General features: G+C 34.8%; 2 protein-coding genes across 6 annotated transcripts in view; both read right to left on the bottom strand.

Annotated features, from left to right (window-relative positions):
- The window catches only part of clip3 (CAP-GLY domain containing linker protein 3), a 19374-nt gene extending 3719 nt beyond the window's left edge, over positions 1 to 15655 (bottom strand). Inside the window, exons 1-14 of one of the 2 annotated variants that reach the window (XM_005157740.6) lie at positions 15538 to 15655; positions 11561 to 11709; positions 10268 to 10407; positions 6985 to 7078; positions 6638 to 6799; positions 5381 to 5499; positions 4205 to 4441; positions 3879 to 4014; positions 3634 to 3780; positions 3324 to 3458; positions 3107 to 3230; positions 745 to 809; positions 339 to 411; positions 1 to 218 (exon numbers count right to left, since the gene is read on the bottom strand). The exon at positions 1 to 218 is cut by the window's left edge and continues 3719 nt beyond it. In XM_005157740.6, the coding sequence (XP_005157797.1) occupies positions 161 to 218; positions 339 to 411; positions 745 to 809; positions 3107 to 3230; positions 3324 to 3458; positions 3634 to 3780; positions 3879 to 4014; positions 4205 to 4441; positions 5381 to 5499; positions 6638 to 6799; positions 6985 to 7078; positions 10268 to 10407; positions 11561 to 11690 (1620 nt within the window). In that variant the 5' untranslated portion in view covers positions 11691 to 11709; positions 15538 to 15655 and the 3' untranslated portion in view covers positions 1 to 160. The remainder of the gene's footprint in view (positions 219 to 338; positions 412 to 744; positions 810 to 3106; positions 3231 to 3323; positions 3459 to 3633; positions 3781 to 3878; positions 4015 to 4204; positions 4442 to 5380; positions 5500 to 6637; positions 6800 to 6984; positions 7079 to 10267; positions 10408 to 11560; positions 11710 to 15537) is intronic. The other variant, XM_685830.11, reaches the window with a different exon arrangement.
- A 10841-nt stretch (positions 15656 to 26496) lies between these two features.
- Positions 26497 to 64687, bottom strand: gipr (gastric inhibitory polypeptide receptor). 4 transcript variants are annotated; one of them, XM_005157739.5, is made up of 14 exons: positions 64476 to 64687; positions 50097 to 50256; positions 48645 to 48741; positions 48153 to 48260; positions 46974 to 47095; positions 45154 to 45260; positions 41866 to 42019; positions 38053 to 38212; positions 36537 to 36597; positions 36393 to 36462; positions 35750 to 35838; positions 34739 to 34877; positions 34550 to 34591; positions 26497 to 32384 (listed from the first exon to the last, which is right to left on the bottom strand). In XM_005157739.5, exons 2-14 carry the CDS (start codon positions 50151 to 50153, stop codon positions 32046 to 32048), a joined length of 1545 nt encoding a protein of 514 aa, XP_005157796.1. In that variant the 5' UTR covers positions 50154 to 50256; positions 64476 to 64687; the 3' UTR covers positions 26497 to 32045. The 4 variants fall into 4 exon arrangements, with proteins under 4 accessions (XP_005157796.1, XP_009290033.1, XP_068069849.1 ...); XM_009291758.5 differs by having other exon boundaries at positions 27800 to 32384; positions 48153 to 48215; XM_068213748.2 differs by lacking the exon at positions 50097 to 50256 and having other exon boundaries at positions 27800 to 32384.
- Between the last annotated feature and the right edge of the window lie 7402 nt (positions 64688 to 72089).

Here is a 72089-nt window from a genome sequence, read left to right as displayed (position 1 = left end):
TTGAATTGCCGTCAAAGGGATGGGACAGCAGTCTGGGTGAATCACAGAGAGAAAAGCACGGATGAATAATGGAAGTACAAAGAGAGTGGGTGATAGGTGGAACGGAAAGAGGAAAAGAGAGAAAGAGAGAGAGAGAGAAATAAAGATGTAACCGGTGACTTTAGGACTGCATTTCCGCACGGAGCATCCAGGGAAACCAGCAACAGAACAGCAACCTGCTACAACACAAACAAATCAAGAAAGTAAAAGGTTGCTTAATCTTGCAACACAGTCAGGATGCATTATATATTCACAGCTGCAGCCAAACGGATGTGTTTGACAGTGGGACACAAGCCTACCTGGATATGGAACTTTCAGATGTTATGTCTTTCGGAGATCGCACCGCATTAAAATTACGCTTCGGTTGAGACACTGTGGAGAAGAGGAGGAATAATCATTGTAGTCATGCACCTGGGGCCATCATTTGGACATTCATGTGCATATTGTATGATACATATTGCATAATAAGTGCTATATACACATTTCCACATGCAATCATGCATAGATAATAAACATTATAGACACTGTATTTTTACATGACACAAAATGGAGTGCTAAATATGAGCTTTGGTGGCTATTGTGAGACTGTGAAAAACATGATGCTTTGTACTGTAAATGAGACAGGATCATGTTTTTCACATCAGAACTTATGGGTTCTAGATCAGAGTGTACTGATGGGCACATGCACCTTATCGTGGTACTTACTAGTCACCTGGTGGACTTTCTTCACTAGCGTCCCGTCTCCTTGGGGATCTTTGGGCCCTCCAATTCTACAAGATTAAATGATACTACAAATTATTTTTGAAGAATTTATCTGAACATTCAGAGTGACCCTGTAGTTAACCTTTTAAAATTTCCTTCTCATTTTACACCAGATGCTTTTGTTTTTGTTTGTTTGTTTTGCACTTTTAAAGCTATGTTAATTAAGAAACTCTATTATTATGCTTTAATAAATAGTGACACTCCACTGCAAATGCTAATCACTATACAGGAACACAGAAAGCCAATGGTCTACTCATGTGATTTAACCAAAAACAACAAAACAATCAGGTGAACGCTGTAGGAATTACAACAATTTGCAAATGTGCCTCCCACTTGTTAAGGGTCCAAAAGTAATTGGACAATTGGCTTCCAAACTGTTTCATGACCAGGTGTGTGTTATTCCCTCATTATCCCAATTACAATGAGCACATAAAAGGTCTGGAGTTTATTTAAAGTGTGCTATTTGCATTTGGAATCTGTTACTGTCAATTCTCAACATAAGATCCAAAGAGCTGTCACTATTAGTTGAGCAAGCCATCATTAGGCTGAAAAAACAAAACAGAGAGATAGCAAAAACATTAGGCAAGGTCGACTGTTTCTACAGAAGAAACAACTGTTTAGAACATTCTTAAAAAGAAAGAAAGCACCAGTGAGCTCAGCAACACCAAAAGACCCGAAAGACCACGGAAATAACTGTAGTGGATGACCAAAGAATTATTTCCCTGGTAAAGAAAACACCCTTCACAACAGTTGGCCAGAACAAGAACACTCACCAAGTCATAACTCACCAAGACTACACCAGAGTGAACACAGAAGGTTCACTACAAGATGTAAACCATTGGTGAACCTCAAAATAGGAAGGTCAGATTAGAATTCTAAAAAAAACCTTCACAGTGCTGGAACAACATCCCATGGACAGATGAAATCAAGATAAACTTGTACCAGAGTGATGGGAGGAGAAGAGTATGGAGAAGGAAAGGAACTGCTGACCCTAAGAAGTGAAGCATGATGTCATGGTGTGACCATGTATGGCTGTCAATGGAACTGGTTCCCTTGTGTTTATTGATAATGTGACTGCTAACAAAAGCAGCAGGATAAATTCTGAAGTGTTTCAGGCAATATTTTCTGCTCATATTAAGCCAAATGCTTTAGAACTCATTGGACGGCACTTCGCTTCACAAAAGAGTTTTTGAAGGGAAAAAAGTAGAATGTTAAGCAATGGCCAAGTCAATCACCTGATCTAAATCCGAATGAGCTTGCATTTCACTTGCTGAAGACAAAACTGAATGGAAAATGTCCCAAGAACAAGCAGGAACTGAAGACAGTTGCAGTAGAAGTCTGGCAGAGCACCACTAGAAATGAAACCCAGCGTCTGGTGATGTCTATGCATTCAAGAATTTAGGCTGTAATTGACAGCAAAGGATTTGCAACCAAGTATTAAAAAGTGAACATTTGATTTATGATTATTATTCTATCTAATTACTTTTAAACCCTTAACAAGTGGGAGGCACATTTGCAAACTGTTGTAATTCCTACAGCGTTTACCTGATCTGTATGTAAATACCCTCAAATTTAAGCTGAGAGTCTGCAGTTAAAGCACATCTTGTTCGTTTCATTTCAAATCCATTGTGTTGGTGTAAAGAGACAAAAATGTTAGAATTGTGTCGAGGACCTAACTGTATATTATAATATAGTTTTTATATATTTTTGTTATATATTTTGTTATGTTTTGTTTTAATATTTTGTATGCAACTTTTATTTATTCAGTTAGCTTTTGTGTTTAACCCTCAACATGGCCCAAATATAATATTTTTACATTGCAGTTTTGTTCCCCTCCTAAAAAAGAACATTTTCCCAATGTTTTTTATATATCTTTTACAGAATAAAACAGACATTGTTTAAATAAAGGTGAAATATTGGTATTAAAGAGATAATTTATCCAAGAATAGACATTCTGTTTTTTTTAATCAATTTTTTTTTTCATTTTCTCACTCTTCACTTGTTGCAAAAATGTCTGAGTTTCTTACTTCTGTTGAATACAAAATAAGTTATTTTAAAGAAAGCTAAAAACCAGTAACCATTGACTTACATAGTTTTTGCTTTTCCTGCAATGGATGTCAATGGTTACAGGCTTTCAGCTTTCTTCAGAATATCTTTCTTTGTGTTCAACAGAATAATACTTCATAAAGGTTTATAACCACTTAAGGGGTGAGTAAATAGAGAGTAAACTTATCTTTTCAACTATATCTTTAAGGTTCAAATGTATTTTTATTGCAGTTTTTCTAGTACATGTTGAAGGTTTTACCTCTGAACACGGGATGGTGGTGCAAAAACTCCATATTTGGGCAAACAGTGGAAGTAGCGTACTCCAAACACACTGCCATCATGCTTTCCGGTGGGCTGCTCCAGTTCGACACCAAACCAGTATCCTGAAAGCACAAACATTGTCCATCCAGCATTAGAAGTTTCATCACATATTAAAAAATGCCCATTTTCTACATTAATATGTAACATAAACACACCAGGAGCAAAGTCAGTCTTTCCGAAAAAGCGGACAATCCCTTGTTTTTGTCCTGCCACCAGCACCTGATCTCCAACCTCAACCTTCACTCCATCAGGATCCAAACTGACCCCGGACAGGGACTTCTTTCTTGGAGCTGTAAAAGAAGAAAATCAAATGCAAAGCTCAGACGACTAACTTTAGAAATAATCTATGTCTTTTATACAGCAAAAATATGTGACATGAAATGTAGATCTGACAACAATCTGACAAAAGAAAAAAGAAAATCACATACATATTTTATATGGATGGATACAGACATTATCACTCACTCTTTTCGCGATCTTTCTCTTTTTTCTCCTTCTTGATCTTGCCAGTTACGCGGGACAGATCCATGCGAGGGGTTTTTGGTGTGGAGGTGACTGAAGAAGGAGTCTGTTCAACAGCTTTGGTGATTTTTGATACAGGAGCAAAGATCCCTAAACAAAAACATAAATCAAATATTTATGCTCTTAATTTTTTACGGCAATTCTAAATTCAGAAAGATTATGAATATTAAATATACACTAACACACACCTTGCTTTGCGGAGCAGATAAAATAGCGGATTCCACCCACACTCCCGTCATTCTTGCCCTCCGGCTCGTCCAGCTCAAGACCGACCCACTGGCCACTAGCAAACTCAGTGGTACCACAAAAACGCAGTGTGCCAGTCTGCAGGAGAAAGGCAATAGTTTTAAATATATTCTCTATTTTCAACATAGAAATCTATGGAAGCCTATCTGTTTCCACCTCTGAATAAAAAAATTAAACATTTTACATAACTGTCACATAAAGTCAGAAATCTGAGATAAAAAGTCACAATTTCAAGTTATAAAGTCAGAATTCTGACTCACAAACTCACCTTTGTTTCGTCCAGCACCACACGGTCCCCAAGTTTGAGGCCGAGGGAGGAGAGCATGAGGTTTCCGGGGATGTTGTCGTAGTTGGGCAGGGTGGCTCGGGGGAGATTACAGCTGAGAGGAACTGCATCCAGCAGCAGCTGTTTCAGCTCTTTAGCCACCATTGCGGCCTCAGCTTTATCCAGACTCATGTCCATGGGGTCTGGGACAACCTCAGCAGGATCTTGACCTTTATCATTCTGTAACATGCAGATCATTTAAAGGGTTTATGACTTAAATGTGTTATGTAGATGTTTATGTTTCTCATCCACAAATAGATTTTTTCTCCCTAAACTAAAATGTCTCGATTGAATGTCTACATCACTGCTGTGCTGTGTATGTACAGTACTGTATATAACTGCATAATTCCATCAAAAGTCTATATGCAGAGAAATGAGGTTTAATTGTTGTTTAAGTGTCATGGAGGCACAGCTGCTGAATCTCAATTTGCATAATATCCTCATTAAATAGTAATCCAAAATACAATTAGTGTTGCCCAAATGATAGTATGTTTAAAAGAGTCACAGTGCTGTTTCTAGTAGAACACTCTCTTGATGGTGTTGTCTTAATGGACTTACCGGATGAAACTGCCAACAACACATTGTGAGGTTTACATTAATTCAATAAGAACTACAAACTAAGGTAAAAGTGATTTAAAAAAAAAAGACAAATGTAATAGATGTGATGGTTTTTAGATCAGGATTTTAACTTTGAAATTTAGACTACAACAAACTCTTTATTACCACAACCATTTTCAATGTTGATAATGAGAAAAAGTTTACCAAAGTAGCATATTAAAATGATTTCTAAAGGATTATGTATAATAAAGCTGAATAGCTTCGCAATTACAATAAAATGAATGCTATAAATTTGTTAAAAAATAATAATTTTGAAATAAATTTGTCATATTTATATATAACACTATTATTATTTTACTGTACTTTCCAACCTCAGTCTATATCTGCACATTGTTTAGATGCATAAATAAGATCATAACATAGTTTGGCTACTAATCTTAGCATTCTAAATAACAGGCTTACAAAGATGTCTGAGACATTGATTTAATATGAGCAGAGGGGATTTAAGGCAAAGCCAATTAGGCTGATTGCATTGAGGGAAGTTTAAATCATTCTGCTCACTCTGACAGCAGGGTTGGCTCCGTGCTCCAGCAGACACTTGACAGCACCCAGGCAGAGGTTTGAGGCAGCGATGTGGAGGGCTGTGCCATGACAAAAGTCACTGCAGGTGGAGTTAAGCACTGTGGAGAGAAGAAAAAGCAACAGACATGTTACACGACTCCTTACTTTTTTCATGGAAAATGCAAAGAGTTAATGATATTGACAAAAATTAAAAACAAATTTTGGGGATTTTTATAATTTAACAATATTTTCTGAGTTTTGTGTCTGTCTTTTGGCTGGTTTAGACTTTTCATGGATAAATAAGATACAACAGCCAGTAGGATTGTTGTCTTGATAAATTATTCATTGAGTCATTGATTCAAATAATTTATTTAAAATTCTGATTAATTTAAAACAAAAGAAATTTGTCTTTTTTAATGGATCATTGAATTATTGATTCAAATGATTGGTTCATAGGCTGATTCACAGAGAATGGAAAAACTGCAGTGTTTGTCTGAGAAACTGAGAAGTAGTTTTTAAAAATTATTTCTGTTGTCCAAACAGGAAAAAATAAATTGAGTCTAAAATATCACTCACTCAATATCTTCATATCGAAGTTGTTGAACTGTAGTATAAAAAATGATGACTGATAATAAAGCTTGTTTGGCATGCTATCCTGGGAGAGAGCCCTGAGCTCATAAGATCCTCGAGCCCTGGGCTCCCTTCCGTTAGCAGAGCGAGAGGGGAGTTTGAGCTAAGGTAGATCACGATAGACTCCCCCGACTTATTTCTGGCGACTGGTTTAGTGGGGACTGTGAGCTGTGACTCTTGCCGTGTCGCCCAATCCAAAAAGAAGGGAGAAAAGGGTGAGTGGGGGGATTCTTTCAGATCTATATATATATATATATAAATAAACAAAAACCCATACAGATTTATTTTGCTTTCAAAAACTTATTATAAGGCCATCCTAATATGCATTTTGGAAAGTGCCAGGCATACTCAATAATATTAAAACAACAATAATGATATGATATTATCATATACAAAAAATATTGCACACCCCTAAAAATGCTAATATAAAACTGACCACTACATATTTCCTGTAAAAAACACTTGACATTTTCTAAATTATCAAGCATCTTTTCATTTTCAACCGTAATTGTTATTATTGCGTATTATTGAGAATGTTGCTAGATGGTTTGAAAGAGCACCTGCCCAGTGAAAAGTTTAGATCATGCCACGAATACAAAAACAAACTCAACCACAGCTGTACGTCACCTTTTGGCTTGGAGGCTTTCAGCAAAATGCGAATCAGTTCTGGCACATCGAAGTAAGCGGCATAATGGAGGGCATTCATGTTAGTCCAGCGACTGCGCAGACTGACATCGGCTCCCTGAGCTAACAGCTGATTGGACAGCCGGAGCGCTGCCTCAGGGTCGCCTAAGAGGAAAACACATTATTACTACAGATTGCTTTCATTATGTTGTCAAGTGTAAAAATGCACAGCATGCAAGGTTTGAGCTTTTGAACGATTTACAGCAAGAAGTTGATCAAATTTTAATGACCTCAATTAGCGAGAATGTCACATTGGTATTATGGATTGTGACCTCCAAGCATAAACTCACCGACTCCGTGAGCCCCAGCTTTGCAGCAGTAGTGGAGTAGAGTCATGTCCGTCAGGCCATCGCGGTCATTGACGTGGCAGCCTCGCTTTAAAATCTGTAAGCGAGAGAACAGGAAAAGTTGATCAACACATGATGGACTTCCATGCATCTGGATCCCAGTTCATAACTAATGCAGACTCGCAGGCAATTATGGCTTAGAGTAGATGAAGCTTTTCCAAAGCAAATGGCCACTTTCAAAGCTGGACGAGGGCCATATTAGTGAAATGCACTCTAATGATGAAAAATTACATCAATTAATATTGATAATATGTGATAGAAAAAAAACGCTGAGTCATCCATACCATCATATTTTCTTAATGTACAGCAGCCATTTTGTGGAAACTTGGGAGATGATGTTTTTTGTATTTGTTTCATTTAATTTTACAGGGACAATGTACAACATAATATGATTTGCCAGAGTTAGCTACAAATCTGTAGTCCCAGGCAGGATGTTGTAACAAAATTACCAACATTAAATTAGAAAATAGTACAATACACATTTACAGTACATACATACAATTCATAACAGTCAATACGATTAGATCAAATCAGTGATTACATTTTTTATTTTATTTTTCTTAAGCCAAACTTTAAGCACAATTTTTTTTTAAATGTCTTGCTGATTGCTATTTTTCATCAAGAAATTAAAGTTAATTAGTTGAGAACAAAAGTCCAGTCAATTTTAATATTTTATTTGCACACCAAAAGAGAACAGATTTGTGTTACAATTTTGAATATAAACTTGTTTGGTTCTGGTTGGTTCTGGGAATGATTATTATTCCCTCGGTAAAAGCCAGCATAAATCAGCTGGTTTAAGCCACTAATGTCAGGATGGTTGTGAAACCTTATGAACTTTCTAACTTATGAAACCTCTTACTTTGATTACAGATTACAGTTCAGCCTCACCAGGGCAGATTGTGGTGGGCAGTGGGAGTTCAGAAAGATCTGACAGGTGGAGCTGATTTAGGGCAAAACCCAATGGGGAGATTAGTCAGATGAAGGAGGCTTATTACCGCTGCCATCAATCCCTGCTGCTCCACTTCCTCTAGGGATTCTTCCCTGTAGAATCTACAGTAACTTACAGGCAGCAGTTCGCCAGTAACTTACTTTAAATCAATTAAAGAAAAATGCTGTATTTACATTTACAGCACCATTTATTTAGCTGTAAATGTATTTACAGTACTGTGTATTTTTGCCGTAAAATATACAATAATTTTCACAATGCCACTTTAAAATACAGTAATTTTCTGCATAACTGTCCTACGGTTTAATACAGCTTATCTTACAGTTATTTACTGTACTGTAGATTTTTACTGTAAAATATACAGTAAATGTCAAAATGCAACTTTAAAATACAGTAACATACTGCATATGTATGAGAAGAGGATCGGTAAAATGAGGTACTGGATGAGATTTCAGAGGTACCGGATCCAAATTAAGCCCTGAGTAAAGGCTGATTTGCTCCGGCGCAGCCTGTGTGTGGACGCATACCCCTCGCTGTGGCTGTCGCCAACACTAACGCACACCTCTCATAAAAGTTAACTACTCGTCGCAACAACGCACACTTTTTAAAAAATTTGACTACATGTCGCAACAACTTGCCATATGCCGTGGCTGTCGCCGACACTAACGCACACCTCTCAAAAAATGTAACTACACATCACAACAACGGGTAGCACAAGCTCTGTTATTGGTCAGCTTGGTAGCGCTGACGAGTGTGGGTGGGACAAAGAGCCGGGCGAGGCCGATGGAGCCGTATAAACAAGTGTAGAGTCCCGTGAAGCTCCAGATGGAAAGTGTTATATTGTGTTTACCTTATGACTAAAGTTGTTGCACATCCCCCAGTTCCCGCTTCAAAATGAGCGAGTTTGAGCTACTTCTACATTAAGGTAGCGTTCAGAAAAAACAAAACACCAGCGAAGAAACTTGACACACAGGAACATAAAAACCTCACTACCAGCAAGTGTTTTGGAAGTGTTATTGCAGAGCAACACAAACCGTACGCAGAAGTATAAATGCACAACAACATGCAAGGCATGCACCGTGGGTCACACTGATCACTCTATGCAGAAGTATAAACCAGGCTTAACATACCGCATAACTGCCCTATGGTATACCACAGATCACATTACAGTTATTTACAGTACTGCTTATCTTTACTGTAAAATATACAGTAATTTTTATACTGCAACTTTAAAATTTATTATTAATTATTATTTACTAATTTACATACTGTACAAATATGTGGAATTACAGCTATTAGATTAACACTGGACAAATCACAAACATAAAAAAACTACTAAGCAATATATCTGTTTTAAGGTAATATGATTTAATGTATGTGATTTAGTTCAGAAGAAGTTAATGCATCATTACTGGGTGGAATAACCCTGATTTTCAGTTACAACAAATAAAAGCATTCGTTATAATGACCAACTGTCATACTTATAAATGTCAAGAAAAGCATTTTGATGAAATGTTATCAAACCTAATGTAATTAAAGTTGTAAAACATTTTACTCAATCCCATACCTAATAAATTCACTGAGAATTAAAATGTTTTGAAATAAATTTATAATTTGCGATATGATTTGATTGTGGTGCTGATAAATATCAGTGGATTTGTTATCTTAAAAGATATGAAGTTCTAATTGTAAATAACAAAATCACTAACATTTATCAGCACCACAGTCAAATTGTTTTGGCAATAGTTAATATAAAGCTAAATAACAGATTATTTTAAATGCCTGTACTTTGTCTTCACACACCTAAACGTAAATTATTGTAAATTAAAAAAATATATATATAAAAAAAGCACATTTGCTCAGACTTTCATAAAGCAGTTTTCAAAAATTAAAGAGAGTTTTCAACAAGTATAAAATCAACTCGTGGATTGGAAACCAAATGTATTCATCCATTAATCAATAGGTCATATTACAGAGAAATAACCACAGCTGAAAGAAACTCAATACATCTCTCTATGCCTTCAGACAAGGCATTTATTTATGGTTCCCCACCTTCTCTGTTCATTAAAAGAACAGTACACCTCAAATGAAAATTTCCTGTCTATTTAGTCACCCATAGGACATCCTACTGTATAACTACTGTATGACTTTCTTTCTTGAACCAAGTGAAAAGAAAGATTCAGAGATTCCATGGTTTTTGTTCATCTAAGTAAGGTAGAAGTTTTAACATGCATAGAAAACATTTAGAAAGCAAGAGAAATACTTCAAGCAAAGACTCACCTCATTGCCTATGATGTCGATCTTATGTTGAACTTGTGGAACCCATTGACGGATAATGGCAAACAGTTCTGGGATTGTTGTTCGAGGATCGGTCAGAATCTCCATGCAGGCCGGATCATTTGGATCAAAGAAGGTGAACGCTGAGACAGAAGCAAGTAAAAATCAGGATATTAATACAGGAATTTATTAGGTTTAAGCCAATAAAATGGTTGAAATTTGAAATTTAAACACAATTTTGTTTTACCATCAGCTACTGTAGTTCAGAATTTGTTCACTTTTTAAGGGAAAGTTCACCAAAAATGAAAGTTCTGTCATCATTTACTCTGACTTTACTTATTCCAAACCTGTTTAAGTTTCTTTTTTTTGTTGAACAAAAAAAAAAAAAGAAGATACTTTCAAGAACGCTGGAACATTAAAACCTCACAGGCTTTTAGCTTTTTTCAAAATATCTTCTTTTATGTGTAACAGGATAAACTTATGAAACTTAACTCAAAAGGTTTGGTACCACTTGAGGGTGAGTAAATAGTGAGTAAACTTTTATTTTTGTGTGAAATATGTTTAAAAGTAAAGGTTTTAAATGTTATTACTATATAGAAACCATTTTAGTCAACAGTTTTTAAAATGACAATATTTTCTAATTGTGAAGAACATTATAATAATTAAAATAACTTTTTCTAAGGCTGCACGATACTGGAAAATATGCTACATTTGAAACTGCTGTTGAGTATTGAGAAACTTATATTTCTAATGATATAACATTTCCCAAGAAAAAATTTTTTTATATAGACCTAATTAATTCTAGTTCAGACTAAAAACTGTTAAAGTGAGAACATTTAGTTTTTAAAACACTCTAAATAAGTGAAAACTAGTAAACCAGCAAATATTCTGACTCTGACTGACTGTTGTTATTTTCTTTTCTTGTCCACCATTAGTATTTTTTTAGCACTGTGTTTACCTTTGTGTCTCTCTAGCCAATAGCAGAACAGTAGCTACTGTGGAGGTGGAGGTAAATATAGTAAGGCACCATCTGATTGGTCAAATTTAGATAAACAACCAATGCATAAAATAAATGTAACTTATCACATGTCTGCAATATATATGACACATTCTGTTATCACAATATATTTATTATATTGCCATATATTTTGCAGCCTTACTTTTATTGCACAATAAAGATTTTTTTTTTTTTTTTGTGTGAAATGGAAAGGTTCTTTAAATGTAAACGGTTCTGCATGAAACCATTAATTCTAATAAAAAATTTTAAGTTCTCAAGAAAATATTCGAGAAACCCACCATAGTCCTTGGGCAGTGGAGCCTGGGCAGCAGGATGCACCATGGGCTTCTTGCGGGGCTCATGGACAGGGCTGACGAACTCAGAGGTCGGCTGAGCTTCTTCCACATCGGAAGTTTCCTCTTTAGTCATTCTGCTTATGTGATTGGGCCTGGACACAAATTTGCATAGCTAAAAATTATAACCATACACCTAGCAGTTTCATAACTTTCATAAAAAAAAAAGAGAGGACAATTCTCATAAAATATCTTTTCATAAGGCTGAAGAAACTCGACATTGTGAAAGCAAAGAGATTTCAACGTCTACATGAAGAACGATACAGATGTAAAACTGCACAGTAATACACTGTAAAAAGTTATTAGTTGACTTTACTTAAAAAAGAGAGTAAACTTGTTGCCTTATATATTTTAGGTAAACAAAGTATGTGCATAATTAAAAAAGTTAATTCCATGGGTTTACTGTCTTCTTTTTAAGTAAAATCAACTAGTTGCGTTTAAGGCAACGGGTTTACTCATTTTTTTAAAGTAAAGTAACTAATTGGTTTTTTTTTACATTGCAGGAATATGCAGGACTCAATCATGTAGCATGGACAGCAATTTCTTTGTTGATTGATCTGTAACCCGTAGTCTGTTATAATGACATTTAAAAAGGCTCTTAATATTCTTTAGCTTGATCATTGCTCAAAAACAAAATGAGAAGAATAACCGACAGGGAACATATGAGCATCACCGTTTCCCCTACAGATATCCCTCCCTGTGAGGCTCTAAGTATAGCAAGGAGTCTGACAGAGTGGATGAGTGACTCACTGCTTCCAGGGCTGTCTGCTAGAACAGAGGAGAGAGCGGACTTCACCAGTTTCTGTGCCATCTTACTGAGATTAACGCTGAATAGAAGTCATTGCAATTTACTTTGATGTCTCAGACAGACCCATAACTGTTTTCTGCTAGGTCAGCTATCAGAATTACTCACACTGCAGTACATTTCCGCTAAAAGTGAAATGAATGTTTACTGTTAATTTATTCACCCCCAAGCCATCCAATATGTAGATGAAATTGAACATTATTTACAACATTATTACCTTTAATCAACACTCACAGCAAACAGTCATGAACACATTCTCAACAATGAATGAAGCTTGAAATAATAAGAAAATATTAGGAAGAGACAGATTGTTTCACTTCATAAAGTGGGTATTTTGTTTTCCCTGTATATCTCCAAGTGTTGGTGACCATGGTCTTGCACTTCATGAATCACCAAGCAGCACAGTTGTGTGTAAAATCATATTTAATGTTGTACTGAAGAAAAGAACTATTCATTTAATCCATTATACGATAGCCAAAGTTGTTTTACATTCCGATATTAAAATAATTTGAAAGTGATCTTAAATATATTCTAAGCAGACACTGAGAAGCTGTTCAGCATAATTTTAAAGCAACTAATATAATATCTTATAATACTATAATAACAAAACAAATAATAATAATAATAATAATAATAATAATAATAATAATAATAACAACAATAATAATAATTGAACTTTACAGAATTGTTGACCACAGAGTCAGATAGTGAGCATCTTTAAAATCATCTTGACTACTGTATGCATTCATCTGTAATGAATATGATAAGTCATGATAACAAATGTTTTTTGTTACTTTAACTTATTTTAGCAAGTTAACCAGGTTTCAACTACATTTTCTGAGTTTTGCAAAGCTTAACTTAATCATTTCAGTCAAACTGTTTGATGTAGGTTGTGATAAGTACACATTTCTTATGATTAAAAAAGAGCAGATTTTTTTATTTACAGTGTATGGATTTTTTTCAAGAACTATATAAAAGGATTAGTACTGTCACCTCACAGCAAGAAGCTCACTGCTTCGAGCCCCGGCTGGGCCAGTTGGCATTTCTGTATGGAGTTTGCATGTTCTCCCCGTGTTCGTGTGGGCTTCCTCCGGGTGCTCCAGTTTTCCCCACAGTCCATAGACATGCACTATAGACCATTTCAATGTGGTCATGTCATTGACCCATGAACATTTCCAGCTTGTTATCAAACTATTTCATAACTGTAACAAGAGGCAACTCAATCATAACTTAATGTTAAAACAGCTATCATAACATTAGTTATCAATAGCCCCTTTCACAAACACAGACCTTTCCGGAAAATTACCTGCAATTTTCCGGAAAGGTCTGTATGTGTGAACAGGCCCATTTTAAAAATACTAAAAAATTTGTTTTGGCAATTTTCTGAAAAGAGAAGTTGTAACATTACAGGTAATTTGCCGGAATGTGTGAATGCAGAAGGAAGATTGCCAAAAAGAGCGCATTCATGTTTAGAACGCGCTGAAGTGAGACGAGTACTTTAACCAATAAGAACATTCAGACGCATTAACATCAGCACATATTATGTACAGTACCATCAACAAAAAGCTGACCCTTTCTGTGTTTACAAATAAACCGAAGCCATTTAGAGCTCATTTCTGGTTAATGATGTCAGAATTTACCTGTATAATGCATAATTGAATGGTCTTTTACTGAAAAAAAATCCGGAATGTTGTTGCCTGTGTGAACAGCGCTTTTTTGAATTTAACGGTAAAGTTGTTCCAGTAATTTTCAGGATATTTAATGGTATCTCTATGTGAATTAAGTGTAGAGTAGTTTTGGCTAATTAGTGGTCAATTTAAATATGAATAATTAAGCCTTCTTTCATAATTTGAGCCTGAAGAATTTTATCTATGTGACTCTGAAATTTCACTATGGGGACTGTCTTTTGACATGGTTGTTTAAGAAATTAAAAAAGCTACAAGGCATCAGAATTGTAAAACTGCCAAACATTCAACATGTCAGACACATTTTAATCACTGCAATGAAAATCTAATCATAGGCTAAATATTTGCAACGTATCCTTGGTTAGGCATATTTGATCTTTTTGACTATCAATATTTTAGATGCAATACGCAACCAAGTGAATATTGAAAATACACTGCATCTCAAATATATGATACTTACAGAAGCAGAATTTGAATTAAAAACCATATACAGTACAATCAAAATACAGTTCAAAATCTTCAAAATCCTGCACATTGTGATCCCTCATGATGCTTATTTTACAAAATGTCTATACACACTCAATCTGTTCTGAAAACTTATTCATCAGAGCAAAGATCAAAGAGAATATGAGCTTCAGTATCTCTCGCTCATTTTAATAATACATAATGTATTCCTCTAAAGGTTTTTAATTGCGTCTGGAATATGACAAGCTCACACATGAGCTGCTTGTTGTGCTGCTTTCAATGTCCATCTATTGCATCAGACTGGAGGAGATACTTATGATGTTTGCATTACAAAGATGTCAATTAAACAAACAGATCTCATTTGTGTGTTTTCCCACAATCCCTTCGACAAGAATTCAAATATTTTTGAACATTATCTTCATAACAGAATCATCATTTAGATATAGACTGGAAAGCTTTCTTAGTTTCTTAAAGGAAAACAGACTGTTTATTTTTCATAATGATATAATAACTGAGTATAGAGGCAGTAATTAATATCTATAGCCTACATGTTTATTTTACGAGGGTGGATTAAATAACGTTAATTTACACAGTACTAAAAAATATATTTAAAGCATATCTGAATAATTTCCTAAGCATCATTAGGCTTTCCACCAAAAAAGGGGCGTATTCAGAAATGAATCGTGCAGAAATGAAACTGTCACCGTCTTTAATTCCTCAATATTGAATTAATTCGTCGATTAATAATCCACAGTTGAATAAAAACGACCTCTCGTGTAAAAGCGAGCGCATTGTGTTCTCGTCTCCCCTTAAAAAGCATGTCAGTCTTGCCCTGTGTCAACAAGAAAACATGGACGCTCCATCACGCAGCACATGAAAAACAAGCAGGCTGTTTTTCTCTCGCGGAGAAACAAAATGGCCATTTAGATTTCGTCAACATCGTACTTGACTTATTTTATTCGCCTTACCTGACAACAAGCCTCGAAATCGCGATTTGGTTTCCTCTCTTTTGTGAGTCGTTGTTGTGCTATGGAGGATGGAGAGGATGCTGCGCCTTGTCCTTCTCTCTGCTTGCGTCACGGATGTGATTCACGGCTGGACCAGTCATGGGACCAGTCTCCACTCCGCATCTCCTCAACCAAACTTGACGTTCATTCTGAAAGAGCTTGCTAGTTGAGCCTTCAAAGTTTTTCCGTCACATTTGTCAAAGCTGGGTATATTTAAATACGGACGATAATAACATATGGATACTAAACATAAGCGTATCAATTATAGCTTAATTATTTAATGGCTGGGTAAGTATGTAAAATTATTTTCTGATAGAACCGCATTGCACTGGCGACAATAAACAATTCTAGTTCGTAAGGAACTTTAAAAGTCATGGTTAAAATCAGTGAACCACAATTTTGGGGATCGTGGAAATTCTTGGAGAAAATAAATAATAAATAGTTTAATTAATAATATAAAAAGATTAAAATAAATACTCAAATATTGTGTAAGGATAAACACAGCAAGAGAAAGAGAAACATAAACATAAACTTTGGAATTAACCTTTATAGTAGCCTACTTGGCAACACGGTATAGCTCAGTGGTTAGCACTGTCACCTCACAGCAAAAAGGTTGCTGGTTCGAGGCTCGGCTGGGTCAGTTAACATTTCTGTATGGCATTTGTATGTTCTCCCTGTGTTCGTGTCAGTTTCCAGATGCTCTGGTTTCGTCCACAGTCCAAAGACATGCAGTACAGGTAAACTGAATAAACTAAATTAGCTGTAGTGTAGTGGATGAGTGTGTATGGATGTTTTTCCATGTTGCAGGCTGAAGGGCATCTGCTGTGTTAGACATCTGCTGGATAAGTTAGCAGTTCATTCTGCTGTGGCGACCCCTGATGAATAAAGGGACTAGCCGAAGGAAAATGAATAAATGAATAGATTTATACAAAACAATAATTTAGACAAATATATAAATAAAAAGACAAATAGTCTAATCGCATACTACTGACATTAATAAAATAAGAAAAGCAATCAAAAATGTTATTAAAATAAATGATTAGATCTAAATTATCCATTCAGATGATATTAATAAATACAAATCATCAAAATAATTATAAAACATATAAAAAGGAAGATTAAAACAAAATAAAATAAATTAGATGATTAACTATTTAGATCAATAGTTAAGTATAATTGGTTCTTTATACGAAACCATATTGATGGCTCTTACATTATAAAGTGCATTGTCAGAGAATTATTGTATATGGGGTTTGTGGCATGAAAATAGCTGAATAACCCTGTTTTAAACAGCATGTTTCAACTGGTTACAAAATAAATGCTTTAATGTCTTTCTATGGGTAACTAATGCAGCTAAGCATTATATTTTTTAATCAAAATTTTCTTTTATTTTGTATTTTTCGAACACAGAAAAACATGCCGTAGACCAGGGGTCACCAATCTCGTTCCTGCAGGGCCGGTGTCCCTGCAGGGTTTAGCACCAACTCGCCTTAACAAACCTGCCTGCATGTTTCAAGTATACCTAGTAAGACCTTGATTAGTCTGTTAAGGTGTGTTTGATTAGGGTTGGAGCTAAAATCTGCAGGACACCGGCCCTCCAGGAACAAGTTTGGTGACCACTGCCGTAGACAATCAGCATATGTGAAAGTGCATAGGTATACATGTAAGAACCAATACAGGTTGTTAAATAATAGTATTAATAATACTGCCAACAATAACAACAACAGTCAATAAAAAGGAAAAAAAAACTGAAGAGTACTGACAATGACATACTAAAACAAATAGAAATAATAAAATAAATGAATATATAAATACATATACACAAACACACATAAATACATATACATAAAACAAATTTCCGAACCAAAAAAGGCAATAAACAGAATCTGTATTTAAGGTTAAATAAGCGTAAAATTAAGCCGGTTAAAAACGAATAAATAAAATGACGGTAATAGACAAATAGAAATAGGTATTCAAAACTGTGCTGAAAGAGGCTACGACAATGAAGAAAAGTTATTAGAAGCTGAAAGAGGATTACTATAAAAAGGGGAAAAAATAGATAAAATTAATACAGAAGGAAAATAAATAAATGTAAAAATATTATATATTAAAAAAATGATGGGGTCTGGAACCAGAAGTTTCTGCTTTTTGATGTCTCCTTGATTAAACTAGTAAACCTGTAAATTTGTCCAAGGTTTGTGCCCAAAGTCTGATGGTGTCCTCTATTGCACCATGGATGCGAGCAGTGGACATTTCTAGAGACACAATATCAATAAAAGTAAGAATCCACTGATGATGATTAGGAGAATGTGGAGGCATCCATCTTGTTACAACTATTTTCTTGTCTGCTGTCAAGCCAGCAAAAAACACTTGCTTTTAAATTTTATTAAGTTGGATACCAGAAAAATAATTTTAGATGAAAATAGAGGGGGCGAGAGGGACTGAAACGTTTAGTTCTTTCATTCAGTCATTCATTCATTTCTTTTCAGCTTGGTCGCTTTATTAATCTGGGGTTGCCACAGCGGAATCAACCGCCAACTTATCCAGCACATGTTTTACGCAGCGGATGCCCTTCCATCTGCAACCCATCTCTGGGAAACATCCATATACACTCATACACTACGGACAATTTAGCCTACCCAATTCACTTGTTCCGTATGTCATTGGACTGTGGGGGAAACTGGAGGACCCGAGGAAAACCCACGCGATTACGGGGAGAACATGCAAGCTCCACACAGAAATGCCAACTGACCTAGTCGAGTCTCAAACCAGCGACCTTCTTGCTGTAAGGTTTAAGCTTCATACTATAAAGTTTGCGTAGAGTAATATAAGTCCTATATGGATGAAGTTTAAATGAATCTGTTGATGATCCGCATTCCTGGATGGAGGCATTACCATTGACCAAACTTCATCCCAATCGAAGCTGGGAGAAAGTTCTGAAATATTTGCTCTCCAAGAAGAGTCTAATGACAAAGGGAGGTAAAATTTTTATCTGAAAAGTATGTATTTAGAAACCAATCCCTGTGTTCCTTGAGAGTCGTGCAATAGTTTCAACAAGGGGTGTTCTTTAAGAGGAGCCATCCAAAGGACCCCATAGGCTTTCATGGCTGCCCTCAGCTGTCAATAAAAAAAAAAGTAGGAGCTTTGCAGATTAAACTTAACAGAAAGTTCTTAGAAGGCAGAGAGGCCCTTTTTACCTATTAGATTACCCAATGAGTGAATACCTTCGTCATACCATTGTTGACACTGGCCAAGCTTAATTGGATGTTTACCATTTAATAAACCGTAGTAATTAAAGATAAGAGAACAAGGATTCCTGTTTGAATTAATATTACAGACCTTTTCTGCTGCTCTCCAGACTGAGAGAGCGTATGATATTAAGGGGCCAAAACTGAGTTTGCACTTATTTTTAGGTATATTAGCAAGCAAAATTTCATTCAACTTCAATGGAAGAACAAAATTTTCCTCAAGCGAATGCCAAGAAACTTACATTTTATCATCAAACGAGCAAAGTATGGTGGGACGAAGCGTGAAGGACCAGTGGTAAAGCTTAAAATTTGGGAGTGAAAGTCCACCAGCCTATCTGTCTCGTTGCATTATGGAAAGTTTAAGATGCGGTTGTTTGCAAATCCAGATAAATTTGGTAATTACTCTCTGTAATATATCCCAGAAATGAGTAGGAGGTGGAAGACAACATAGAACTCACTAAGTTAACTCTGAGCAGAACATTTAATTCAATAATCGAGACATGTGATCTAAGAGATTTTGTAAGAGATTACCAATTTTCTAAGTTATGTGAAGTTTTTGATAGTTTGTCCTCGTAGTTTAACTTAATGCTATGCTGCAATGAAGAGCCAATCATAATACTCAAATACTTAAATTGTTTAACGACAGGAATACCTAAGGGTCATGTAATATTTTTTATTGTATCGTTCAGTGGAAGAAGTGCAGATTTTGTCCAGTTTATTCTGTCTCCAGAGATCAAACCAAAACTGTTAAAAATTGATAAAATATTAGGGAATGGATTATGAATGTTTACTTAAACAAAGGAGGATATTATCTGCGTACAGTGAAATATGATGGCTAGTCCCACAAACTGTAATCGCAATGATGCCTTTGTCCAAGCGTATGGTCTGTGCCAAAGGTTCAAGTGAAAGCACAAACAGCTGTAAGCATCATGTGCATGTAAAGATGAACAGTCAGCTGTGGACAGCTTGTCATTTATCAAAACACAGACACTTTGTCTTCACATCAGTCCTATTGACTTATCATCAGCCTTGTGAAATTTGTAATATGGATATGACATTGGCATCGACAAATTCATTATATGGTGTCATCGTTGTATTGGTTCTGTTGCTGTGGCACAGTCAGCGAATGCATGTTACATTTGTACAGATGCCTCTAAATCTATGCAAAATATGCTTCAATCAGATGTCAAAAAGCTGAAGTACTTCCTAAATGGCAGATTTCAATACAAAGAAATTTTAGTTTGACATTCAGTTGGTCAGAATTATTAGCCCCCCTGAATTATTAGACCGCATGTTTATTTTTTCCCCAATTTCTGTTTAACAGAAAGATTTTTTCAACGCATTTCTAAACATAATTGTTTTAATAACTCATCTCTAATAACATATATATATTTTATCTTTGCCATGATGACAGTAAATGATATTTTACTAAATATTTTTCAAGAAAATTCTATACAGCTTAAAGTGACATTTAAAGGCTTAACTAGGTTAATTAGGTTAACTAGTCAGGTTAGGGTAATTAGGCAAGTTATTGTATAACGATGGTTTGTTGAAAATATGAATATCTTAAAGGGGCTAATAATTTTGACCTTAAAATGGGTTTTAAAAAATTATAAACTGCTTTTATTCCAGCTGAAATAAAACAAATAAGACTTTCTCGAGAAGCAAAAAATATTATCAGATGTATAGATTTCCTTGCTCTGTTAAACTTAATTTGGGAAATAATTAAAAAAGAAAAAAATTCAAAGGGGGCTAATATTTCTGACTTCAACTGTATTCGGCAATATATGGTTGTTTAAGAACTCACAAAGATGTACTGTACACTGTTTAAAAAAGTTATTTACCACAAAGAACATAGAGCTGTCTTTATTGTGGAAAGGGCTATTTAGCATATTAAAATGCTCATCACACTAAGACAAACCAGTTCTTCAATAACTCTTTATAAAGAGGGTCTTTATGAATGGTGAAACTGTACCTCTGCTGTTAGCCTACTGTGAAATGTCAAACCACTGGAGCTAACACTCATAAATTGCTCATTTAAAATAGAATTAATTGGCAGTACAGTGTGGTAAACTAACAAATTACATTACTCATTTTAACCTAATTGAAAATTAATGAAGGAAGGAAGGGGTGAAGAAATCAATGAAGGACCCAGAAATCTTTACTTTCCTCTTCAGAGAAGATTAAATGAAAATTCTAGAAGGCAGAATGTTGTGAATATAAATGCCCTCTTTACTGCTGTTGCTCAAAGATTAATAGCTTTTTCACCCTCTGAATTGCTGACTAAAGCACATTATGACCCATACCTCATCATTTAATCAATTACAATACTTTTGCATGAGGACTTGTTTCTGATAAAAACATATTTCATCTGTTTTTCTCCTAGTTCAGTAAAAAGTATGGCTCTGCTGGCAAACACTTACTTAATTTAATTTAATTTTATTTATTTTTTTTATTTATTTTATTAACTTTATTTTTTATTTAAAAAAAAATTATTTCTGGATATGAAAGCTTCAAAGAACACTGTGATTATTTTTGGTGAAGAATTCAGTGACAGAACAATCTATCGTCTTATGAGGAAGTCTGCTCTTAGATATGTGGAGTTCATCTTTTAACAATCATTAGTCTATTTGCTTCTAAGTACTAAGAAGCTGTGGTTGACTGTTTGTGGAAGTGTTGTCCACCGGTAGACCCCGAAGGAAGGAGACACATAGATTTTCTATTAAAATTGCTGAAGAACTTTGGAATGGGCCAAAGGATCACTGATGAACAATTCAGGAAAGATTCTTGTGCAAATTATTAAAAATTGTGAAGGTAAAATCATTTTTATTCAGATAAAACAAAGGACAGACAAACAAAAAAAGGTCACGCAGGACCACAAAACCAGTCTGTTTATTGCGCAGGTATATTTTTAGCAGTAGCCAAAAATACATTGGGACAAAATTATTTATTGTTCTTTGTTGCCAAAAATCTTTATAATATTACATAAAGCTTATCTTGCATGTTATTAAACAATTCCTGCTGTTAATACCTTAAAATTTATTTGCATTGCCAAGCGCTTGATTTAGACAACTTTAAATGTGATTTTTTTTAAACCCTCAGATTTAACATTTTCAAATCATTGTGTCCCAACCAATGTTTTTTATATTCACTTTAAGTATGCACCAAAGGGAAGCTTGTTTATGCAGCTTTTCTGGTGGTGTAAATGTATGATATATAAACCTCAATATAAAAATATGACACTTTTGATTGGTTTTGTGTTCCAAGGGTCACATATGACAAAGGATGCATAAGCAAAACACTAAATACTGTTGAAAAATCTAACTGAACAGCTTTTTGCATCTAGAACATCAGGTTGAGGAAGCAAAAGAAATTGATTGACATGAAGTGCATGAGTGCGATTAATTCCTCATCTCATGTTACAGAACATGCTGTGAGTTTTCACAACACACTACATTTCTGAAACTTGACCTTTTCGCTATTCTTTTCTTCATCAAGGTTTTGCATTCAACCCCACAGACATGCTGTTTAGTGTTGTGAGCAATGTGATCTTGTTTTTGGGAGTCAGATTTGACTTTGAGGATTTGCAGTTTAAGTCTCTTCTTCAGACTGTAAATAATTACTTCACTAACTTCTGCTGCCCTCTTGGATAGGTATTATACTTTTTGCTTTTAATTTTTTTTATTTTTATTTTTTATAATTTTTTATATATTACTGTTAAAGAGTCTGTGGTGCTTGCAAAAACATAGTGATGTGAAAAGTAAACATGAATAGAGAATTTAAGGATCAAAACAACAAAAGTCTTTAACAGTTGTCCATACATTCAAATGTGTTCTGTTTAGTTTTTTACTGAACAAAAAATGAGAAAATAATAATCACACATTTTGTTCTCTGATTTAATGAAACAATTTGCTCAAATGTCTTTTAGTGTATCGATAACTTATGTAAAATATATTTTAATGCTATATTCTAATTGTCATAAAATATAAATCAAATACATAAATTAAATCATATCAATATTGGGTGAAAGATATAAAACCAACACACACACACACACACACACATACACACACACACACACACACACACACACACACACACACACACACACACACACGCACACACACACACACACACACACACACAATAAACAATATAAAATCTATTAATTTAAGGTCTTGTCTTTTAATCATGTTTCCATTAAAAATTTTAGTTTTAATATATAAATATTAAAATATATTTGTGGTTCTGTTTAAGACAAAGCATATTATTTAGTAGTTTCACATTATCCTTTAGAAATCATCTTATCATTCTGACATCTGTTTATCATTATTGTTGAAAAGATTTTTTTTTGTTGTGGAAAGTATATATTTTAAGGATAAAATGAAAGTTAAGGAAAAACTGCATTTATCTATAATAGAAGTCTTGTCACTTCATAAATGTCATTATTTAGTGCATTAAATGTACGTATTAAACTTAAGAATTAATCATTTAATTACAAAAGGTTTACTGACCCCATATTTTTAAAATATTCATTTATACATTCATTTTCTTTTCAGCTTAGTCCCTTTATTAATCAGGGGTCGCCACAGTGGAATGAATCGCCAACTTATCCAGCATATGTTTAACGCATGCCCTTCTGGCTGCAACCCAACCCTGGGAAACACACAAACACACTCATTCACACGCGTACACTATGGCCAATTTAGCTTATTCAGTTAATTCACCAATAGTGCATGTTATTGGACTGTGGGGGAAACCGGAGCACCCGGAGGAAATCCAAGCAAACACAGGGAGAACATGCCAACTACACACAGAAATGCCGACTGACCCAGTCGAGGCTAGAACCAGCGACTTTCTTGCTGTGAGGCGTTCACTGTGCCACCATGACACCTTTTTTATATTAATATTAAAATTGTAAAACATGCATTATTTTAAATATGTTTTCATCCTTATTTCTTCATTTATTTCTCAGATCTATAACATTGGTGAGTCTCTTTCCTGGTAAGCACCATTGGTCCCACTTTATATTAAGTGGCCTTAACTAATAAGTACTTACACAGTAATTAATAGTTTGTTACAATGTACTTATTGTGTAAATACATGTATTTACTGTGTACTTATGCTTGATTAAATACATGTATGTAATTACATCTTTAATTAACTTTTGTAATTACATTTGTAAATACACTGTTGACCATCCCTTAAACCTTAACCCACCCTTAAACCTACCCATACCACTAAACCTGTTCATAACCCAACCTCTATCCCAACTCAAAAGCTCCACAAGTGTTCCCAAATACATCATAACCACAGTAAGTACATTGTATTTATTTTTTTGATGCAAGTACATAGTAGTTAAGGACACTTAATATAAAGTGGGACCGCACCATTTGATATTTAGAGGTCTAGAAAATTGCAGAGAGTTCTGCAAACACAGGCCCAAACGAAGACTTTAGATCCCTCCTGCCCATTTGTTATAAAAAGAGGTATACTATTGTATTTCCCACAGCATATAGCCATAATCCTCTATGCATTTACTTTTACACCCTCTGCTGGTAAAACCATGACATGCTGTCAAATAAGCACATGTTTACTGGTAACTTCCCCTTATTTTCAGGTTTTGAGACATCTTCAGAATCTTATTTTATTGTGTTTAATTTTGTAGTATAAATTAGATATGATGCTGGTTAGTGCAGTTTTCTAATCTCTCCCTTTTTTATGTACATCGAGAATTTTTGGTAGTTGAGCTTCTAAGTTTATTTTCATATCCCAAAAAATAATTAAACTTGATTGAGTTTTTTTTTTTAAACAATATGATCCAGATACTCTACAATCTTTTGCAGAGGAAAAGACAAGCCTGACAGAATATCTTATTGAAAACCAGCTTTCTTTAGTGTGGAACTTGTTCAGTTAAACATCTGCAACCACACTCAAACACGCTTTACTTCTGATGATGAAGCACCCAGGTGTTCAAGGACATGTCTAAAAAATGCTTATCAGGTTGAATTCAGTGTGTTTTTACTTTCACATGTTCTGCACAATGCGGATTCAGCTGGAAATTGTTGCAGTTGTAGGACAGTCCTGTTGCATGGGGGACAGATCATGCCAAACTGAATACAGATGCTGTGATTCATGAGGTCCAATGCAGCATAGATCCCACACCCATCGATTTCCCACATGAGACAATTTGTGACAATGTTTGTATAATTCATTTCTAAGGTAATCTTCTGTTTAAAGTGTTTTTATTTAAATAGAAAGTTCACCCAAATGTAAATTCTGCAATCATTTACTCTTCCTCCATGTGTTCCAAACCTGTTTGACTCTCTTTCTTCTGTTGAAAAGATTGAAGTATTGAAGAATGTAAAATTAAAAACTGCCATTGACTTTCATGTTATGTTTTGTTCCACTATGGAAATGATGAGGACATTTTCATTTTAGGTGAACAATCCCTTTAATAGCATTACAGTGTCTTTCTTTTAGGGCACTGTAGTTTTTCCACTGTAATCCTCTGTGCTTATTGACCCCAAGATGTGGAAGAATTCAAATTGCATAGATCCAGAAAATGATTCCAGAAGAATGATGCATTTCACAAGTTCACACATATTTGGCATACTGTCCGGGGAGAGGGCTCTGAGACACCCTAACTTTAGGGTACCCTTATCAGGATAGACAGAGATAGGGTTCGAGCGCAGTGTCTAGTCCGGCCCCAGAACGCTCTCCCCCAAAGATTTAAATAGGTATCTGGTTTAATAGTGTGGAGTTGGGGTGGTGGGGGAATGCTGAAGTGAAGAGAAAACGGAGGTATGACATGTTTGACTTTATGTAAGTGTTTGTTCTTGAGCTGATTGGATAATAGAGTAATTGTCTGTGATGAATTAGCCTTGTCAAAGACTGATGGTGCTCCTCCCGAAATTTGTTAGAATATAGAATCCTGCTGTTTAAATGGAAATCAAAGGCACAGAAAACCGAAAAGCAAATTGAACTGAAATGTTGTGTTGTGCCTCAGAGCGGCAGAAACCTCACACAGAATAAATGCTACGTTCTAAACGTTATGTTGAGTTTGGAGCGGGTGCCTGATGTTTGAGATTATAATCGTGTTAGACAACTCTGTGAGGTAATTATAGAAAATAATTTTGATGATGAATTATTAAAACAGTATGCAAGTAGTGCAATTGTCCAATGCCTTTTTTATGTTTTATAGTATGTATTGAAGTAATTAATTTGGTATGGAGTAGATAAAAACTCAAAATAAAAATAAAAAACTCAATGGAGCACACTTTATATAACTTTTTATATCAATTTTTTTAGAATTTATGTTCATTTTAGCCTAAAAATGTGAAATACTAAAAGATCTTGCACAACACTGACAATTCGTCACCATAGAATAATAATGTTCTATCTGACATTTTTGTCAAAATTGAGTTATTGACATATTCTTTTAATTCTTTTTATTTTTTTGATTGTAAGACTTTTTATTAAATAAAAAATGTTACACACATACTGTTTGCAATGGAATGCAAAAACTTTAAAGCTCAATATCTCAAAATCATTCAGAACGCAGATAGAACCTTATAGTTCCAAGGTGACGAAATTGCAGTTTGGCTGCTTGCCTTACTAGTGCTACACAATTCCCACGAAATAAAAAGAAAATAAAGCATTCAACATACTCTTATTTCAGTTTGATGCTTTAATGGAAATAAATAGCTTGTGTCCAAAATGATATTGCACAAGTATTTTTTTTCTTATTTGGCAAATACAACATTGATATTTAGCATGTATATGTCCGAGTCAGTTAACTCACTTTCTGCTTTGTATGTTGTCTTTCTGATGAATTACAGCTTTTAATACATGCTATCCAGTGGCTTAATGCTTAGGCGTATCAAGTCTGTGGAATGTTTTGAAGCCATGAGATACTGTACAATATTAATGGCACTTTTACAAATAATTCAGTCGAAGTCTGTCAGCACAGTGCTTTGTTTTTTCACACATAGGAGTAAATCACATTGAACATGGTTGTGTTTAAATATGCAAGATGCAAGGCAGAGGAATTAAAAAAAGCAAAGTTTAGAGATTATTTTAGGTTTTTTTAGAAGACTTAAAATAAAATATGACACAGTGCTGAGTAGATCTGACAGTAATGCTGCAATACAATTATGAATAACGCAATAATGTATCAGATCATTTGCATTCAATGTTTGTTTTTAACCAAACAACCTATAAGCAAATCAGCCAACATCATAGAAGCCTCTATGCATTTTAATATGTATATGTTTCCCAATTATGTCAGTACTTTTTAAGTCTTGAATGTAGCATGTCTATCCAAAGTGGTACCAAAAACTGAAACCGTCTTCTTGTTTACATGTGTGGACAACAGGGAACATCATTCATTCATTTTTTGGCTTAGTCCTTTTATTCATCAGGGGTGCCCACAGCGGAATGAATCGCCAACTCATACAGCATATGTTTTACACAGCAGATGCCCTTCTGCCCACACCCCAGCACTGGGAAACACCCATACAGTTTTGCAATCACACACACTCATACACTACGGCCAATTTAGCTCATTCAATTCACTTATACAGCATTTCTTTGAATTGTAGGGGCCACTGAGCCACTGTGTCGCCCTATCAGGAAATATTATTCATTATTAAATATAAATATGACCCCTTAATATAATAGCCTATTTATAAAACGGTTAATAAAAATGTTATTAAAATATATATTTAAATTTATATGTCTACTGGCAGTTTTCTAAATTTGTAGCTATTATTTAGTGAATGCACATATGAAATTCCTTCAAATAATGAATACCATTGAAACAAGGGCTGTATCTAAAATCGACTCATAGCCTTAAATTGTGTGCGATTTAAAGGGAGCATGCAGTCATTTCTAGTGGAGAGTTCGCGCGCAAAATGAATTTCAGCGTCTGACCACAAGCTGGTATCCACAGCGGAATCCTACACGTAAGTTCCAAAATAAATTATTTATTCGTTAAATGCACGTTTTTACACATGACAGAAATCAAAATACAATCTGACCAGGAAGTGTACAAATTCAATTTGAGAGATTTGTCAATCAGCAAAGCACAAAACGGCATCCTTTCCGGCGCACTTTCACACTTTTTCATTCACACTTTTAAGTGAGCTAAATTATAGAACTAGGGAATAGTGAATAAGGGGAATTGGGGCGTGTACATTGTATATAGTGGTATACAGCCATGAGATACCTGCGGCGTTCTATAAATCACGTGTCTACACACCTGACAAACACTCTCAAAATAATTTGCTTTTGTGTCCATCCATAAATAGCCTACAATTAGACGTCAATTTACATCTTTAAATTTTACTGTGACCATTTTTCCACTGCCCTGCATCTTTAAATGTAAAACCTTGTGTGAGAGAACAACTTTTAGTTTGCTAAGCTACAGGCCAAATGATATAAAGGTAATTACTATGGATATTTTACAGTGGCTTCATCAGAACCAGATAATCCTAACTAAGGTTCAACAATAACAACATCATACCGAATTTGACAAATCTATAAAGACTCTTTGCACTCGGTTAATGCCATTTAGCAGTTGCTATTAGATTTCTACAAGGGACAACACATCTGTGCAATTCTTACTCCATCCGCCAGGTGGCTTTAGACGTCAATGAAACTAAAAACAACCTCAGTGTGAAAGCAATAAAACAACCACCTTCACTTGATAAATACATTTAGAAATGACTTGATATATTGAATAAAAATCACAGTGACACTTCATAAACTACATAGATATCATATCACTATTATTATTATTGCACTCTTCCATTCATGTTGGTAGAAAAAAACGAGTCTACTGAAATAGTGTTTCAAAACAAACAGAATTAAGCCTTCATAAGGTTTTGGAAGCAAACTCTTTCCATGTTTAATAATGTTGTTACTGTTGCCTATTAACTAAATGATCTACTAATCCTCTTGAAACTCTGTTGTAGACATACAGTTCACAGTTGGTTCCTGTCATGGCACTGAATGAGGCTGGATTAGGCTTTCGAGTGGAATGCAAAAGCATAAAAAAGGAATTAGATTTCCTGCTGTTTAACAGATCGCCTTGAGCATGTAGTCCTGTTTGAGCGGGTTGCATAACAGCCATTTAAAACCTTGACATTAGACATTTAACACCTCCAGAGGCACTTATATCAGGCTGAGGATGGACTTCACTTCGCTGTATAATGTGAGAGGAACTTCAGGCTAGTGCTGATGTGGACATCATATACGTTTAATTTCATTGAGCCTATAATTCACAATAAAAAAAATTTAATGTAATCGGATGAAGTTTTCTTCAGATAAACATAAACATTAGAGCCTTTCTTAGTTGAAACTGTGGTCCTTAGTGGTTCAGAAAAAAAATACTAGAACAGTCTCATATATTTTGCTGACTTTTGTACATTATCCCAAATGTTTTGAGAAATGTTCAAATCATTAAGCAATTTTATTTAGTGACACAAACTCGATTTGCAGTTTGGTTTTAGAGAAAAGACGGAAACACCCAAGATGCTTCACTAAGTTGTGTATTTGATTGGACTGCACAGAGGATGTATTTAGTTTGATAAAACAACATTGCTTTCCCCATGTGATCATGAAGAACCGGAAGCAGTCGACTGTGAAATAATATAGCTCGCTGTTTTGAGCAACCCAGGCTCATTCTGCTTATACCCTTATATACATTTCTGGAGAAAGCAAAATATGTCCCAGGAGGAGGTACATTTTTTTGCAGTTTTAGTTTTCCTGAATCCACCAGAGTCTGCTGTGTATGCCTTTTCAGATCTTAAATTTCTCTCACGAGTGCCATTCATGCTTGCTGTTCTAGTAAACCCACTAGAGGCTGCTGTCGACTGACTGACTTGCTGACTGAAAGCACCGATTGACCCACAAACCCCCTTCACTCAATCCAATCAGAGTGTTTTTTAAAAAAAAAGCTATCCAGAGAAAAAAAAGCCCCCTAATTATTACTCCGTTTTCAGATTTTACCACATTCTCATCCTGTTATTTATTTGTTTAATTTATTTTTAATTTATTTGTTTTTGTCTTACCCGCAATGATGCGGTCAACTCCGCTCTGCATCTCAAATCCACTGTACGTATCAAGCTACTGGACAAACTGGTAACAGCAGAAAAAGTCGATCATATGGAAGTAAGCGGTCAGCTGTTAAGCAGGAAAAGGAACAGCATCATACTGCCAAGTAACATTCATTTTAAAGATGAAATGCAACCATACTTACTTCTGCTTACATAATTCTTGATCTCCAGAAATGTATATAGGGCTAGGTTTTCAGAATGCGCCTATGTTGGTTTTGAATCATATCGCGTTTGTCTGTCATCAGCAGTTGCAGAAATGTCTCATGACATTTCAATGGCTTTCAGCCTTAGTCTGCTTCATACTACCATGATAATAAGTTTTGAATAATTTAGCTCAGTGTTTCTCAACTGGTGGGAAACATTTTCAGTGGGTCGTAGAGTGTGTCGTCAAAAAAAAAAAACAACAAAATTAAATTTTCTTGCTTATTTTGCTTATATCAGACTTTAATTTTGAAATGCGCGCATGACAACCAGACCATTTGACATGTGAAATTTCATTTAATTTTAGCAACAAATATGTGGAAGCGCAAATACGACCCCCAATATGTAAAGTATGGACTTATATACTTATATATATTGATGACAAAAAGGTTTCAAACCTCAGTGTGTCATCCGTAGTGAGGTGCTCTCACAAGAGAACATAAAACCTTCTAAATTAAAACGACATTTAGAACATCCAAGTTGCAAGGACAAACCTGTGGACTATTTTCAAAGAAGACTTCAATAACTGAGGGCATCACAAAAAGTGCCTAACATCTTCATGTTCAAAACAAGTGCAGGCACTCTGCGCATCTTACTGTGCTCACAGTGTAGCTAAGGCCAAGAAAGCCCATACAATAGTAGAAGAGCAAATAACTGGTGATTATTATAAAAATGGTCATGATTATTTTAATAATTTTACTTTAATTTGCTGTTTTTTCTGTTCAACAGGATCAGTGTTAATGTTTTTTTAACAGTTCAGTTTAGTTAATGGTAAATAACTTTTCCTTACCCTAACCACTGTTTACAGTATTTGACGTTTTTACTTTGTAATATTTCTTTAATTTGATACACTTTGCTAAATGACAGCAATGAAATATTGTTTATTTGTAAGTCTTGGTGATTTTCTTATGATTTATCTGTCACTATTAACAAATAAATACAATTGAATTAGAGTTCCTAAAATTTTACCATAGCTCCTAAAAATTTGGGTTGTCGCTTGATGAACATGTAAAAATGTAGGTCCCATGGAAAAAGCAGTTGAGAACCACTGATTTAGCTCACCAATAAACATGATTTATTCACGAGTGCTGTAGGATGTAATAAAGACCACAACCCCCATGATTCCACACTCAGACACAGGGTCATCAAACTACACATTTTTTTCTAATAGAAAAAAATTACATTGTGCCTCTAATTTTATTAACAGGAGCCACTGGTTTTGAGTCTCAAAGTATTTATTTTTTTATCAGTCAGCAAGGATCACAGTTTCAACTTAAACTTCTCCTTAATGTTCTATTGATGAAAAAAGTCACTTTTAATTTTTTGGAGAAAGCTATTGGTGCTTGAAGGGATATTAGTTATTTTCTCTCATGTAATGGCAAAAAGCTGATCATTTTTAGTCATTACTGAATTTTTTTGTCACATGATCCTTTAAAAATTCTTTCTAATATGCCGATTTGGCACTCATAAAAAATGTTTGTTTTTTTTAAATAAAAAAAGTATTTCTTTGATTTAGTTTTTTTTCTGTAACAATGTAATCTGTTTTGTTATTATTGTTATATCTTACTGACTCCAAATCTTTGACCATTTATGGATGTGGGGTGAAAAAGGCAAAATACTTGTACTGCTGATTATTTAGTTGATTTTGCAGGCAATATGATGTTTGCGTGCCTTACCTGTGAGCGTCCAACAAATAATCTACATGCACTTAAATATAAGTTCAAATTTGTGGTAATGTACACACTGATCCATAATGTTGGCACATAACAAAATGAATCTGGTGTCCAAAATGAGGTATAGTGGTAAATATCAAAGACAAAAAAAAAAAAGGGTTGCCAGACGTAACATGAATAATGTGATGTGGGAATATCCTTTCAATAATAAAAAGACCAAGTCATGTTCAGCAGTAGCTCTCGGAATACATGCCTGCTCCTTCTCCACCACACTGCGGTAAAGCTGGCACATCCAACCCATTGACGACCTGCTTTCGGGCAGATATATAGCAGTACGCCTTGCCTTTCTTTGCTCCAGGATGGTAGTGGTGTTGGATGGAGGGTGTTGGATCTGAGGACAGCTGGCTGCCACTGTCCAGGGGGCATTCGGGAGAGCAGGCCGGGTCATGGTGACATTGAGGACCGGTTCCTACTGGCTGAGTGTTGCTACCTGTGTTACGCTGGTCATCCAAAATACTTATTCCCAGTTTCCATCGCTGCCATTTCTTTTTGATTTCCGACTGTACCTGGACCCAAGGAATATATAAAAATAGCAGATTAGCCAAAGATTATTTCAATACAAGATGTAAATTCACTCACCCTTATGTTGTACCAGAAGGTATTCGGTCAAGACTTTTTGACATTTCCGTTCCTCCATTGATAGTCTGTTCACTTAAAAATGTGACTTTCAAAATATTCATAAACATGAACTACGGAACAATTTCTAAGATTTAATTTAGGCTTTTACTAATGTTTAAACTTTGATCAGCAAACTGTGTTTACAGCATTCAGACTTGGTCATAGACGCTCATGCTTGCTTGATGCATGAATACCAATCAGGTTTATTGTGTTTTGTGCTGTTTGAGCTTCCACAAATAAGATTTGTTCTTGTGCATCAAGCAGATCTCTAAGCTCTGAACTCAGAAACTCTGGGCTTGTGTTTATGTTTGCTGACCAATGTTTATTTGTGAACTAAAATGGAGTTCTTTTGCGGAGTTTTGCAATAAACAGCTTGATTCATAGGGAGTTTTGGTTTTATGCATGTTTCAAAGTATTAGAAATTGTACAGACTTTCAATGGAGGGCAGAAATCTCTCAGATTAGATTTAAAAAGTCGATGGCTCAACATTAAGATGAGTTCATAGCAGAATTTTCTTTCTGAATTAAACAAAAATAAAATAACATTTAAACAAAGGGAACAATGTAAAGATAAGTTAATGAAAACGGTTCCTTGTTAGTCTGTGTTACCTCAGACACATTAGATAATAACATATAGAAACTTTTTGTTTCAATAATTAATTGGTCTTTGTATAAATTAACACAATGCTTTAAATAGTTTAACCATTAAAAACATAAGGCTGCATTTATTTAATGAGTAATGCAATCAAAAGTTATGATAACTGTAAAAGACTATTCACAAGTCCAAATACATGCGGTAAAAGTGAACTGGAAAAGCTAAAATTATCCGAAGTATTTGTGCGGGAATGAGAGTTTCCCAGTGATGGGTTGCAGAATTATTAGCCCCCCCCTGAATTATTAGCCCCCTATTTATTTTTTCCACGTTTTATGTTTAACAGAGAGAATATTTTTTCAACACATTTCTTAACATAATAGTTTTAATAACTAATGTCTAGTTTTATCTTTGCCATGATGACAGTAGGGTGAGGCAGTGGCGCAGTAGGTAGTGCTGTCGCCTCACAGCAAGAAGGTCGCTGGGTTGCTGGTTCGAACCTCGGCTTAGTTGGCGTTTCTGTGTGGAGTTTGCATGTTCTCCCTGCCTTCGCTTGGGTTTCCTCTGGGTGCTCCGGTTTCCCCCACAGTCCAAAGACATGCGGTACAGGTGAATTAGGTAGGCTAAATTGTCCGTAGTGTATGAGTGTGTATGTGGATGTTTCCCAGAGATGGGTTGCAGCTGGAAGGGGGAAAAAAAAAGACTTGCCGGATAAATTGGCGGTTCATTCTGCTGTGGTGACCCTGTATTAATAAAGGGACTAGGCCGACAAGAAAATGAATGAATGATGACAGTAAATAATATTTTACTAGATATTTTTTAAGACACTTCTATACAGCTTAAAGTGACATTTAAAGGCTTAACTGGGTTAATTACAGTTAAGTTAACTGGGCAGGTTAGGGTAATTAGGTATGTTAGTATATAACGCTGGTTTGTTCTGTAGACTATTGAAAAAAAAAATGCCTAAAGGGGCTAATAATTTTGTCCTTAAAACAGTATTTAAAAAATTAAAAATTGCTTTTATTCTAGGCGAATTAAAACAAATAAGACTTTCTCCAGAAGACAAAATATTATCAGACATACTTTGAAATTTTCTTTGCTCTGTTAAACATCATTTGAGAAATATTTTAAAAAGAAATTCAAACGGGGGCTAATAATTCTGACTTCAACTGTATGCTGGATAAGTTGACGGTTCATTCCGCTGTGGCGACCCCAGATTAATAAAGGGACTGAGCCAAAAATGAAAACGAATGAATGAAAATATACAAATGATAATTAATGTTTGATTACAATCATAGTACAACAGCCAATCAACATATTTGAATGATTTGTGAAGGATCATGGACTGGAGTAATAATACTGAAAATTCAATACAATGTTAAACAATGTTATTTTAGTTTCAGTACCGAAATACTATTAAAAATATATGTATAAAATATAAAAACATATTGACACCTCTTACCTCTTTATTGACAAAGCAGTATAATATGGCCACCAGAAAACCCTGAGGAGCAACGAGAGCACATGTGTCAAACCGCATTAACTATATGGACATACACTACATCAAAATAATGTGCGATGGAAAACAAGTAAAGCAGTAACTAGGCCATGTTGTGACACGGTCTGTCTCTCTTGATTCACTAAGTTGTACCTGAAAAGAATTGAAGAAGAGTTCAAAGAACAGGTTGACATTGCGAAGTACTCCTTCAGTCTGTTCCTCTGTCATCACTGCAAAAACCACCTCATGAATCCCTAACAGGGGAATGAGGGTCAGTGTGGACTTGGCTAATCTGAAACACCAAGAATATTCAAGTCATCAATTTTTCAGAAAAAAAACCCTGACCCATAACATCTCAAAATCTCATCATCATTTGTAAGTTTAATTACAAATCTGCAGTTCATTTATTTTGTAGTTGTTTTTAGAATTAATACCAATACTTTCAGATAAAAAAAAAAAATCAAACGCTTTTTAAATTGGCATTTTTAAAGGAAGATTAAATGACAATAGCAAGGCACTGAGGGTAAAGCAAGAATCTAATTAGCCTCTATCATTGTCACAACTGTAATGTTAGATTTTATTCCACTTAAACAGGATTTATGCTTCAGGGCTAGAAATATCGTCTCTGCCAGGGAAAGAAATGTTCTCTAAAATGAACGCTGGCCTTAAGGCTGACATTTGAAGAAGAGGACGAAACATTTCCTTTAAAAAGGTTGAAACATCAAAAGCTTTGCGTGACACACTTCTAGTTACGCAACAAGGATGAATTCAGAGATATAGATTTTGCTGGCACAAGGGAAAACTACAGTAAGAGAGGTTGGTTGTTTTAAGCAGCATTTTTTTACACTATTATAAGCAAATCTGTAAACAGATGCTGGGAGGAATACATTTACCAGCAGCAATGAGTACACCTTGACAGTTTTTTCAGGAAAAGCAAATTAGATACTTGTGTAAATCTGGTTTTTTGGTTTTGCATTAAATTAGTCAGTATCAAAGGCAAAACTATTCTGATAATAGTAATATTTTCAAAATAAATATTCATGAAAATATTCTAATAATCTTTAAGGTTATGGAGCAAAAAAGAGTACACAATGAACAAACAAACAAGACATTTCATTATTAAACCAAAGAATCTCAAATATTTAAGGAAACTCAAATTCTTACCTAAATTTATAATCTGTATATCTCATCTGATGTGCTTTTAATTTGGAGATGAGGATCAGAATAATCCGTATAAATATGAAAAAGTTCACCTGCAAAATAGGATCATTTTCAAACTCATATATAAATAACTACATGTAGAAAACACAACGTAAAGATTTCTTCTTACAATATTATTCCATTCTTCAAACTATGATTCAGTAATACTTCACTAAATTCTCTTAGCTGATGGTGACTTATACTGTATGTTCACAATAATTTGCAAAAAGTGCAGAAAAACTTCCTAGAGGATGATTTGGGCTAATGAGTCATCCATGTATAATACATGAGTGAGAGTATATTTAACTGCTTATTCATACGTTGTGTTCCAGACGACTCGGGACTTGGAATTCTCTCAACTTGCACTCAAAATAACCACTGGAAAGAAATCCTGCTTGAAGAGTTCGGCAGATCTTTCATCTCAGGTTTTAATGAGAAACGCCATTTGACATCTTTTTAAAAGATGGTGGCAATTAAAACAAAAACTCCATTGCTTCCTTTCAAACGGAGTGAGAGAATTCCAAGTCGTTAAATCAATCAGAACTTCAAATACATAAATACAAATTAAAATTGAAGGCAGACTGAAGTAAATACAGCAAAAACTCACTAAAATAGCCAAAAGAATTGGCGTTCGGATGATCCACCAATATGCCATATTTTCATTGATCTCCCAGCACCTGGAGATGTTAGGCACAATTAATCTTTAATCAAAAGAAAGAAAGCTGTTGCATAAAGCATTGGCAAATCTTACCTTGTGTTTTCATACAAGTAACGAACAATTATCCAAGGCACCACAAAGAGCACAGGCGTTCCTGTCAGAAAACATCAGATCAAACACCATATTTGTGCATGTTCATTCAAACTTGACTTTGTTTAAATAATAATAACAATTCAGCTGTGGTACTACGAGCTAACAGTTTATTTAATTGATTTAATTACATTTGATTCATAGTCATCATCCTATTTTTCCAAGCCTGTTTGAGTTTTATTCTTCTGTTGAAAACAAAAGAAGATATTTTTAAGAATGTTGGGAACTGGCAGCCAATGACTTCCATAGTATTTTTTCCTACTATGTATGTTTCTCAATATGCGTTCTTCAGCGATCTTGCGTCTTCTCGTGTAACGTCATTATCAACCTCCAAAGTTTAGTTCCAATATCAAAGACCACAAGAACGGAGGAAGCGTGAAACTTCTCGATATCGAGGCCGCACCGATGCAGACTTGTGCACTGAACTCGCTTTAGAAGTCATTGTGACTGGAGGTGTGAAGCACATCATTTTACTTTGATTTATTATTAAAATTCAGAGATATAACTTATTTATCTCAGTAGTTTCCCTAAATGAAACGGTGAATATAAACATTACCATGAAATTTTTTTTATAAAGGAATAAACACATTAAGGGTGTTTATTTGCTGAAATTCGTATTAAAATCTGTTTTATTTATTTTGTGCAACGTATATTTGTAAAGTCTTTATGCACAGTATATATTTTGAAAAGGGGAAAAAATTGTTGTATGAGTGCTGTAATATTTAAATAATTTTCCATTAAAAACGCATGAAGGTCATGTGACCATCAGGAAGAAAGCAACATCTCATTTCTCAAGTCCGTTCTCTGCGTTCTTGGAATTTAGAAACAGCCGATGTCCACCCACCTTCTTTGAATGTTATTACTTGATTGAATGGCCGTTATCAGTGGTTATCAGCTGATGGATATGGGCTAGTAGACCAGTAGTTATCATTCATCCACATGGTAAATCATACTAACAGAGAAGACTCTAGATTCAGATGTGTTTTTACTTTACTGGGCCGGTTGGGTTTAGGGTTGGGGTAGAGGTAGGGGTAGACGTTAATAAAATAAAATGAATGGAAAATTTTATAAATAATATAAATAATTCTCGTTAACTTCCGGCCACAGCTGTATGTGATCTATAGCTGATTAACCATGTGGATGGATGATAACAACCGCTAACAGAAGATAAGGCCCCTACTGGCCCATATATATCAGCTGATAACCACTGATAATGCCAATTCAATTGAGTGATAACATTCGAATCGGCTGGTCTACAAGTTTCCAACAATCATCAAAATATCTTCTTTTGGGTTAAGCAGAATTTAAAAAACTCAAGTTTGGAACCACTGGAGTGTGAGTAACTTTAGATTTTTTTGAGTGAACTATTAGTCTTAAAAGGATAGTTCACCCAAAAATGAAAAGTTACTCACCCTCAGGTATACTCTCTTTTCAGGACAGCTTGATGACAGTTACACACCCCAGCCGATGAAGAAGTATACACAAATGTAACTGTTCTCTGAGAAGACCATCAGCACCAGCAGGTTGTGGAGATATAAACCTTCCACCAGAAGCCAGTAGTAGTTGGCGCCGACACAGTACTGCATCAGGACCTGAGCCACACGGCAGCCTGACATCACCTGTGAGGATTTAAGGTGCGTTTAATAGTTTATTTTATTGGACATTGCTTTTATTGTGCTATGGACAGAGGTTAACATGTGTTTAATGGTCATCAGCAACTTAAACCCTTGAAAGATTTGAATGGTTTGATTTTTAAAAAAGCATACAGTGCTAAGCAGAAATGAGTACACCATGCTTTAAAAATGAATATGTTTATTTATTTATCAGTGAATATAGGCAATACATTTTCATGCAATTAAACAAAATTGTTTTATTAAAGAGTTATGTCAAATAAAATAAGAGTTTGGTCACCAAACATCTTTAAACATTGAAAAATAATACATTTAAACACATATAAGCTATTAAAAAAAACATACTATACAATTGTATATTTTGTATGTTTCTCTTGATTTTTCGTGTTTCTGAAAATTGTATGTAATATTTTTCACCTACATATTAATTTGGGTGTAGTAATTTTTGGGTAACACTTTATTTTGATGGTCCATTTGAGTATTAGTAGACTGTCTGCTTAATGTCTGTTGATGCTGCTCTTTCAACAGAGATTTAATTGACTATAAGAAACTTTGCAAGTACATGTCAAATACGTCAGCTTACACTAACTAACCCTAACCCCAACCTTACAGTCTATTTATAATCTACTGAAAATTAGTTAGTATGCAGATACAATGTAACTTAAATTTAACAAACAGACCATTAAATAAAGTGTGACCCATTTTTTTGTACTGATCTTGAGTTTCTTTGTTAGATTATTTTCATTTTTGGCTTTGGCACTGACAAATCTAATGTATACGCACTAATATAATGTTGTAAAGCATGCAGTAGAAAATAGGAATGTACAAGAGAGATCTGTCAGGAGTGTACTCATTTATGGTGTATGTACATTTATGAAGCTACAGTATACTTTGTATTATATCATCTTTGCATCAAATTATAAAAAAAAAAAACAAAAAAAAAACACGAATTACTGCTTAGGTGGTGTGAGGTATTTCTAATGCCAGTCACACATATTTTTTTATGAGTTGAGTTTTTCTTTTATTACTTGAACAAATAGGAATGCAAAAAAAAAATAAATAAATTGTGTGGTACTCTCCCATTCGCTTTACTCTTAAGTGTACCCAACTATGATGGAAATGTGAAAAGGGTCCATTATTGGCATATTACATTGTTTATGCAATAAATCCTGGCTCTCATGGTGAGCAGACTGCTTAGTGGAATTAAAGGTGAGCTTGACCGAAGAGCCAAAAATAGGCACTATTAAAAAGAAACAGCTGAAAATCTGTTTGCAAATAAAATTTACTTCGAAACTAATGATTGCTTTGATGCTTGAATTATCACATGGCAGATACTCAATGCATTTAGGAATGTGGACGTGCTTCATAAGATCTATTTCTAAGTTCTAACAGCATTACAATGAGGAAGAAAAAAGGTAATTGAAGTGACTTTGAATGTGGCATGGTTGTCGGAGCCAGACAATCTGGACTGAGCATTTCAGAACCATCTATGCTGGTTGGATACACTTTACAATAAGATTCCATTAGTTAATGCTATATTTACTAACACGAAAACTAATGAACACTTTTAAAAAGCTAATGAAAAAACAGTTAGTTTTTGTTAGGGTCTGTTAAAATTCTTCTTGCGATTCTGATTGGCTTGAAGGTGTAAAAAGCTGTTCCAGTCAGTTTTGATCAGAGTTCGAAATAAATGTACTTCACAGTAATAATAATTATCTTTAAACATACTTAGATGATGTGCTTTATTCACATTTAATAGACACTATTACGTTATAAAACATTTATTCTATTCTCCTTATGAGTAAACTAAAATTTAGGACCATGACGTTGAACCATATAGCGGAACTGGGGTCTCACACTGGATCCAGGTGTGGGGTCGGGGCTCATATGAGCGCCTGATGGCCGGATCTGTCCCCAAGCAACCAATCACAGTCACTAGAAGGAGTGATGTGGCCATCCTCATGTAACCCACCACCTGCAGTAGGAGCCGTAAAGGGCTGGTGCATTGTGGATTAGGCAGTGATCGAAGGCCATAGTCAGGATGACCCAATCTTTGGACACGGAAATGTCATCTTACAAACATTATCTAATGGAACCTTATTGTAAAGTGTGATACTCAGATTTACAGAGAATGCCCTAAAAACCAACTGAATGTCAGTTCTGTCGGTGAAAATGTCCTGTTGATGTCTGAGGTCAGAGGAGAGTAACCAGACTGGTTTACCCCAATAGAAAGACAACAGTGACTCAAAGGTCATATAAAATTAAAATAAGGATTTTAAGATGTTAGTACTTTTAAGGATTTCTATAATCTAGTGACAAAATTTGTGTTTAAATAATACAAACCTGTTATAAACGTTCAAAGCTTGCAGGTCGTCGTTTCTGCCTAAATGAATCAATCTTTTTTTTTTTTTTTTTATCTCATACTGTACCTTCAGTTTCTTATCAAATCTTCTGACCAGTCCAATGCTCTCTAGTATCTGACATGTCCCGCCCCCTTTAAGGTTCTCGTTTGCTTTTCAATTGATGCACTTGAGCTCAACCAGTCTGACTGGCAGAGCTGTGATAAAACAAAATGCTTTTGGCTGTTTATTTAAAAGGGGAGGAGCTACTCTATGTCCCACCCACTTTTCATGTTTTAGTTAAGCATACGCCATACATTTAATAAAATGCACATTTCAAAGCACTTCACAGGACCTTTAACCACTCATTGTGCTAATTATAATGCAATTCTCATGTTTAAAATCATGAGATCATGCGCAATTCTGTCAACAACTCACTTTGAGTCCTCTGCTATACAGTATGTCATATGCATTTTTGAAATGTGTTATTTTTCCCCATGAAAATGCATTGTTATACTGTAACGTGACATGAATGACGGATGCTTTCAAATTAATCGCTAATAATTTTTTTGTCAATTATTTTCATTATCGTCTATGAGCATTTTTATTGAGTAGTAATTGTTGTTTACTGTATTCTTAACATTTTTATATTTACAATAAATGTAGGAATGCTTAAAAAACCTGCTTAGATGAATATTTGGTTTTCAAAATAGAATATTAATTAATCTCTAAATATTAAACAAATATATAGTGTCATATAGTGTTAACAATCTTGTTATAATAGTGTTAAAATAGTTAATAAATTAACATTGTTTTAAATTATTTATTCATTCATTTATTTTCCTTTGGCTTAGTTCCTTATTTATCAGGGGTTGTCACAGCGGAATGAACCGTCAACTTATCCAGCACATTTTTTACACAGCAGAATCCCTTCCAGCTGCAACCCAGCACTGGGAAACACCCAAACACTCTCACATTCACACACACTCGCACACTACAGCCGATTTAGCTTATCCAATTCACTTATACCACATGTCTTTGGACTGTTGGGGAAATCGGAGCACCCGGAGGAAACCCATGCAGACATGGGGAGAACATACAAACTCCACCCAGAAATGCCAACTGGCCCAGCCAGGACTCGAACTAGTGACCTTCTTGTTGTGAGGCAACAGTGCTAACCACTGAGCCACCGTGCCACCCCGGATTTAAATTACAACATCAATTTTACGTGAACTAGAACATTGTCTGACCTTTGATGAAAAAGTGTGGAAGTACAGTAGTAGACTGAGTGTTCCTGCTTACCTGGTCACTCAGAACGATGGAAACATCTTTGTTGTCCCTGAACTCGGGAGCATCTTTCATGAGCAGCGCGTCTCTTGTGAGGATAGACACGGCTCGCAGGATGAATGAGGCAAACAGGTTGGTGTGGATGTAGTTGCGTGTGCAGCGAAGCTTTCTGCAGTGACACACAAAAGCACACTGAAAGGTTTATTTTATTCACGGGCGAGTTGAAAGTGCAATTCTCCTGCTGACACCAACAGCTAATGACCTCCATGTTAAAGCGAAGCAAAAAATAATATCCTAGGGGAAATCAGACATTCACATCTGCATGCTCTCAGACCTCAATTCTGATATGGTTTTGTGACACTACGCCTTTATTTGTCATAGTTCATGGTGAGTTAGCTTAACAGCTTGGTATAATATGATGCAATGCGATTTTATTTGTCCAAATCATGTTTCCTTTTCTGATCTGCATTCCATTTTATATGCGTCCTCCTAGGGCTGTGCAATATGACAATAGATATTGTATGGACAACATATCTAGTTTCATATTTTGCTCAGTCGTTTTTTGTGGTGTTGCAAAATGCATTGTTTATGGTAGTTCTTTTGCATCATTTGAATGAACACAATCTTACACTCCACCACAAAAATGTGAATATCTGAATAATGAAAAAGTTGCAAGCTTCAAAGTTGAATGTTGGGTTGACATTTTCTGTTGGGCCTGTAATCATTTTTGTGAAAAGTGTTTCATATCAAATTATTTATTATATATTTTATTCATATTCCTTTTTCTTAGTCCCTTTATTCATCAGGGGTTGCCACTGCGGAATAAACCGCCAATTTATCCAGCACATGTTTTACACAGCAGATGCCCTTCCAGCTGGAAACACCCATACACTTTCTCATTCACTCTCATACACTACGGCCAATCTAGTTTATACAAGTCACCTGTACAACTTGTCTTTGGACTGTGGGGAAAACCAGAGCACCAAGAGGAAATCCATGTGTACACTGGGAGAACATACAAACTTCACACAGAAATGACAACTGACCCAGCTGGGACTCGAACCAGTGACCTTCTTGCTGTGAGGCAACAATGCTAACCACTGAGCCACCGTGTTGCCTTATTTATTATATATTTCTACATTAGTATTTTTATTTCAATTAAGCTACTATTTGAATAAGCTGCAAGGCGGCTCAGTGGTTAGCACTGTCACCTCACAGCAAGAAGGTCGCTGCTTCGAGTCCTGACTGGGCCAGTCGGCATTTCCTCCGGGTGCTCCGGTTTCCCTCACAGTCCAAAGACATGTGATATGGGTTACTTGGGTAAACAAAATTGGCCTTAGTGTATGTGTGTGTGTATGCAAGATGGTGTGGGTGTTTCTCAGTACTGGGTTGTGGCTGAAAGGGCATCTGCTGCGTAAAACATATGCCGAAATAGTTAAATAGTTACATAGCCACTGATAAAAAAGGCACTAAGTTAAATGAAAAAGAATGCATGAATATTATTTGATGGAATTTAAATAAAAATATATTTATTTATATATCATGACATTTACACTCATAATCAGGATATGAGATGACTGGAAAACAGAACTTTTCTTAAGTTGTACGGGTATATTTTGAATATTTTGAATATTCAATAATATAACACTCTCAGAAAAAAGGTACACGTTGGCACAAATAATATTCCTTGAGGAACAAATATGTTCCTTTGCAAAAATTTTACCTTATATGGTACAGAAAAGACCTCTTATGATACTGTTCTATGCGTTTTATGGTACAATTAAAATGAAGGATAAAAGGTACAAAAGAACAACTCATTTTTTATTACAATACCTATGAAAATAAATATGACTGGAAGGGCGAAGTGATTTTATGAATAATTTCCGTATTAAAACATGAATCATCATTTAAAAGCATATGTTTAAAGAAACTTGTAAACATTAATAAATAAGTTCTATAATGCAATACTACAAAACAACTGGTAAAACATAAAACTATAGGTGTAAACTAAACATTTAAGGCATTGTAAATAAATGTTTGGTAAGCATTTTGACACTGTTAAGGTACAAAGTGTCTTGTCACTGTAGTGGTACCTTCATGGATCAGATTTGTACCTTTGATAAAGGTTTAATATTGTATCTGCAATTTTAAAAAAGAAAAGTACATTTTGGTTTTCCATGGTACAAATCCTGTCCTTATAGGTACAAACTGCAATGGTACAAATTGGTTTCTTTGTCTTAGGGTACAATACTGTTCCATAAAAAGGTACTGCCCCAGTGATAAGGGTTTGTACCTTCTTTAGTACAACATTGTACCTTTTTTTTTGAGAGTGCATATGACTCCTTTTTCATTTGCATATCATGTTCCATGAAGATATTTTAGTTTTTTAGTCATATGGAATGCTAAGAACTTAATTTAGACACATTTAGAGGAGATTGTGAGATGATATGGGTGTTTTCCAGTACTGTTTTTTTTAGTAATATGAATGGCTAAGAACTTAATTTGGACAAATTTAGAGGAGATTTTCTATTGAGAAATTGGAGAAATATTTAGATTTTTATTAACCTTCAGAATCCAGATTTAAATAGTTTCAACTTGGCCAAATATCATCCTATTCTGCAGTAAGAGACAAAAGCACATTGAAAGGTTTATTTTATTCATGGCGAATTGAACATGCAATTCTCCTGCTGACACCAACAGCTAATGACCTTCATGTTAAAGCGAAGCAAAAAAAAAAAAGATATCCTAGGGGAAATCAGACATTCACATCTGCATGCTCTTGGATCTTAATTATGATACGGCTTTGTGAATGTATGCCTTTATTTGTCATAGTTCATGGTGCGTTAGCTTAACAGCTTAGTAGAATATAATGCAATATGATTTTAATTAACCCTTAGATTTTCAAATCAACATAAAAATGATGGGCTCCACACAATTTTTTCATGTTGTCCCAACACAAATTAATTAATTTAGCTTAATAGTTTTTACAAATTTAAGTGGATTGAAAATAAACCAAGTGTCCTCGCCAAAAACTTGTTTCGACTCATTTTAAATAAGTAATTTGAACAAGCAGCAACAGCCATTTTTGGAGTGTTTCTTAATCAAATATTGTCTTTCCTAACAAACCACACATCACATGAAAGCTTATTTATTCTTTCAGATGGCTTCAAATGACGTATAAATCTCAGTTTTAAATAAAGTGACCCTTATGATTGTTTTTTATTGAACTCCAGGGTCACTTATCAAGACATTTTTGTCATATCTTCCAGCCCTATGTCTTGATGAAAGAAAGCACTTACTTACCTAAATATGAGAAGTATGATGAGTGCTAAAGACAGGCTGGCCAGGGACAAAGAGTAGCCAACTGTGTACATCACCCTGAAGTAGGCCAAGACCATCATCTGATTCTCCTGTAAAAGGCAGGCGAGAGAACGGCACTGAACTGACATGAGTCATATCAAATCATGTGACTCTGAACCTCATCAGACGTCTCGTGTGGGACATGAAGACAAAGCTTTAGAGCACTGAGTAATTCATTCTCGCAGACTTGCAGACATTTGTCTAACTCTGCTCTGCTGACAGCCATTGAAAAGCCGCCTCAGGCTAAGAGCAACGACATCTTTATATTCATGGATCACTATAGCGAGTAATAGCCTATAACTCTGTGAGTAGGAGATAAAGTCTGCTGCACCGCGGTAAGAAATGAGTTCAGCGCTTTGCAAATGACACTAGTGTGGCGCATTTCCAAGTGCTTTGCTTCATGAAATTACAGAACTGCATAAAAATTCGTAGAGCCAGTTTCATATTTTACGGCAATTGCCCATGCGTCACTATTACACAGTTTTTTGCTGTTTTGGTTTCTTTCAGTTGGACTCAAAATTCATTTTAATACCAATGTGAGGATAAGTATTAAGTGTATAAAATAAAATTAAACTCCTTTCGTTAGTTGGAATTTTGATGTGAATAAAGTTCAATTGTAATTGGAAATTACATTTAAACCTAAAACAAAGATAATGTGTTAATATAAAGCACATATTAGGGAAGCCACGTTACTTCATATTGTTCAAATGTTAGCGGGGAGCAAAATAAAAATGTATTATTAATGTTTTTATTCAGAAAAAAATGAAATAAAAAAATTCTTTAAACTTTCAGTTCATTAAAAAATGCTGAAAAACATGGATGACAATGAGCATCAGAACATTGTTCAGCACTGATGATAATGAGAAATGTTTCTTGAGAGGTCATATAAGAATAAAACAATGATGCTAAAGATTTTAAATAAATTACATGAATAAAATACACTTTATTAGGTTCACCTGTCTAATTGCTTATTAACGCAAATTTCTAATCAGCCAATCACATGGCAGCAACTCAATGCATTTAGGCATGTAGACAATGTCAAGATGAGCATCAGAATGGAGAAGACAAGGGACTTAAGTGACTTTGAATGTGGTATGGTTGTTGGTGTCAGATGGGCTGGTCTGAGAATTTGAGAAACTGCTGATTTACTGGGATTCTCACGCACATTCTGATAGTTACTTCGAGCAGGATAATGCACCATGTCATAAAGCATGAATCATCATGGCCCCCACAGTTACCAGATCTCAATCCAATAGAGCACCTTTGGGATGTGGTGGGATGGGAGATTCGTATCATGGATTATGGATTTTGCAATAACTGCATGATGCTATCCAAAATATAGACCAAAATCTTTGAGGAATATTTCCAGTACCTTGTTAAATCCATGCCACGAAGGATTAAGGCAGTTCTGAAGGCAAAAGGGGGTCCAACCTGAAACTAGTAAGGTGTACCTAACAAAGTGGCCGGTGTGTGTATATTGACATAGAAAACAGTTATTTAAAATTAGATTTATTTTTTTACTGTTTAATGGGATAAAATAGCCTATTTTTACTCATCAGCCTTGATGAGTAAAACATATTTCTTAATGTGGACATCTTACACAATTCATCAATGTTGTCCCAACACAAATAAATTAAGCTAACTTCAGAAAAACAAGTAGTTTGAACAAACAGCAAAAATATTTACATAAACATATATCAGCTAAAACAACGAAATGTGACAGCATGTGACACCTTTTAATGCTGAGTTTGGGGTCTCTGTACCTGTGCTATCTGCTGTCTGCCATCTGCATTGCACTGTGAGTGGTCTCTCCATGTGCTGCTGTGGTTGACAGTGAGCCACTGGCCATCTGGACCACATTCCCGCGACACAAACCCATTACGAACTACAGAGGACAGTAACACAGAACAGATCTTCAAGTACCTGCATTCAAAGTAGTAGTAGTAGAGTAGGGCTGCACAAAATTAAAAAAATTAACAAATGGTGCTTTTTATTTTTCTGGTTAGTATAATAGTATTCAGGAACATAAATTGAATAATTAACCCTTTACTGCATAAATTAAATACAGATAGTCTTTGTTAAAGTTACAAAATCTGTAATTTATTGTGCTTTAAATTTCAAGACCTCAAAACATGAGCAAATGGTACACTTTGATTCTATTATGATTAATCTAAAATTACAAATGTCCAAATTTCATCTTCAACGGTGAAGCAATTTATTGTGCAACCTATCTATCTATCTATCTATCTATCTATCTATCTATCTATCTATCTATCTATCTATCTATCTATCTATCTATCTATCTATCTATCTATCTATCTATCTATCTATCTGTCTGTCTGTCTGTCTGTCTGTCTGTCTGTCTGTCTGTCTGTCTGTCTGTCTGTCTGTCTGTCTGTCTGTCTGTCTGTCTGTCTGTCTGTCTGTCTGTCTGCCTGCCTGCCTGCCTGCCTGCCTGCCTGCCTGCCTGCCTGCCTGTCTGTCTGTCTGCCTGCCTGCCTGCCTGGCTGATAGATAGATAGACAGACAGACAGACAGCCTGCCTGCCTGCCTGCCTGCCTGATAGATAGATAGATAGATAGATAGATAGATAGATAGATAGATAGATAGATAGATAGATAGATAGATAGATAGATAGATAGATAGATAGATAGATAGATAGATAGATAGATAGATAGATAGATAGATAGATAGATAGATAGATAGATAGATAGATAGGTAGGTAGGTAGGTAGGTAGGTAGGTAGGTAGGTAGGTAGGTAGGTAGGTAGGTAGGTAGATAGAAAGATAGATAGATAGATAGATAGATAGATAGATAGATAGATAGATAGATAGATAGATAGATAGATAGATAGATAGATAGATAGATAGATAGATAGATAGATGCAAATATATACTGTATTTACTGTATATGCCATCTGGCACTATTGTTGGCAGCAATACCTTGATCATGCCAGGGCAGATACCAGGGGCAGGGCACTTTCACTGTTGTGTTGGGAACTCCATCTGTCCAACAAGCGTACATATCAAACATGCTTTTGCAAAACAAACCTAATGGAGAAAATAGAGTTAATGTGATGACAACGTTCATTCAGACAGGTTAATTATCTCCACATCTCATCCTGTCAGAGCTCATATCACACATGAAAAATGTACATCTAAACATTAAATTGTTCATATTAGTAGCTAGAATTATCCTTACTGACACTCCTGAGATTTATACTGCAAATAAGATAAACAGCATTTAGAGTGGTTAGTGAAATGTTTCTCTCCAACGTGTTTACTGCTCTTTAAGTAAATCTCAACTAGCTGTTTTGCAGTTTTGATGTACACACACACACACACACACACACACACACACACACACACACACACACACACACACACACACACACACACACACACACACACAGATGGGATGAGGGAAAGTCTTACCGGAGGGGGTTGGTTGTGAGCTTATCTTCAAGATGCACTCGCTCCGATACCTGTTCCATTCCTGCACTGTGTCCTTCACCGTCTTCCCACTCACTCTCTAACATTTAAATAGATTGAGCATTAAACAAACAAGTTATCCTCCCAAAAAACTCAAGAAACAATGACATCTTTCCTTGCGTGTTGCTACAAAATTACAGTGAATAGACACTGATGATTTTGAGTTACAAATATAGCACAAAGCACGATAAAACTTAAATCTGCGTTTTAAAAGTTATTGACCTAAATTTGGTATTTATAAAAAGAAAGACAATATTTGACAATACTGCTGAATGCAATATTAAATGAATGTTCACATGAATATGAATTTTGACATTCTTACATTTATCATGTAAACGGTAAACTTTACTAAAAGAAAAAGCTATTTGACTAATTTTAATATCAATTCCTAAATCATTCAAATGTGTGAAGAATTATAAAATTATGTATTCATTAGTCTTAATTAAACAGGAGTAATGTTCAGTCTCTTTACCTGAGAGACTTACTTGAGAGAGTATTTACTTGTCAATTTTACTACATTGTCACTTGCCATTTCCTTATATTCAATTATGAATTGAAATTTAAACTCAATTCAACATTTTTAATTGTCATATACAGAGTCATACACAGTATAAAATGCAGTAAAAATGCTAACAAAACTTGTGACCTTAAAATAGTAACAACAGTAGCAAAGTTAATAATAATAACAGTATGAATCTAAATAATGTGGAAATGAAAGGGCATCCGCTGCATAAAAGACATATGATGAAATAGTTGGCGGTTCATTTTACTGTGGCGGAATAAGGGACTAAGCTGAAGGAAAATGAATTAATTAATGAATTATGTAGAAATTGAAGTCATGCAATAGAAATATTTATAGTTTGTGGCTGTAGAAAAAAGTACAAAGTATATAAAACAGCTATCTGTACAAACAGAAACATAGAAGTGTTTCTAACAAAGGTCATAAGAGAGCGAGGTATCCTATACTGTAGGTCCGTGTTTCTTAACCACGTTCCTGGAGGACGACCAGCCCTGCACATTTTTCCTGTCTCCTTAACCAAACACACCTGATTCAGATCATCATCTCTTTAGCAGAGACTTGTAATGGGTGAAATGAGACATCCAAAACATACAGTGTTGGTGGGCCTCCAGGAACATGGTTGAGAAACACATCTATAGATGGATTTGTTAGCCGTTTCTGAATGAAAATTCTTTCTACATGTTAATATTTTTCAGTGTATAATATCTTTCATTATTATGCCATGCTTACTCAACTAATACTAACAAAAATACACTTATTGTACAATTTCAGCACTAATCGTAAATATACCATTTAAAGTACAGAAATGCATGAGCAGCTCTTTCCAAATATCGGCTTTCAAATGTGCATCTTAAATGTGTAACTCAATAGTGTACCTCAGCTCTGCACAAGACAGCCAGAGTGAGGAGGAAGATGGTGGAGGTGCTCTTCATCACTGAGACAGGTACCAGGGGCCAGTCATCTTAGAGCTGGGCCCTTGTCCAGCCCGATCTAGAGCAGGCCATTCTTTCAGACCTGCGTGCCTCCAGCTGCTCCCTTCAGGATCAAAACAAAGAGGAGAGTAGTGAAATCTGACAGCTCGAAAAGAATTAATAACCAGATGGCTCCAAAGCTCTTGAACCTGCAGTCTGTGTTTGTTTACACTTTACGTGGCCTTAATAAATCCTCTGGAATAAAACTGTATTAAAGATAAAAAGCCTGCATTAACTCCTAAATATATTGAGTGATTCTGATGACGTAAAGATTGGTGACTTGTTTTTTTTATCACAAGTGAACATTTGCGGACTTCTGTCTTTACATACAGTAAAAAAAATAAAAAATCTAAAAGTATTGGGGTATACAAGCTGTTATTTTACTATTTTACTATTAGAAATGTAAATTTAGTGTTTGAATAGCTAAATGTTTTATAATTAATAAACAAATTCGTAAACATTTTTTCAACTTTATATTTTTACATTTTCTCGCTGGGTTTCTATCACCCTGTGTTAATGTGCATTTTATCGCGTGAGAAATGAGTTACCCTAAATAAAAATCCTTTAAATTATGCTTGCTTGCTAATAATAGGAGATAGAAACACATTTGCCTAGTAAAAACTGCCTTAGTAAACATTATAACCTTGTGACCAATCAGCTGTCTACATTATGCTTGCATTGTTTAATGTTGCTTACTAGGTTACCAATACTACACTCAGCAGTTATTATTTATTATACAATACATTATTTCAAACCACTAAAATTTCAATAAATGTCACTTTGTTAAATTGCACAGTTGAATTTTCCACATCAAAAGTTCCCAAAATGCAATGCATATCTGTAAACATTCACTTTCTTAAAATCACTCCATATCTACATTAAACCATTGTGCATTTCTGAGTGTACTTCACACAGGTGAGTGGGCCTGATAAACCACCCATCAAAACACTCTCTCTGTACGAGAGATGCTTTACTTAAACTCCATTTGACAGGGCTCAATAAAAAAAACTTTTTACTTGTGAGCGGCTCGGTGGCTCAGTGGTTAGCATGTCACCTTACAGCAAGAAGAACGCTGGTTTGAGTCCCAGCTAGGCCAGTTGGCATTTCTGTGTAAAGGTTGCATGTTTTCTCTGTGTTGGTTTCCTTCAGGTGCTCCGATTTCCCCCACAATCCAAAAACGGGCGCTTTAGGTGAATTAGATTAACTAAATTGGCCGTAGTGTATGAGTGTGTGTGAATGGGAGAGTGTGGGTGTTTCTAAGTACTGGGTTGCGGTTTGCATAAAGCATGTGGTGAAATAGCTGGCGGTTCATTCCGCTGTGGTGACCCCTGATAATCAGGGACAAAGCTGAAGGAAAATGAGTGAATGAATGTTCTTGTGAATGTATTACAAATCATATTGCACTACTTGTTTTATTCAACTTAAATACCTTTTTACCACAATATCCTGCACAATATTGTTCTGTCTTACGAAGAAGTACTTGTATAGTCTGTCTTAGGTTAAGTGCATAGTTCATTATGTATATGTGCATAGTTTTAAGTTAAGATAGTTAGACTACCGCTCCATTATGTCATTATGAATAGGTTTAAAATATCTCTTACGTCCAGTGTTGTTTTCATGTTCATGATTATGCTAATTTATGTAGCACTGTGGTCCTGTGAGACACATCTTTGGTGTTCCACTGTATATCCACAAATGTAGTAGAATGACAGTAAAGCTTAACTTAGTGTATAAATAAACAGAAAACACCTGTTAATAGATATAGTATCATGTAAAACAAGATAACTGGGATATGGCGTCCTGGGGGGGTCTAGGGTAAAAATAGCAAGGGGGCCTTAAAACCCCTTCAGCATTTCCTGATTATTTAATAAAATATAGTATGCATGCTATCAATTAGTTGATGTTACTTTGTAAAAAGACTGCTGCTAGATGATGTAAAGTATAATGGACTAATTGCTGTTTAATTGCCTTACAAGAAAACATTAGCTTCACATGACTTAAAATGAAATATGTGGAACACGTAATCATACTGTAACGGAGGGACGCGGGACAAAGGAGTTGAGAATCCATGTGGGTAATTCAGAAGCGTACTCGTGGTCATAGGCAAAAAGGTCAATACAGGCGGCAAAAAACATAAACAGGTAAACAAGGCAAGGGAAGACTAAACAAGGAGAACCCTTGTAATGTTACAGCAGACAACAACAAAGGTGTACTGTATATATACACTCACCAGCCACTTTATTAGGTACACCTGTCCAACTGCTCGTTAAAGGGCCATGACACCTGCCACTTTCGGTTCAAGTCTAACACAGAATTTTTTGGAAAAATGCATCATAATGGGCGTGGAGCTCCACGATCAGAAGCAGGAGGCCAGCAGAGCAGGGGAGAAGGAGGGGAGCGAACTGTTGTCTGTTGTCTGCTACATGTTGTCTGCTACATTTGTCATTTGTAATTTCATATACACATAACCACAATTTATATCATTATAAAGATAATTGTGTTCATATAAACACTATAAATGAGGACTTCTCCCTCAATCCCCGGGTCTGAATGCAGAGTGCAGCAGGTCTCTTGCCCTGCTCAACCATTAGCCCTGCTGGTAATCTGGAGGATTTATGTGAACACAGCAGGACGGCGATGTGTCTAAATGTGAACAAACTCCACTGATAAAGGACAAAGTCCGCAATTCTCCGCCATACTCATACTGTTCTCCCAACAAAATGCTTGCTGCACACAAACAGCTTTGCTGTATCGGCCCTGACAGGATCCCGGGGAAAAACATGCAACAAATCTGTGGATCATGGAAACAAACACATACACAAACGGCTAAATACTGTGTGCCATGGGTCCGTGGACACGGTCTCCCAGTCATCAACATAGGGTCTCACAGCTTGGCAATGGTCTGTGTCTTGCCTTGGGAAAGCACACGCAGTCATGAATAATTAAGAAGCCGGCTCTTCTCATAGGATAACAAAACTTCCTTATGAATAATAATGAGAAACTGACGTGTCATCTTTGCACTTGCAGTTTTGCGTTACGTCAGCGGTTTTGATCCCGCCCAAAAAATAATTTTAAACCCGCCCCAAAAATCATTTTAAACCCAGAAGCTGAAATTAGCTGACAAAAGCTCAAAATTATCCAGTTTACCCCACAATTAAAGCTGACAGGTGCTAAAATTGTCTTACTCAACATACACAAATCTGTTAAAATCTCAAAAAAAGTACTCAAGGGTTTCTTGAACCATGCAAATTTCTAATCAGCCAATAACATGCCAACAATTCAATGCATTTAGGCATGTAGACATGGTCAAGATGATCTGCTTCAATTTAACAGGGGATTTGAGTGACTTTGAATGTGGTATGGTTGTCTTTGCCAGACAGGCTGGTCTAAGTATTTCAGAAACTGCTGATCTACTGGTATTTTTATGCACAACCATCTGTAGGGTTTATAGAGGATGGTCCGAAAAAGAGAAAGAGTGCTCCAGTGAGCGGCAGAACGGGAGATTCGCATCATCAATGTGCAGCTGACAAATCTGTCTATCATGTCAATATGGACCAAAATCTCTGAGGAATATTAAATAGTATTACGATTTAATATTAAATTAATAGGGCCTTGTTGAATCTATGCCACAAATTATTAAGCCAGTTCTGAAGGGAAAAGGGGGTCCAACCTGGAACTAGTAAGGTGTACTTAATAAAGTGTCTATTGAGTGTAGTCCTGGCCATTAGTTCTTACAAGCTTCAGCTATTTCTGTGTAATCATTAGTGATCTGGAACTGGTGTGTGTGGAAGGTGCCTGATGGGAACTGTAGTGCAGTTCAGCGGCAGAAATGTAGTTTGAGTCTTCGTAATCTAGTCTATAAAGACTAGATCGCTGGTGATCTTGACAAACATGGAATGGGATCACAAAAAAAAGTTTTAAGTTTCTCATGTTTAATCAAATGATACCTGCATCTTATTTGAGTGCAATTGTTTTTTATGAAACTTTTATAATCCACAGAAAAATGTGTTTGAATTAATCTGGAATTATGAACGTGCAAAATGTAAAACCACATAAACAATAAATATATTTCCATGAAAACGAACATTCCCTTTTAGACAAAATTGTCTTAACTAAGCCCTGAGCCCAGCAGACATCAAAGTCCAGACACTGTAGCTAAATCTCAGCTCAATCAATATCAGTCTGTGGAAGAAGGTCATTTGAAGAGGAACATTTCCAGAAGAACACTTGACTGAAGCCTTTTGAAGCATGCTCAAAAGACGGAAACAGTATGCTTAATCTAGACGACTGTAAATAAGGGAGTATCCTGTTAAATCATGTATGATCAGGTTAGTGCTGAATAATTTAGTTGGTTTTGTGCTAAACAGAGTGGAAAGTGGAGAGGGTATAAACACAACATACACAAAGGACAAAAAAAGCAAATTCCGGAACAGGACATCCATGTAATAACTCTAGTCAGATTGTGAGGGGAGCAAAAACACACTTTAACAATTCCTTCCTCTAAACTTCACCTGTAGTTTTGAATAATTCAATAAAAGGGGGAAAACTTTGACCTTGATGCCACTCGCTTGAGTTGATGATTATGATTATATAATTAGTTGTGTAGCTGATTATATAAACATACAAACTGGTCATGTTTCCTTTAAATGGTGTCCCTAAATAGTGGTAAACCAAAGCTGTAATTTTAGACTGGCTTTTGTTTAACTACCTAAGTAGTGAAATATCACGCGGTGACCTAATTTATGGAACATCATTTTGCCACAGGATCACAGTAATAATAATGATAAAATAATTTCTTACTTTTTTCTTGTGTCTGAATTTTCTGAGATGTAAATTGGAATTTAGATAAAAAGGCCTGAATATTGAGCTTATTTCCTAAAATTGTAGGTTTAAATTTCAAAAGTCTGACTTTCTTTGAAAATTTGTACTTTTTTTTTTCTTTTGAATTGCAACTTCATTGATTGAGTTTTAAAGAACTTCTCACAGTTCAAGTTTCTGAGTTCTAAATAACTCACAATTTAAACTCTTTCATTCATTTTTCTTAGTCCCTAAATAATCAGGGGTTGCCACAGCGGAATGAACCACCAACTATTCCAACTTATGTTTTACGCAGCGATTGCACTTCCAACCGCAACCCAGTACTGGGAAACAATTTAAACTCACATGCCATTATGTATGACCTTTTCCCTCAGAACTGCGAATTAATAGCTTAATATAAAAATAGTATGATCCTTTTGTTTTATTTGTATTTTATGGTGTAAACAAGCCCCCATAATTTAGTACTAAAATTGGCAAATATTGAAATGTATGATTTCCAGAATAACAAGCCTCCACAATTTTGCAGCCGCTTAGATTAAATTGGTGTTATCATTGTTTATCAGCTGATGGACCAGTAAGGGCCTTCTTTGCCTGCTGGTACGCTCAGAAGGCTGTTATCATCCATCCACATGATTAATCAGCTATAGAGCACATACAGCTCTGGCCAGATGTTAACAAGAATTATTTATATTATTTAATATATTTGCCATTAATATTATTTCATTAATGTCCACCTCTACACCCCTAATGTAAAAACAGATCTGGATCTGGAGTCTTCTCTATTAGTAAAGCTCTGATTAACCATGTGGATGGATGATAACAGCCTTCTGAGCCTACCAATAGGCACAGAAGGCCCCTAATGGCCCATATTTATCAACTAATAACCACTGATAACGCCCATTCAGTTGTGTGATAACATTCGAAGCGGATGAATTCTGATTGTGTCAAGCTTTTGGCAGTCAATACTAAAACATTTTAGCACAAAAATCTAAAGCGTTTGGCACAATTCACATTTATTACTTTTTGGGTAACACTTTACAAGGTTGTATTAGTTGACACTTGTAATAAGGTTATATTAGTTGATACATCTACTAGCACGAACAAACAATCAACACTGCATTTATTACAGTATTTGCTAATGAAAATGAAGTTGTTAATTGTTGGTTCCTGTTAACTCATGGCGAATTAACAAATGTTAACAAGCATGAATTTGGATGTTTATAATGCATTAGTAATTGTTGAACTATGATTAATGAATGCTGTGGACGTATTGTTCATAATTAGTTTATGTTAATAAATACATTAACTAATAAAACTTTATTGTAAAATGTGACCACTTTTTGTACCCTTTTGACTTACATTTATTTATTATCTATTATTATTTATTTATTTATTTTAGATGAGTGCTAAATAAGAAATACCTTTCAAAATAGCAACAAAAAAATACTTTACTGTACATAGCAAAATTTATCTTTTTAGTTTTTAAAGTATGTTTTACAAGAAAATACATTTAAATTTGTCTTTATACTTTAACAATTCACATTTATTTTAATATGTAATCGTTAATATGTACTCACAATTTCTGAGGCAAAGTAGTTTGTACATTAATTTGTTACATTTATTTATGATTAATACATGTAATTTTACTTTAGCATTGTTTTCTTTTTGTCATAAAACACCTCAGCAACACCTCACCTCATCAAATTACCTTGAGCAAATCTCTTAATCACAATCAATGACTGTGCTGTCATGTTATCTTGTTCTATAGGCTCATTTTTAAACCAGTAATTTGCAAACAATTAATTTGTAATAAGGTGTGCTACATAACTCTCAGCAACAATTTATTCCAGGAAACGAGAAATGAAGTCAGGAAAATGTATGAAATCACCTTTAAAAGTTATTTTGTTTCATTTGTATGGTATACTTTACCTAGGATATCCAATTGTGCTCCAGCCAGAAATATAATTACACAAAAACCCAGACACAGTTAAATCACATCAGCTTGCCAACGTACAACACACATCAACCAGCATTTCACAAGCAGCCATTTAGGGATAAGAAAATGGGTCTTTAGACAAATACATCTCTGCGGCTGCCAGTTAAGCTGTGGCAAGTGTTTCTATAAAGCGATCAACACAGCTCTACAGAGCTGATGGAAATTAGTCATCATTTTAGTCTGACAAGTAAACTATGAATATATATGTCTGGTTGTTTAAATACTCTCTGAGATTTGAATTCTTTTTACATCAGCTTCGCAGTATGAAAAACAACATCTAGCAAATGAAAAGTAATTTAGTTCATTATTAATTTATAGTTCACTTGTCTTCCTGGAGTGTCCTTGGGTAAAGTTTCTTGCTTCAAAGGCTCAATAATAAATATGACTCAATCCTTGGGGGATTAAAACCGGCAACCATCAGGTTACAGGCACTAAACTGTACCGCTGAATAGCCCCAATTACATTAGTGTTGATATGTTTAGGACCAGTAATGTTCATTAAAAAAAAAAAAAGAGGAATGTTAATAAAAAATAAAAAAAATAATAAAAATAAAAAAACTATAAAATAAAAAAAATAAAAAAAATCAGTATTGTTGCATTTATTCAATCAAAAATTTAAGTTACTGTGAAACTGCATATTTTTATTGCCAAATATGTAATTTAATTTTAATTTAAATTAAGTAAATTTGGGTCCATTAATGTATTTTTTGTAAATTTCCTACTGTAAATATATCAGAACTCAATATATAAAAACAGCACTTCATTTAGACCACTTTTAAAGGCCATTATATCAAAGTTTAGATTTTTTTTTTCACCCTCAAATTTCACATTGAATTTGAAGTTGTATTTTGGCCAAATATTGCTCTTTCCTTAGTGTACATCAATTGAAAGCTTTTACGTGAGGTTTCAATCTTAATTACACTAAAAAAATTACACTATGACTGGTTTTGAAGTTTAAGGTCACATTGATGCAGATTTTTTTTAGTGCTTGGAGTAATAGAAAGTATAGGGCTGGGCGATTTAAAATCAAAATCTTGATTAATTGAACATTTTAACTCGATTACAATTAATAAACAATTATTTTATTTATTTATTACATTTTTTTCTACACTCACAAAGAATCACAGAGCTTGTGCTATGCGTCGTGGCAACGTGCAGTTACATTTTTTGAGGGGTCAGGGTCGGCATCAGTCACAGCGAGTGGTATGCAAAAGCGTGAATGCTGCAGACCATTCGCTGCACTCAATGCAGAAGTGTCAACAGAGCCAGGTCACGTGACTCCACATGCGGTAGGGGAAGTAATTGAAAAAGTGACCTGGAAAAAATGATCAATTAATGATTAACATTAAAAATTAGTATTGGCTCTAATAATGTTCGGCTCTCGAACTGATGTGGTGGGGTCAGTTTGAAGTAACAACAACAACACATTAAGTTTGGCATCAGTATGTTAAAGTGTAGAAAGTGCTCAGACCCATTTTGGCATCATACCATCAACACTGACAATGAGAAAACTGAAGAACTTATAACTTTAGTATATAAGTTAGAATATTTAGTATATTTAGTATATAAGTTAGATATTTAGTTAGAATGTCTTGGTTATAATCATGTAATGAATGTCTGATTAAATATTCCAAAAAAATCAGACAATGAAGTGTTCGGAAAATCAAATTCAGATTTTTTACTAGTCAGGGAACAGGAAGATGTAGGACTCAGGCTTATCGGATAAAACACTTAAACTGCTGGATAAAACACCCAAAGTATTTACATTAATGTTCACTAATAATTGCAAAAAAAAATCACATTTTTCGAGTGCCTTGAACTTACTTTTGCTGTTTATTCTGATAAATCCCTTACCCAAAAAGCACCGACACGTTAATTAAGCTACCCTATCAGCATGGTCTGAAGATGATCTAAGCCAACTTCTGTGAAAATCTGAACCATCTTGGATGAGTTAAGCTGGTACAAACCAAGATAATCGGACTGATTTTATGCCAATTTCTCTCTTCTGACAATCCTAGTGTCTCAATTATCTTGGTTATTCAAAAGATTATCTTATCAAATTTTCCTGTAGTGTGTTGTGCTTTTAGATTGACTTGTTCTTCTCAGAGGAATAATGGATGTGTTCATATTCTAGGCTTTGGTTGAAGATCTGCTGGTGTGTGGAGTACTTTATGGTCACAAAGCGCCACTCTACACACTCCAAAACATTATATTCTAGTTTGTTTATTTTTTCCTAACATTTTGAATATCTCGTAAAATTTAGCATTTGCCCAGCCTTTCATTTTTAATTTATTAAGAGTTTTTTTATAGTAGGAAATGTATATTTTAGGCTTTGTAAGTTTAAAAGTTATTTGAAATTTTGGACAGCAAATTTTCAGTTGAGAACTGACAGACAAGATTCTGCTACTAGTGAATGTGTTGAACGAAAGTGAGTCGTCTCAGATAGTGATTTATATGGGGACAATAAAGAAAGTCTGATCCAAACCAATATTTACACATTGCCACACAGCATTGTTTTAGCACTTTATAAAAGTGAAAGCTCCCCTTTAACAGCATAAATTGTGACTTAAACTAAAGGGGTTCGTTCAGCTCACTGAGCCAGACTCAAAGGTTTGACTCAGTAAAATGAACCAAACTTCCCATCACTGTCTGCTACTGTGTAAATGTAGCAAGAGTCCTGTACTTTACTCAAAACTTTAAGAGAACTATATACAGTAGAGTAATAGCTTATGTTTCAAGCAGTGCTGAACTCAGAGACCTTGATGCACACTAACAGCATGCCACTGATAAGTGCAACACCAACTAAACCTTAAAAGCAGCAGCATGAACATTAGGGAGCCAGATTTGCTAAATTGCTACGGCAATATACTTGTTTACATAACTCACTGTCCGCCTGCAATCTGACCTCGCATCGTTTATTACCTAGGTAAGTGGACTACGTATCCTACTTTGACATCTCTGCCCCTTTTAGTACATTTTTGAGGGGTTACATCAGACTTGCCCAATCAACAAAGTGCGCAGCATCATATTTCTGCAATTCTGCTTGTACAATGTGCAGAAATACATAACAGTATGAACTCCACATCGGTTTCCAAAGACCGTGGTGTTGTCACAAGAAAAGATGGCCATTGCTTAACACCCTTGGCTAGTTTGATTTAGATGTCGCTTTCTCAGCTTCAAAAGCCAAATATAATTCATATAAATCATCAGAAAGTCAGTGCTGTTTGATGGGTGACTGTTGTTCTGTGCTCGGGGAACTGGAATGCAGAATGGGTATGTTTGGAGATCTGTTATGAAACACAGGAACTTCATGCACTGAATTTAACAGCGTACAAAGCAGCTTGATCAAAATTCCTGTAACTTTCAAAGTGATCTTGGAAAATCAAATGGTTTTTCCAAAGCTGGAAGGGTCAAAAAGAAAAAAAGTGGATAATCTGTTAGCCATATCAGTTTATTTATATCTACTGTAATGCATCCTCTGTGGGACTACAAGCAGTCTAGCCGAAATTTGGAGAATGATTCAGGAATATTTAAATAAATTTACTGATATTTTAAAATCTCCACAAAGACATGTAGATATAATACACATTTTGTGGAAAAACGACTTCATTTCTTTCCTGTTTGACTGCAGTTTTAAAGTAAAATGACTAGTTATTCTCAATAAAGGATATAGACAGATACTGCAAACATGACGTGTTTTATTATGTTGGTCAATGGATGTTTCATAGCAGTTTGGAAATTAAATGTCTAAAACTGAATGTGTGATTAGTGGTACATTTCATAACAATTGCATAGCAGTGTGTAATTATTAAAGCAACAATTCACTTTTTTTACACTACTTTGAATCATTTTAATAAAAAGCGTTTTAATGGACTCTGTCATTCATTTACATTTAGCTTCGTCCCTAATTGGCCACAGCAGATTGAACTGCCAACTACTCTGGCATATGTTTTACACAACAGATGGCCTTCTAGCTGCAACCCAGCACATGGGAAAAAAGGACTCTGTGCACTGCTTATTACAAGTTTACCAGGTGGGTAAGGTTACTTCATTGGAAAATATAGAATTAAACTTGTTCAACCCTATAGGTCTATTGATCATTGAAAGCTGTGAATTATTTATTTATATTGAAATTTTATTGTATTTATATGGGATTGTATTTATACTCTTGTCTCTTTGGCGAACTTCATCATTCTTGAGGTCAGATGTTCTACAATGTTTTACTTGGTAGTCTACGATCAAAGATCCAAAATGTAGAGTTCCATGTGCAATTTATTAGACAATTAAGCAAAATATAGTGGCAATCAGTTTTTTGCTATAAAACACGAGTATGTACTAATCCATTTAATACAAAAAAATTTAATAAAATAAAATAAAATAAAAGGTCCAAACCTAAACTTAACCATAGGGGAGTGTTAAGTCTTTCATATAAAGTGATATGAATGAGCAACTAATTTGCAAATATTAGTAGTGTTTCTTTACAAAGTGCCATTGGCAATTTCCAGTCTGGCATGATATAGCATTTCTTTTTGTCATTTTTGCAGATCTCTGTGTACGGAGATTGTTTTGACAAAAGTTGTCACATATATGCATAAACATTTCAGATTTACCTTTAACCATATCTTAAATTTCAGGTAACCAGTTTTTTATGTCCTTCAGTTATTTACATTAAAATTAAACTCATCAATTCTATTTGTACTACTGACATTAACAGAAAATATTTTGACTCCTTTGGCTTAGTCTCTATTTTAGAGGTTGCCACAGCAGAATGAACTGCCAACTATTTCAGCATATGTTTCACACAGTGGATGCCCTTCCAGCCGCAACCCAGTACTGGGAAGCACCCATACACTCATGCTCACACACACTCATATGCCACGGACCACTGAGCTACCGTGCTGCCCATCAAGCATTCAGTCTTTGCCAACACAATATTGCAAAAGCAGTCGAAATACATCATCTGGAAATAGTTTGTCTTGTAACAATTTTATTAGTTTCTATTTCAGGTACTGTAAGTGCAAATGCAGATACCCCTGAGACTCACAGCTGTATGAATGTTATAGCTGTTATGGTCAATATCAGTCTGACATATCCAATACATGTGAAATACAAAGCAAGTTCAAAATAGCACCAATCAAATGACCCAGAAATAAATCCAGCATCCAACAAGAGTATAGGGAGCATAAATATTTAAAGACAATTAAAAAGTAAGGCACGTAAAACCCTTTGGCACTTTAAGAGGGAAGGACACTTGAAAACAGGGTGAATAATCAAATAGGACAGCGCTTCCTTCAGGTCTCACGCCATATTTCTGTCCTTCCAGGAACTGTCACGGCAAGACAATTTTGCAAATCAAATTTTTCGGCATTCACTTATAATTTTATTTTACTAAGAGTTACAAATAAAAACTGCAAGGATGATATAAGAGACTAAACTCTCGGTTGTGTGAGCATAAAAGACTCAAGGGAGGGAATTTGTGAGGTGCTTTTATTTTAGAATGGAAAGCGTTCACATGAACACACACAGTAATGGTAATTATAATGATTATGATGAAGTGTTGAATAACATTAGCACTGTGTATTTTCCTGCCCCTGCTGTGGTGCCAAGGCCATCCACTTTTAACCCAGCTATATTGGCACAAAAACTGCATCAGGGAGGACTTTGGTAGGAGAGGAAAAATAATATATTAATATTAAGAGGATAAACATAGTTTAATCTAAGGTGTTTTTCACTTCGTTCACTATAAGCTGGGTTACATTCGTTATTATTATGATTTTCAAGAAATTATAATTTCCCACCTCAGTTTTAGAGGCAAACATTTCAGTGTTTTTAAATGAGTCTAAATCTTATTTATCATTACTAACCCTAATAGTACATTTTGACTTATTCATTTAAACATTTTACATTTTACAGTTTGTTTCTTGTAATAAACCATTAGGGATTTTAGACCAAACATATATAGTATGATTTAATATTTTAAGAAAGACTTTTTGAAAGAATCAATAATTTATTTCTATGTTTTTAAGCATCACAACACTATTACTCTATCTTGAGATCCTTCAGAAAAAATACTTTATAAATAAATAATATGCAAAATAAATAAATATGCTGATCTGTCAATTAAGAACCAATTCTGATTATTATCTATGTTGAAAACAGTTATGCTTCTTAATATTTGTTACATTATATATACATATATGCACAAACATTTATTGAAATTTTTTATATTTCGCAATGTTGCCATTTTTAGCAAATAAATGCAGCAATGAAAACTTCTTTCAAAGAAATTAATCCGTTAACCAGCACTGTGCACTATATATTCTGTACATTAAACTCAGTTTATAATATATTTTCACATTTTCAATAGTATTTCTTTCTATAAGTTCAGCCATGGGAATGCAAATTTGAGCATTTCCTGAAAAACAATCCACAATAAGTTGTAATGTAATTAAATACTGAACAGGAGGGTCATCTGATACGTTTTATTTTAAATTAGTGACTGCCTATCAAATTACAATTTGGATCAGGTCTACCCCTGGTCATGCTCCTCTACAGGATGATACTGTATGACCCTTTACTAGAAAACACAGCTTAGTAAGGGTCATCAAATACAAGTTTTATTTCGTAAAATAATACATATAAAAATGTACATTACATGGGTTATTTATTTGGAAGTACTGACAGTTAAAAAGCCATTTTAAAGCAACAATGCAAGTCTGTTTTGGACTTTTCTGAATCATAAGCTGTAGACTGAGATTCTGCTAAATATTTTATGGTGAGATTCTGATAAAGTGTTTATATTTCTATAAAGGACCACACAGGCTACTTTGAAGCGAATGACTCATTTCAGCAGCTGACATATTACACACTTTATTAAAATATACTTAATAGCTATATTCTTAGTAAGAACGTGAAATGTCTCGGATGCTGAGATGTTGGATGTTGCTTTAGTTGCACTTGCATGCCATTTATTAATTTCAAGTTCTGTAAAATAACGAGTTCAAACTAACTTAAATGAGGCGGATAAAATAGACATGCGCTTCAATGTAGTACACAAAATATGATATTAATAACCAGTTTAATCACGCCCGCGCACAACACCTGCTTTATTCGCGACCAAACATTTAAATTATCTATTGTGAACACATTAATTCATATAATTATTAATATTCATAAGCTGTTTCATTCTGCTGTGATTTATATTTAGTGGTTCTCGCCGCAGATTTAGTCAAAATAACAAGCAGCGGAAGTTATTCTGCGAAATACCACAACACAGTGAATTAGACGTCCAAACCATGTCCAAAATTAATTATTTCGCAAATTAAAAACGCCTTATATGGTAAAAATCATCATGAACAACACCATGATGATCATTTTAGCACATTTCATAACTCAAACCTAATGCTAAAATAGAAAGTGGTTAGATATCAACATAAGCCACATAAGCAAACATATTAATACACGTCCTACCGTTCAGAGAGACATGTTCGTGAATTGTTATAATGAAAATGTTCTTTGAATTCCTTCAGTTGCGTTGATGTGAGGCTAAAGGTGCTGTAGAGTCAATCCAGTTTCCTCAGTAAATCAGAAAAGTTGTTTCGCTCGGCTTCTCGGCGAAAAATGAATCATTCTGTAGCTCCAAAGTGTGAATGAAACTGCGCTTCCACACGTCCATATCGCTCACATAAACCATCCGTGAGCGCGCACAACACCGAGCGAGAACGCGCGTCACCTATGAAACATCGCAAAGCAGACGGACGTTCTTGTTATTTAAAGGTGCAGCAGGCAAAAATAACGTCGCATTCCTGAAAATGTACCTGGCACTTTTATTTGACACCTTGAGTCGTTGAACTTCTGTCTTGTGGAGCTTACTGCAAACAATAGAAATATGAGTACACAAAGAACACTCACTGACAATTGCACTGTGGTGTTGAAAGGTTTGTTTGTATTGTTATAAAACTTTCCCCGCATGGGTTGTGCCTTCTGCTTGTTCATCATGACAAAAATAGGTCATCTATCATCAGCTATCAATAGCAACCGTTCTGCCATTTGCAAATCTACAAAGCAGCAACAACAACGTTCAGGCTTTTTCACCAGCATTCCAGATATTAATAGCCAATATGACAAAACAAAGCCACTCCCAGGATTTTACAAACTCTTTATTTTTATACATGTGCGGAAAATGCAAAAAAATCCACTATACTATGGCGTGCATCAAATATACATAAATAAAATAAAGTAATAATGATATAAATACATTAAATGTCATTACGCACACTTAATATAATGTCAAACCATGATACTTCTCCTTCACCTTTCACTGACTTCTTTACACATTTTGGGTTCAGTTTTTCCCCAGTTTAAACATAATGTTTCCCATTGGACAAAAATAAATAAATAAAATAGCTTTCATCACTAAAGTTAATGTCTGGACCAGCTCTCTGTCCATGTAACATGCTCCTTTAACTTATAGGTGTATCTGAAGGTTCATCCCTTTGACCGTCACCTGTTGGAGGATTTCAGTGAATGTAGAAAACCTTTAAATGTTGAACATTTAAATACTGTCTCTCCATTCCACCAATAGCTGGTGTGGTGAGCGCACTGGCATTGTTGTCCTGTGGCTGCGTTGCATCTTCCACATGAATGCTGCACACTGGTGGTGGTGTGGAGAGACCCCCTCCTCTAATGATTGTAAAGCGCTTTGGGTGTATATGGCCATACACAATAAATGTGCTATATAAATACACATTACTTACTTACTAACTTACTTTTTCATAATGTGATTAAAATGTATGTAACTCATATGAAATATGCTTGTTTCTCTTTTACCCCTGTTAGGATAACTTTAATAGGGCTAAGCATTGACAGGAAATTTAGGAATTTTATTCTCAGTTTTTGAACTTCACTGTAGGCTACTGTATATTAAACTTTTAAGTCATAAAAAATAGTAAAATGCACAGTTCATATGCTTCAAAAGCAGGAATTAATGCAACCTAATGGGTGACACGTACAGTATGGTGTCAAGAAGCTAAATGAAACACTCAGCAGTGTTAATGTTTAGCCTTTGTATTAAGGTAAATCACAAATGACCCACTTTTTACCAGACCAGTTCATGTTTTGTTGTACATTAGCAACTGAAAATCTACCTTGGGAATCCACAGTGCAATTACGGATGAATGCTTCATCTTCTATTTTTAAACAGTATCACTTTAGTCACTGTCGATAGAAGGTTTGTCATAATCATGCCTTAAACACAAGGTATTATGTCTGTTTTTCACACCCAAATCACCAAGATGGCAGATTAAAGCACATAATTAATATGAACCAAACCCAGCATGACTCAAATGAATATTTGCCAAGACTGTATTAACAGTTCCCAGTATCATTCATGTTAGCTGTATTTTTTTAATCATAAACTGATATTGTTTAATATACTCTCAACATTCAATTTTTTTATGTAAACCTCAGGCTCATTTTAAATCACTGAATTGTTCAGTCTTTTAGTAAAATTGTAGTATTCAGTTCAGTAAGTCTACATCTCAAGTTCAACATTCAAATCTACACAGGTGAGGAATAATTTTCAATGTGTGCCTGAGAACTCAACATCATGCACCAAAATATCTCTTCCTGAAAGGATGTGGGGGCACACTTCCAAAATATTATGCAATCTACAAAGAGCCATAGACATAATATTACATAATTTTCTGGGTAAATTAAAGTGGGTTCACGTGGGTAAAGGGCTATAGAACACAATAGTCAAGTTTACAGAAGTAAAAATCTGATTCTCTTCATAGACAAATTTGAACTGATATGAGCTGTAAAGATGTTAATTCATCTGGTCATATAAATCATTATTTTTAATCAACAAAGTGTTTAATTACAAAAAATATTACACTGCACAAAAAATCCACCAATCAGACAATCACAGCAAGCCAAAAGTTATATTTAGCTCCCCCTACAATTCATTTACAGCACTGTCAATATTTTTTCAAGATGGAGTAATCTTGAAAAAATATTGACAGTGCTGTAAATGAATTGTAGTCAAAGACACGTTACAAATTACATGATGATAACTGAAAACAGTTACAATCAGTGCTACAAAGTTAAGGTATTCTAATTACTTCTGTATTACTTTTGTTAAAAGCAATAAAAAATATAAAAGAGAATAAAAATAGGGAAAATCAATTTACACAGTTTTAATACTCACATTGTTTAGATACAAGCACCAATTTTAAGAGAACATTTTTATTTATTTATTTATTTTTTATTACTGTATCATTCTCAATACATCCTGGGTTTTTACTTTCCTTATTAAAGCTGCTAAATAAAAGGTTTTGTATTTTTTTTATCTAGTTTTTTTCCTTTCATTTTTGCAATGAGAAAAACAGGAGATAAACCTTATAATTGAAATTTAAAGGGCACATATGATGAAAATTGTGTGTCCACAGTCATACTGAAGTTATAGTAATCTCTTTTTTGAAATTTTCTGACGTTGACCGAATTAACTTCACAACAAATACATCAAATAATCATTGGGAAAGTTCTTACTGTTGTATTTCTCACAAACGTTACGTGAGATATGCTTCCTTCATGTCTGTTACTGTACTGTTTATCTGACTCAGACGGAAATTAAGGCACACTCTGACAGCAACGTTAGAACGGTGGCTGGGGTGAGCTAGCATTAAAGCCACAGGCAGCAAAAACAGCTACAGTGTGTTCAAAGCAGAAAATTGTAATGTTCTGAAAAGTATAATAAATTCTGGAGACATAAAATACTTATCTTATGGTATGAAAAAGGGGTAAAATAGGTGCCCTTTAAATTCTGTTCAATTATAACTCAACAAACTTTGCTTTAGCCATTTATGACTTATTATTACTTTGATAAAAACATATATTTATTTGGCCTTACAAAGCAAGTTATTAAATAGTTTTAAAGGGATAGTTCATCCAGAAATGAAAATTAAAAACATACTTGAGATTCTTTCCTCTGTTGAACACAAAAGAAGAATGTAAAAAAAAACAGCCATAGTATTATTTTTGCTACTGTGTATATAGTATCATAATATCTTGATTTGTGTTCAACAAAATAAAAGTTAAGAACTACTGGAGTGTGATTAAATAGTGAGGAAATTTTCATTTTGAGTGACCAATCCATTATTAAATAAAGCATGAGAAACCTCAGTTTACAAAATCACATTTTGACCTTGACATGCTCCAATGGAGTGATACCTTGCTGATTTTATCTGTTAATTTGAAATGCAATTGCATCTAGGATGTTGAAACATTTCAAATGCGTTACGTATTTCCTTGAGGACTTTGATCATAGATAGCTTAAATGAAAAAAACAGCAACAGATGCACACAAATCATTGCAAGACCATACATCCTAAAGAAACACTTCAGCCAGCCACACTATAACCATTTCATTAAGGCTGATATTACTTGTTCTGCTTCGGTGACCACTCAATATGTAGAGGAATAGATTTCATTTAATGATCTCCCTTTACAATATAAGCTGAATCATCATATTTAATTAGCCAGTGAGCTCAAAATCTGTCCAGCCGAGGGAGGCCCTATTATGCATTAAAGGGTCATCTTTTGGTTTTGGGGTCTCCATGTCTTATAATATACATTTATTTTTTCCACAATTATGTCATTTAATTGGTTTAGCAATTAATTTTTTTCTAGTGTTTGAGAGAGAGGCTGGGTTAAAGGTTTCCCGTGTCAGGCACCACATGGCAATGTTTAATATCGACATCAATAAAGATTAGAATTTAAGATGTTTTATATAGATGACTCTGGGTCCACTTTTTTTTTTTTTTTTTTGAGAATCAATAGTTTTAAACACGGTGCACTTTCAGATTTAAACCTCTGTATAACATGAAAACCCATAATAGGGTCTCTTTAAATCAGTGACGGTGTATGGCAAGATCTTACCAAAAGTATGTGTGGAAATGTGTGACATTTAAGGGAGCAGAGCAGTGCAGATCCGTCTTGCATGTATTATTTTTGTACACCTGAGTGGGAAATAAAAATGAGCGCAAAAAGATTAAACATTTTTTTTTAAGTCACATCTACAAGAAAATATTTACACAGATATGTGAACAGATGATTTCCAGAATAATTTTTAAAGATATTTAAAGAATGCTTAAACACATATTCGTTATTCAGAGTAAAGTTTGTGGTACTTTATTTATTTATTTTTTTTATTTTTTATTTTTTTTACATATATTCACCTAAACGTCACTCTAATGTTAAGATGTCTGAATGTTTGTCATCAGTATATTTCTGCCAAAAAAAGTAACCTGAGTTTTTTATACATTTATTTAAAGATCAAAAGAAATTTGCCCTTGGATGATTTAATCACGCTTGGTCTATTCTCAGCTAACAATTTATGGTTCCCAGAATGTTTTCAGTTGGTTAATTTTTCTTTACGATAATAGAACATTCCCTTTAGGGTAAGAAAATATTCCCTAAACATACTTTTTATCCAGTGGAAAGGTCATTTTTTTATTACCAATAAAGAACCCTACAAATAACATTTCCAGAATACCCTTGTTTTGTTCTTAGGAAACAAATACTAAAACAGTGCTAAAACACAGTCTGTTTTAAACCCAAAGATAGAAAAAGAAATTCTAATAGCTAACTAGACATATGTGCTAGAAAACATATCATGCTTTGTTTTATCTAGTTCAGAGGTGGCAAAACTTTGGAAATATTGATGGTCCATTTGAGTATTAGTAGACTGTCTGCTTAATGTCTGTTGATACTACTCCCTCAAAAGACATTTAAATATAAGAAACTTTACAAGTACATGTCAACTTACACAAACCCTAAAACTAACCCCCACCTAACAGTCTACTTATAATCTAATGAGAATTAGTTGACACGTAGATTCAGTGTAACTTATATTCAACAAACGGACCATCAAAATAAAGTGTTACCCAAACTTTTTCTTATGAAGGGCCAACTTAACTTGATTGAGACTATTGGGTGAAAGGTAAATGTCATTGCTATCTGTAATTTCCTAATTTATTTAATAATGTTTAAAAAAAGACTTTAAAAACTTGCTTTAAAATGATTTTTTTGATTTAATAATGAACTTATTACAATAAAAACAAAATCTCATTTATAACAGAATTATAATAGTTTTTGTCTTGATTTGCTGATGTCTTCTGCATAGTCCTCTGTCGATCGAGTGACAGTATTTACATTTTTAAAAAGTCATTCATTTACAACATTTAATTGAAACATGTCATTTCAGTTTGCTTTTTCTTTTTGTAGCTCAGCAATAAAACAAACAAAAAAAAGTTACATCAAATTAGAAATATTGACCTCTATGTGAAAGGCATTCACCCCAACCCTCTCCATTTTACTCACTTCTCCTCTCAGATGGGATGGTGGGCCAAATTAAAGGTTACAGTAGACCAACTTTGGCCCAGAGGCCTTACATTGGACACCTCTGATCTAGTTGTTAAAGATAGCATTTAATTAATTTACTTTAAAAAGTACCATATTAATCAATACATATTTTGCTTATGTTGAATGGTATCAACAAATAAAGTACTTAATACCATTCAAAGTGTATCAGGCACTTAGCGTATTATGACGCGTTCTAAAAACATGTACAATATTTATGTCATATTTATGGATGCAAATGTCAACCAGAAGAAATCTCATAGATATATTGTAGATGAGCAAATAAATGCTCTAAAACATATGTCTTCTCGATGTAAACACAAAGCATCAAATAGATATATGTGCTATGTACAAAAGTACAAAAGTATAAATTTGTCATTTGGATTTTAAGCCTTCAAATGAACAAAACTTTTCCTGTACAGTACATTTTTTGTGTGGTCAAAAGGCCATCAGTGTGCGGATGCCAAAGTTTTGACATCAAATAGATTTCCAATTTTTAAATGTTTTTTTTTTTTAATCAATGTTAATTTGACATTGGTTTGACATCAAGGTCTCAGCTGAGGTATTTGACCCAGCGTTGGGTTAAAACAACCCGCTGTTTTTTTGACAGTTCTACAATACGATTCATTAAACATCTCTTCTGACATGCTTAAAGAGGTAGAAGACAAAAAGAAGGTCAGACAAGTTTAAAGTGCCACAAGGGTGACTAAACGACCACATTTTCATTACTGGTTGAACAATTAACTTAGCACTGTCCTAGAAATGTCAAAGGAAGCAAATCTTAAACTTACAGGCTAGAGAGCGAATAAGCCAAGATAGGCATAGACCAATTACTTATTGCCATCCGTAAAACAGCATATCAGCCAGGAGCCATTATTCACATGCTGTATGGTGGTGAATCTCTGTGAAATGCACAAGGGCACGGGAACAAGCAATTGATCCCGGTTGGCTGAAAACGAGACGGCGGCTCATACCTGTAAATCTCTGGCCGTCACATTCGACGAGGATGTGAGCATGTCTCTTGTACAGTACAGATAAGATAAATGGTGACAATAACCTCATCGGCGAGGAGTTTTTCCTCACTCATGTCCATTATTAAAATGAGAAACATTGGTGGAGATTGTTTATGTGAAAGGTGAGGGCTGATTTGCTTTTATAAATCTCTACAGAAAGTCTATGAGGTGACAAAAAAACATTATTAGGTCTGAAGAACAGATGTTGCATGAAGTGGTTGGACTCCACCTTTAGTGCTTTTCAGGCACTACTCATTAGAAATACAGCTGCTTTTCCAAACATACGCTTGATTAGCGTAGACGTCGCTGGTGTTGCTGAAAGGCTTCAGGCATGAGTTGCTTAACAGTTGATGTCTGCTGACAGTTTCTGCTGAGGCTGCCAAGAAGCAGCAGAGCTTTGAGAAGATACGAACTAACAGGATGAAAACAGTCTCTTCACAATAGGTGACATCTATTGTAGTCTTAGCAATGGTACTGTATAGTTTAATGGTAAACATGCAGGGATGAAATGATGGTGGCCATGTTGTATTATAAAGGACAAAAGTTCATTCATTAATTTTCCTGCAGCTTAGTCCATTATATTTCAGGGGTCGCCACAGTGGAATGAACCGCCTGCTGTTCCGGCATATGTTTTAGGCAGTGGATGCCCTACC

This window comes from Danio rerio, chromosome 15 (genome assembly GCF_049306965.1).
Source record: "Danio rerio strain Tuebingen ecotype United States chromosome 15, GRCz12tu, whole genome shotgun sequence".
In the NCBI taxonomy this organism is placed as follows: Eukaryota; Metazoa; Chordata; class Actinopteri; order Cypriniformes; family Danionidae; genus Danio; species Danio rerio.
The sequence above is the reverse complement of the archived record's forward strand: the minus strand, read 5'-3'. Positions and strand labels throughout refer to the sequence as shown.

What these genes read in the sequence shown, in the direction of transcription:
- gipr (XM_005157739.5), bottom strand. Translation starts at nt 50,153, where the DNA reads ATGAAGAGCACCTCCACCATCTTCCTCCTCACTCTGGCTGTCTTGTGC. An exon ending in ATACTTCTTCATCGGCTGGG is followed by an intron (nt 36,598 to 38,052) that starts GTGTGTAACTGT and finishes GTTTTCTGACAG; the next exon opens with GAACGCCTGTGCTCTTTGTG. An exon ending in ACTGCTTTGTCAATAAAGAG is followed by an intron (nt 32,385 to 34,549) that starts GTAAGAGGTGTC and finishes CCTTGGGTCCAG; the next exon opens with GTACAGTCGGAAATCAAAAA.